The sequence below is a fragment of the Ylistrum balloti genome, unplaced genomic scaffold (assembly GCF_031769215.1).
Source record: "Ylistrum balloti isolate Yb309-2 unplaced genomic scaffold, AGI_CSIRO_Ybal_v1 Utg371794, whole genome shotgun sequence".
Classification (NCBI taxonomy): domain Eukaryota; kingdom Metazoa; phylum Mollusca; class Bivalvia; order Pectinida; family Pectinidae; genus Ylistrum; species Ylistrum balloti.
The window spans coordinates 22,915-95,003 of NW_026782895.1; the positions used below are offsets into that span (position 1 = coordinate 22,915).

Below are 72,089 nucleotides of genomic sequence, written 5' to 3' on the forward strand. Positions count from 1 at the left end.
TCCTATAGATAGGTGGATGGTCCTATAGATAGGTCCTATAGATAGGTGGATGGTCCTATAGATAGATGCATGGTCCTATAGATAGGTAAATGGTCCTATAGATAGATGGATGGTCCTATAGATAGATGGATGTTCCTATAGATAGGTCCTATAGATAGGTGGATGGTCCTATACATAGGTGGATGGTCCTATAGATAGGTAGATGTTCCTATAGATAGGAGGATGGTCCTATAGATAGATGGATGGTCCTATAGATAGATGGATGTTCCTATAGATAGGTCCTATAGATAGGTGGATGGTCCTATAGATAGGTGGATGATCCTATAGATAGGTAGATGGTCCTATACATAAGTGGATGGTCCTATAGATAGGTGGATGATCCTATAGATAGGTGGATGGTCCTATAGATAGGTGGATGGTCCTATAGATAGGTGGATGGTCCTATAGATAGTTGGATGGTCCTATAGAGAGGTGGATGGTCCTATAGATAGGTGGATGGTCCTATAGATAGGTCCTATAGACAGGTCCTATAGATAGGTGGATGGTCCTATAGATAGGTAGATGGTCCTATAGATAGGTGGATGGTCCTATAGATAGGTAGATGGTCCTATAGATAGATGGATGGTCCTATAGGTAGGTAGATGGTCCTATAGATAGGTGGATGGTCCTATAGATAGGTGGATGTTCCTATAGATAGATGGATGGTCCTATAGATAGATGGAAGTTCCTATAGATAGGTCCTATAGATAGGTGGATGGTCCTATAGATAGGTGGATGGTCCTATAGATAGGTAGATGGTCCTATAGATAGGTGGATGGTCCTATAGATAGGTGGATGGTCCTATAGATAGGTGGATGGTCCTATACATAGGTGGATGGTCCTATAGATAGGTGGATGGTCCTTTAGATAGGTGGATGGTCCTATAGATAGGTAGATGGTCCTATAGAGAGGTGGATGGTCCTATAGATAGGTCCTATAGATAGGTGGATGGTCCTATAGATAGATTCATGGTCCTATAGATAGGTAGAAGGTCCTTTAGATAGATGGATGGTCCTATAGATAGATGGATGGTCCTATAGATAGGTCCTATAGATAGGTGGATGGTCCTATACATAGGTGGATGGTCCTATAGATAGGTAGATGTTCCTAAAGATAGGTGGATGGTCCTATAGATAGGTAGATGGTCCTATAGATAGATGGATGGTCCTATAGTTAGGTAGATGGTCCTATAGATAGGTAGATGTTCCTATAGATAGATGGATGGTCCTATAGATATGTGGATGGTCCTATAGATAGATGCATGGTCCTATAGATAGGTAGAGAGTCCTATAGATATATGGATGGTCCTATAGAGAGGTGGATGGTCCTATAGATAGGTCCTATAGATAGGTGGATGGTCCTATAGATAGATTCATGGTCCTATAGATAGGTAGAAGGTCCTTTAGATAGATGGATGGTCCTATAGATAGGTGGATGGTCCTATAGATAGATGCATGGTCCTATAGATAGGTAGATGGTCCTATAGATAGATGGAAAGAAGAATAGACAAACTGACAAATACTAAGATTCTAATATGACTGTAACCTCCCAAAATGTGACAATATTGTGGAGCCAAAGAAAAAGACAAAAATTCTCACTTTATTTTACAAAAAAGACAATTAGATTGAATGTTACAATGGGAGAGAAGCATTGTACAGAAATAAGTCAATGATTATGTTGTCATCATAGCTATCATAGAATATAAACATCACAGACAAACAATAAATAAACATCATTCAGGTTTAAATAGTAAATATGGTCTTCAACACAATCCTTTAAAATCAAAGAATAAAGTGTAACAACAAACATATCAAAAAATAACATGCCATAATACTTTAAAAAGGATAGCATATATCCCAACATTAAACAGATATAGAATGAAAATTGGCAAACAAGATTCCTCCAGCCTCCAAACAAATCCCAGATTTCATTGATAAACTAATCAGTTTACCTAATGTTGCAAAACTGAATTATTAATTTTAAGAAAATGTCTTAAAAAAATGATAATCAAATTTTAGCATCATTAAAAATATATAACAAAAAGTTTTCTAACTGATCTACTTTGTATACACTAGTGACATGAGATGGTAGGTATACTGTTTTTGTTAATTTACAACGTAAAACATTTATACGAATCTAACTCAGCTTCAGTTCATGGATAATGAATGAGGGAACAATTCCCAGTGAAGCCATGATTAAAATCTGAGGAAGAGTCTGGAGGCAGTACACAAGAAAACAAGTTAACATAACAAGAACATCAACAGAACAAAGTCAATTAACCTAATGACCCCTTATCACATGACAATCCCATGACATTTGGGTCATAAGGTCAATTGGTGACAACATGGTCACCTTGCGATGATTTCTCTTCATCTTCAATGAATTCTTCATCCTGGCGCTGTACAAATTGTTCTGTTTGTACACTATTAACCAAACCTCCTTCCTGGCTCTTTGCTGATCCTTCTGTCTGTATTATGTTAACTAAACCTTCATTCTCACTACTCTCATTGCTGTCATCTACCACATGTCTGTAACAAACATCTTGACACATGTCATCTTCCTCCATCTTATCGTCTTCATTGAATGTCTCTTTTATGTCAGTTTCATCAAAGTCATTTTTTGTTATTAGTACAAAGTCATCAGGTGACGTTACTGGCCCAACAATTACTTCATCTAACGGCAGTTTGACATAATCATCGCAGCATGATGTGAGAAATTCCTGTGGCTTGGTAAGTTCCCCTAATGGCAGTTTGAAGTGATCATCTGAAAAAACATTTCCTTTTTCATCTGATGGCAATTTCCTATCTTTTTCTCCTGCTATATTAATGCTATCATCAGATATAGATTTGTATGTGTCCTTGCTGAAGTCAGAAATGTCCTCATCTGAATCATTGTCAATCAAAAGTACAGATCTGGACTGTTCCAAGCCACTGAATATTCTTCGTTTCTCCTCCATTGACTTTTTCTTAGTCTTAAACGAAGTTTCTTGTTTGGTAGGAACAGAGTTTCTAGGTGAGGCTAGACATCTGTCTGAGAGATGTTTAATTCGTTCATAACCATTCCTATAACTAGGCTTTGCTTTGTTCACATCATTGACAATAACAGGAAAACGAGTAGGAAACTCCTGCACACTGTGTGACTGGAGTCGCTGTGACTCAGCTATACTTCTACCTGATACAAGGTCTGTTTGACTACGATTGAGTCTGCCAAGCTTGGTCATTGTCATGTCATTGACGCTTAAACTGGCCATTTTACTGTCTATGCTGAGTTCTTCATCCTCACTTTCCTCATCACTGCCATTCAGTGGGGTATTGTTGTCAGATGGGTGTGATAGTCGCTGTGGAAACCATTTACTTGAGCCATTGTATTTCACTTTGCCGGAGACATTGTGTGGCAACATGAGAAAATTAGGATCTAACGGTGAGCTATCCAAATCCTCCTCCTCGCTGTCACAGGCAGGCTCCACCTCCTCATCATCTTCCATTTCCTCCTCAAGCAGTTGTTCTTCTAAATCCTCATCCTTACTCTGGGGACTGGCTGTCATTGGTACAAATGAATCTTGTTTTGTCTTTGTGATTCTGTCTGGCTTTTTATCCTTTTCCTTATTTTTATCCTCATCTAATGAAAATATGGATTTTTTGCTGGGAGTGAATGTGCGCCTCCATTTGTGTTCAGAACAGAAGCTGGAAAAACAAAGAAAAACATTAATTATTCTCTCAATCTGTATACCAAAACAAAAAAGGTCAATTTATCATCCACTTGGTTTTAGCAGAATCACACATTATACAAAACAGATTTACTTTACCTAAGGATGCTTCATACCAAATTTGACACTGTTGTTTGTGTCACGTACATCTGTATGTTACCTGGGTATTGTGGTGTTGTGTGGGTCACGTGAGCGACTGTGTGAGCAGTAAGCGTAAACAGCAAGTATCGCCTGTCCAGGTATGACACCTGTTTGCCTATTTCATGGGAAATTGGCGTCATTTATGGCATGAAAAGGAGCCCAGACATCTCACTGGGGTAAGTATTCTTTCTGTCTTTAGTAATATGCGGTTTTCTGTGGTTATTTATGGCCATATTTTCCATGTCCCTATCATAGGTCAAGCTATCTATTATCGGTGCGTGTTCATTCATGCGTAGCTATCAGGATTGTAAAATGCAGGTTTAATTTCTGGATATAACGCTGAATTTGCTCCTTTTGTTGTTGAAGTTCTTATTGTTCATGTATATTGGCTATTATGTTAATGATTTAGAGGTATAAGTGCTAACTACCCATAGAATTGCTGTTACGTTTGAGTGAAATATGTATGGAAGCCATGAGCAGTAGTCGTGCGCGCTTGAACTGGCGAGTGATCGCGTAGGTAAAAAAAATCTATGGAATGCCAGAGTTGCCTTATTTGTTTCATGTAGCGATATCGTACTTTTGTTGAAATTTAATATAGAATCTCATCACACACCGTAGAATGTAGTTCTTGTGTATTGTCATACATATAATTTATAGAATGTTAGTAGCAAATGATGGATTATCACTTAATTGTAATTTGTGGAAAAACATTATAAGTTAGTTATGGTAACTATAACGAGAATGGATGGATGAGTGCTTATTGTTCGTTTAATTTCTCTTTAAAGCTTCACATGGCGGGTACAACACTAAAGGATACAGAAGGATACAGAAGGTCAGCATTATTGGAGCGCCAGGTCCTCCGTATGCAGTAACAGGACAGATTGACGTTACTGACAGCTGCAGGAGGGATTGTCTCCAGAACAGGCTGGCATGTAGCTCTTCGGGAGACTGCCTTTTAGTGTTGATATCCCAGCCACCAGCTCCACAGAGGGGAGAGATGCGCGATACGTGTGTATCACTACCAAGCCGTCAGCGAGCTAGGAACTGAGAGTTATGTCACTTATTTCTAAGGAACTAAGAGTCGTTCGCTATGATCGGACTAAAGAGTCGGTTTGGTTAAGGTACTTGCATCCACAAATTTACACACTGTGGCTCTGTATTTGTGAGACATTCCTGTCAGTGAAGAGACTAGCTATCTTTACATGTTGCTAAGGTGTATGAATGGAGTATGATTGTGAGTGCGAGTACATTGATAGTTTTCTGTGTGTTTTCTATGTAAATAAACTGTATTATATGTTCATTGTGTTATTTCTCTGTGTTGATTTCCAGATATGCTGGGCAGAGGCTCGTCCCACATTACAATTTGTACAAAAGAAGGATTTGAGCCGAAGCCTTTGCTTAAACAAAACTATATCCTCTTTACCAAAGAAATGCTTTAGATTTAAGTTTGGTGAAATCTAATCTTGTATTGTAGTTTGATTAGCTGACATAATGAATTGACTGTGTTTGCTGATCATCTGGTTCTTCAAGTCAGTTAGCTAATTAAACTTACTATTTAAGACATCAGACTGCACATGAGTATGTATCATATTTGTGATCACCACTAGACTATATGTGTACTAGTTTGTGCAGCCTAAATATATAAAATGTTATTAATCATTAAGTTCAAAACATCATTTCTAACATTCAATGCTATTCTAAAGGTTTCTGTGTGATATTGGAGAGGTGGTCATTCCATTTAAATTGGGCTTCATACTGAAGTTTAAAATCAATTATGGCAAGTATCAAGTTGACTTCTACAGGCAAAAGGACACCCTCTTTCCTCCTAAAATATCAATTAACTGTGCCATAACATCACCAGTATTAAGAGACTCTTCATGCCTGACAATTATATTGTAATGCTGTTATTTAAATATGTAAACAGAAACACATGCATAAATTACAATAATGATAGAACTGATACGTAACTTTTCACTTATGATAGCAGAGACTTCATACACATATTGAATCAATGGTACTTAATACTTGAAATCCAAACCGGCTGATTTTGGTAGAAACACACTTACATCCATATATAGATCACCCTTAAAGCTATAAGGACTTTACTAAACCTTTTCCTTATATTTTCATCCTGTTACATTCATGTCTCAGCCCTTTTGACTTTTGTTCTGGTAACAATTTTTTGAAACGTTATATTTAAGAAAGTAATAAAAAATCAATAGGAAAGTATCCCTTTTCACATATTATTCTTAATTGCGATCTTACAGTCTCTTGTCTTACTTTCGGTCAAAACATCAGAGGACTTCATTAATAAACAAGAGATCCCAGAGGGATCTTGGCGCCCACCATTTGAGGATCTGTTTTCAGTTCTTGAAGATTTGTTTATTTTTTTTGTTTGTTACAGGTGTTGTAAATGTTCAGGAACTGGTCTTCATTGAATGTACTCAATGATGGCACAAGATATTTTTATTAAGCACCTATTAGCAAATATCATTTGAAAAAGATCCCAAAGTATCATTAGATAGCAGTTAGTTACAGGTGGATAATGGGCAATATGCTTGTGCTGTATTACTGTCGACATCCAAGATGGCTGCCTTTGGGCCATCTTGATTTCAAATCAGTCCAAAAAAGGTACAATGCACAACTAGGGACCAAGGGAAACCAATATCTATGAAATATCAGAAGGATTTATCCAGTACTTCCTCAGATATAGCAGTAACAAGATTTTACTCTCAAAATCCAAGATGGCTGCCTGTCAGCCATCTTGATTTCGGATCAGTCCAAAAAGGTATAATGCACAACTTGGAACCAAAGGGAACCTGCATATGAAATTTGAGAAAGATCCATCCAGTACTTTCCAAGAAATAGCAGTAACAAACTTTTACATTCAAAATCCAAGATGGCCACCTGTCGGCCATCTTGAATTCGAATCAGTCCAAAAAAGGTATAATGCACAACTAGGGACCAAGGGGAAACCACACATGAAATTTGAGAAAGATCCATCCAGTACTTTCCAAGAAATAGCGGTAACAAACTTTTACATCTAAAATCCAAGATGGCCTTCTGTCGGCCATCTTGAATTCGAATCAGTCCAAAAAAGGTATAATGCACAACTAGGGACCAAGGGGAAACTGCATATGAAATTTGAGGAAGATCCATCCAGTACTTTCCAAGAAATAGCAGTAACAAACTTTTACATTCAAAATCCAAGATGGCCACCTGTCGGCCATCTTGAATTCGAATCAGTCCAAAAAAGGTACAATGCACAAGTAGGAACAAGGGGAAACAGCATATGAAATTTGAGAAAGATCCATCCAGTAATTTCAAAGAATTAGCGGTAACAAACTTTTACATCCAAAATCCAAGATGGCCACCTGTCGGCCATCTTGAATTCGAATCAGTCCAAAAAATGTACAATGCACAACTAGCGACCAAGGGGAAACTGCATATGAAATTTGAGAAAGATCCATCCAGTACTTTCCAAGAAATAGCGGTAACAAACTTTTACATCCAAAATCCAAATTCCAGTCCAAAAAAGATAGGGACTAAGGGGAAACTGCTGCCTGTACTTTCCAAGAAATAGCAGTAACACTTTTACTTCCAAATTCCAAGATGGCTGCCTGTCTCCCATCTTGTATTTGAATCACTACAAAAAAGGTACAATGCACAACTAGGGACCAAGGGGAAACTGCATATGAAATTTGAGAAAGATCCATCCAGTACTTTCTCAGAAATAGCGGTAACAAACTTTTACATCTAAAATCCAAGATGGCCTTCTGTCGGCCATCTTGAATTCGAATCAGTCCAAAAAAGGTATAATGCACAACTAGGGACCAAGGGGAAACTGCATATGAAATTTGAGGAAGATCCATCCAGTACTTTCCAAGAAATAGCAGTAACAAACTTTTACATTCAAAATCCAAGATGGCCACCTGTCGGCCATCTTGAATTCGAATCAGTCCAAAAAAGGTACAATGCACAACTAGGAACAAGGGGAAACAGCATATGAAATTTGAGAAAGATCCATCCAGTAATTTCAAAGAATTAGCGGTAACAAACTTTTACTTCCAAAATCCAAGATGGCCACCTGTCGGCCGTCTTGAATTCGAATCAGTCCAAAAAAGGTACAATGCACAACTAGGGACCAAGGTGAACCTGCATATGAAATTTGAGAAAGATCCATCCAGTACTTTTCCAGAAATAGCGGTAACAAACTTTTACATCCAAAATCCAAGATGGCCACCTGTCAGCCATCTTGAATTCGAATCAGTTCAAACAAGGTACAATGCACAACTAGGGACCAAGGGGAACCTGCATATGAAATTTGGGAAAGATCCATTCAGTACTTTTTCAGAAATAGCCGTAACAAGAATTGATTACGGACGGACGGATGACGGACCACAGACGCAGGGTGATTTGAATAGATGGTGGGCTAAAAAATATGATAGATTTCAAAGAAATTGATAGATTTTCTACAGGAGCCCTCCGGCCAGGTGAGCTAAACATTTTTACACAACTAAACAAGAAGCCTATGGGCCAAAATGGTCATCTGACTACGAAAACTTTCAGCTAGGAGAAGGGTTATCTTTTCTACTTTAAATGAAATCTTCCTAAGAAGCTGTTTTGGTGAGGAAAGGTTACTGTAACAAGTGTTACCTATTTTTTGACAGTAAAGTTGGAGCTAAATCCTACTGGTGAAACTTGAGAAGAAGTTTAAAACAGTTATTGCACAAGAAAGCCATGATTGCACAAGCATGTTACAAAATGGTAAAGTGAAAAAACAACAACATTTTGTTGGCTACCTTTTCTTAATATTCCCGCCCATTTTTAGCTCAATAGCACTAGTGGAACTGGAAAAGAAGTTTAAAATATCTGTTTCAAGATGGCAGCCATGTAGCCATCTTGGATTTCAGACATACCCGAAAATAACAACACTTGGTCAGGACCATCTCAGGATCCTTTCATGCAAGTCTGAGCTCAATACCATTGATGAAACATGAGAAGAAGTTTGAAATACGCTTACTGTACCATTATGGAGAATAACTGTTGGTATAAACAATTAAGTGAATTCTTGAATGGTACCTGTAAGTTATACACAATGCGACATGCTCTCGGCCATTACGACATTAGCGTACGTGAAATGAAATCGGCAGCTTCAATTTGCATTTTTTACCCGCGGACATTACATGGAAGGTGGGTTTTTTCCCCAGATTTTTGTGTCAAAAAAGGGGTGCGGACATTACACAGATGCGGACATTACGTGGGTTTTTACGGTAGGTGTTGCACAAGAAAACCATGGTTGCTCAACCATGTTACAAAATGGCCTCCTTGACTGCTGTTTCAAAGTCTTGACAAGTTAAAAAAATAATAGATACATGTTATTGTAACGTGATTGCACAATTATCGTGTTCCTGTGCAATACCTACGTCAAAATTCTCAAGTTTCACTGGTGGGATTGAGTTCCAACTTGTTACCGTATCAAAGTTCTGACAAGGTCAAAAAATAACAACACTCTGTTGACTACCTTTCTTTAACATTCACACCAATGTTTAGCTCAATGGCACCAGTGGAACTGGACAAGAAGTTTAAAATATCTGTTTCAAGATGGTGGCCATCTTGGACTTCAAACACACCCAAAAAATAACAACACTTTGTCAGGACCATCTCAGGATAACTTCATATAAGTTTGAGCTCAATCCCATTACTGGAACTTGAGAAGTTTGAAATGTCAAAAGTTTACGAACGGCACACGGCGTATGACGACAAACGAAGCACAATAGCTATAGGTCATCTGAAGGGTCATGATGACCTGTGCTTTATTTTCAGGAAAAGTTCTCTAGGAATAAACAAATTTAGATCCTGTGTTTGTTGCGATACTTGAGTGAACTACCTTTACAACAAGAAAACATGGAAACTGTGGACTCTATTTACCAAATCACACCTTGAAAAAATGTTGTCAAAAAGCAAAATTTCTTCTAAATATCAATTAAAACACCTTTTCTCAGCTTATAAGTACAACCATAGATAAGAAAGTATACAAAAATACACAATATCAAGATATTACATTGGAATCCTTTTTGTATTGAAGAAAGTCCCACTTTCTGTTATACATCAGAGGAGTACACATCCTTAACTTGGCACAATCAATTTTAGCATTCAATCCCTTAATTGGAAAGTTAGTGTAATGATGATAATTTGTTATATTAATAACAATCAGATATTGCAATTAGGGAAATCATTTTGTCATTTCAGTAATAATCACCATAAATCTAATATGCAAATACAGTACTTGCACCCATCTTTGTAGCCCAAAAACAAAAGATAAAAAAAACTCTGTCCTCCGTACTGTCCCATGAGTCATAATGACAAAGACAGAGTGATATCCCTTCCTCTTTCCTTTGTTGTACTTCTGAAGAAATCTCAATTTAGCACACTACATTCAGCATGAAAATCACTTAAATTAATACAACTCTGAAGGTAACATATTCCAGATGAATATATATATGGTATATAAGCTCTAAGAGATTTTACACATTAAGAATATTGAAACTGACCTGCGACAAATTCCTTGTAGCCAGGTGTCCAACGATCGAAAGTGATACTTGGCATCTACAAAACTTTTGGCTTCAAATCTGTAGTCATCCCAGACCTGGACCTTGCCATTGTTCCAACGGGCCCCGATTGTTTTGTTTCCATCTCCTGCCCAGATTTCTACATGCGTCATCAAGTGCTTCTGTTGGCGAGCTGAAGCATATTAACGACAAAGCTTTATACAAGAAGTGCCCAAAAATGAGCTTTAATGACCTCTTAACAAAGCATCTTTCTTCAAAGGATAATAGGTTATTAAGAAAATATGTTGCTTAAATATTTTGATATACATTTTTTGTATATGACTTGTGACCTTGAAAGCAGGTCAAAGTCATTCATTTAAACAAGGTTGGTAACCCTTAATCTCATTTTGCCACTGGTCAAATACCATTACTCTAGTTTTCTTAGTTAATGAAAAGAAATTATTTGATAGATATGACAAACGACCTTGAAGACATCTCAAGGCCATTTATTTGAACATACTATAAGTACTAATCCTATTGTTTTTCTCCATACTTACCATTAGGGCGTGGATATGTTCCCGATATAAACACAAGGTCACCAGGTTTCATGTCTTCCTCTCGCTCCACTACAATTGGAAGTAAATCAAACATATATGCCTGGTTCCATGGCCCAAGGCGGAACCCGAAGTCCTTACGTAGATCTCGCATTACTTGTCGTACAAGACCACAGCAATCCAGAAATAGATGACTCTTGTACTCAGGTTCTGCATGAGTAAATACAGATGTTAACATCGAGATGCCAAACCAAATTATGAAATTTGGAAAAAGATACGAAATAAACAGTACTGCACTACCATCATTCTGATTTACATAAAGGGGGACAACTGTGATAAACAAACTAACGTGTTCCATACACATATGCAAAATAGCAACACATGATTGTTAAAAAAACACAATGAACAGAAAATAGTAACACATGATTGTTAAAAAAACCACAATGAACAGAAATCGATATCTGCAAACTTTATAATGAAATTGTTTTATTCTATATGGCAACATTTTCAGCCATTGTGTATACGTGGTTGATAGACTGATATTATGTTATCAGTTGTCCACAAATTAAGGCACACTTACGATCTGGCTTCCAGTACTTTCGAGCATAAGGAATTCCAAAGTATTTCTTTGCCCGTTTTACAAACTTCTTTCTTAGTTTGTTCATGTGCTCCACATCTCCCTGTTTTCGAAGGCATCTCTCTCTCAAACGTTTTTCATCACGCAGTTCTTTCTGAAACACATGACAATGTAAAACTTAATGTTTTGTATTAAACACCAGGAATCGGTTTTAACTGAATTCATTCTGCTAATTATCCTAAATTTTCAAGTATTGTGTATTTGCTTTTCCTGTTTGTTATAAATGGCCTTTGGTACATGTATTGGTATAGGAGGAAAACATTCTAATCAACACAAGCTACTTCTGATTCACTTGACACAAATCGAATCAATAAAAAAAAAAACACCTTGTTAAAAGTGTAGCAAAAGAATATGAAACAGGACCATATTCATTTTATCAAAATACCAAAATTGTATACAGCCAAACAGACTTTTTTCTTATTCTAGCACAACAGGTAGATTACACTTTTGTATTTTATGGAGGAATACCAATAAAAAAAATCATAGATTTTTTCCATCACTGTAATTATTTTAAAAAAAATGGAAAAAAAAACAAATTCCAAATATTCCTAAAGATGAAAATACACTTTATTGTTAGCATAATACAGTTATATAGACCACAGCAATAAACATTCAACATTAAAAACATGGAAAAATGACTTCACAATAATGTGTTGTGATGTGTAAACACTGTGACTACAGTATGTGTTGTGATGTGTAAACACTGTGACTACAGTATGTGTTGTGATGTATAAACACTGTGACTACAGTATATCTTGTGATATGTAAACACTGTGACTACAGTGTGTGTTGTGATGTGTAAACACTGTGACTACAGTATGTGTTGTGATGTGTAAACACTGTGACTACAGTATGTGTTGTGATGTGTAAACACTGTGTCTACAGTATGTGTTGTGATGTGTAAACACTGTGACTACAGTGTGTGTTGTGATGTGTAAACACTGTGAACACAGTGTGTGTTCTGATGTGTAAACACTGTGACTACAGTGTGTGTTGTGATGTGTAAACTGTGACTAAAGTGTGTTGTGATGTGTAAACACTGTGACTACAGTATGTGTTGTGATGTGTAAACACTGCGTCTACAGTATCTGTTGTGATGTGTAAACACTGTGACTACAGTGTGGTGTTGTGAGGTACAACTGTGACTAAAGTATGTGTTGTGATGTGTAAACACTGTGACTACAGTATGTGTTGTGATGTGTAAACACTGTGACTACAGTATGTGTTGTGATGTGTAAACACTGTGACTACAGTATGTGTTGTGATGTATAAACACTGTGTTAGCAGTGTGTGTTGTGATATGTAAAAACTGTGACTACAGTGTGTGGTGTTGTGATGTGTTAACACAGTGTCTACAGTATGTGTTGTGATAGGTAAACACTGTGTTAACATTGTGAGGTGTTGTGAGATGTAACTGTACTACAGTATGTGTTGTGATGTGTAAACACTGTGTCTACAGTATGTGTTGTGATGTGCAAACACTGTGACTACAGTGTGTTGTGTGTGTGTTGTAACTGTGTTGTGATGTGTAAAAGTGTGTGGTGTTGTGAGGTGTAACTGTGACTAAAGTATGTGTTGTGATGTGTAAACACTGTGACTACAGTGTGTGTTATGATGTGTAAACACTGTGTCTCCAGTATGTGTTGTGATGTGCAAACACTGTGTGATGTGTAAACACTGTGACTACAGTATGTGTTGTGATGTGTAAACACTGTGACTACAGTGTGTGTTGTGATGTGTAAACACTGTGACTACAGTATGTATTGTGATGTGTAAACACTGTGACTACAGTATGTGTTGTGATGTGTAAACACTGTGACTACAGTGTGTGTTGTGATGTGTAAACACTGTGACTACAGTATGTGTTGTGATGTGTAAACACTGTGACTACAGTGTGTTGTGATGTGTAAACACTTACTACAGGATGTGCTGTAATGTGTAAACACTGTGACTACAGTGTGTGGTGTTGTGATGTGTAAACACTGTGACTACAGTGTGTGTTGTGATGTGTAAACACTGTGACTACAGTATGTGTTGTGATGTGTAAACACTGTGACTACAGTGTGTGTTGTGATGTGTAAACACTGTGACTACAGTGTGTGTTGTGATGTGTAAACACTGTGACTACAGTGTGTGTTGTGATGTGTAAACACTGTGACTACAGTATGTGTTGTGATGTGTAAACACTGTGACTACAGTGTGTGTTGTGATGTGTGACTAAGTGTGTGTTGTGTGTGACTACAGTGTGTGTTGTGATGTGTGATGTGCAAACACTGTGACTACAGGGTGTGTTGTGATGTGCTAACACTGTGACTACAGTGTGTGTTGTGATGTGTAAACAATGTGACTACAGTATGTGTTGTGATGTGTAAACACTTTGACTACTGTGACTACAGTGTGTATTGTGATGTGTAAACACTGTGACTACAGTGTGTGTTGTGATGTGTAAATACTGTGACTACAGTCTGTGTTGTGATGTGTAAACACTGTGACTACAGTATGTGTTGTGATGTGTAAACACTGTGACTACAGTATGTGTTGTGATGTGTAAACACTGTGACTACAGTATGTGTTGTGATGTGTAAACACTGTGACTACAGTGTGTGTTGTGATGTGTAAACACTGTGACTACAGTATGTGTTGTGATGTGTAAACACTGTGACTACAGTATGTGTTGTGATGTGTAAACACTGTGACTACAGTGTGTGTTGTGATGTGTAAACACTGTGACTACAGTGTGTGGTGTTGTGAGGTGTAACTGTGACTAAAGTATGTGTTGTGATGTGTAAACACTGTGACTACAGTGTGTGTTGTGTGATGTGACTAACAGTGTGTGGTGTTGTGATGTAAACACTGTAACACTGTGTCTACAGTATGTGTTGTGATGTGTAAACACTGTGGATACCGTGTGTGTTGTGATGTGTAAACACTGTGACTACAGTGTGTGGTGTTGTGATGTGTAAACACTGAGTACAGGATGTGTTGTGATGTGTAAACACTGTGACTACAGTGTGTTGTGATGTGTAAACACTGTGACTACAGTGTGTGTTGTGATGTGTAAACACTGTGACTACAGTGTGTGTTGTGATGTGTAAACACTGTGACTACAGTATGTGTTGTGATGTGTAAACACTGTGACTACAGTGTGTGTTGTGATGTGTAAACACTGTGACTACAGTGTGTTGTGATGTGTAAACACTGTGACTACAGTGTGTGTTGTGATGTGTAAACACTGTGACTACAGTATGTGTTGTGATGTGTAAACACTGTGACTACAGTGTGTGGTGTTGTGATGTGTAAACACTGTGACTACAGTGTGTGTTGTGATGTGTAAACACTGTGACTACAGTGTGTGTTGTGATGTGTAAACACTGAGACTACAGGATGTGTTGTGATGTGTAAACACTGTGACTACAGTGTGGGTTGTGATGTGTAAACACTGTGACTACAGTGTGTGGTGTTGTGATGTGTAAACACTGTGACTACAGTGTGTGTTGTGATGTGTAAACACTGTGACTACAGTATGTGTTGTGATGTGTAAACACTGTGACTACAGTAAGTGTTGTGATGTGTAAACTGTGACTAAAGTGTTTGGTGTTGTGAGGTGTAACTGTGACTACAGTGTGTGTTGTGATGTGTAAACACTGTGACTACAGTGTGTTGTGATGTGTAAACACTGTGACTACAGTGTGTGTTGTGATGTGTAAACACTGTGACTACAGTGTGTGTTGTGATGTGTAAACACTGAGACTACAGGATGTGTTGTGATGTGTAAACACTGTGACTACAGTGTGTGTTGTGATGTGTAAACACTGTGACTACAGTGTGTGGTGTTGTGATGTGTAAACACTGTGACTACAGTGTGTGTTGTGATGTGTAAACACTGTGACTACAGTATGTGTTGTGATGTGTAAACACTGTGTCTACAGTATGTGTTGTGATGTGCAAACACTGTGACTACAGTGTGAGGTGTTGTGAGGTGTAACTGTTACTAAAGTGTGTGGTGTTGTGAGGTGTAACTGTGACTAAAGTATGTGTTGTGATGTGTAAACACTGTGACTACAGTATGTGTTGTGATGTGTAAACACTGTGACTACATTGTGTGGTGTTGTGATGTGTAAACACTGTGACTACAGTGTGTGTTGTGATGTGTAAACACTGTGACTACAGTGTGTGTTGTGATGTGTAAACACTGTGACTACAGTGTGTTGTGATGTGTAAACACTGTTACTACTGTATGTGTTGTGATGTGTAAACACTGTGACTACAGTATGTGTTGTGATGTGTAACTGTGACTACAGTATGTGTTGTGATGTGTAACTGTGACTACAGTGTGTGTTGCTGTGATACAACAGTATGAAGGAGCAAGATTATCTGGTAGGCTCAACCTAATACTTTAATGTTGAATAATTTGAGACATGTCAAACTCTAGGCTTATACATTGATGTTATACTCCATGTTCAATGCATTGATCAAGAAACATTTTCACATTAAGTTTATAAATTGCAGACCTGACCTTGAACTATTACAGGACACACCATGGAAGGACTTCCTGGTTACTTATAATCAACCCCACAGAACATATATACAGTTAAGAGAATATATTTGATTCTTTATAGAAACACATATATAACAATATTCATCAAAATATATCATATGAAATATGGCAACAATAAATACAATCATATCTTCACTACATCTATTAAACAGCATGCCCTCTCCCAGGATACAGATTACAACTCTGACCCTGGTTAGTATGAGATATGGGAGTGTTTAAGCTGTGAGTAACAAGCAGACTGTGGCCACAGGACCTTAATAAACAGCCTGAAGAAACCTTGGTGATAAGATCACCTGTATGGGGCACCTCATTTACATGCAATAATAAACACTTACCTGTAATTATCTCACAGAAACTATACAAACAGGTATGAAAACATGTCCTGATTAAAAGATAAAATTTAAATAGCTCCCAGTCAGAATGTGAAGACATGTCGATGAGATAGGGTTGTATGACTATAATTTTGTCTATATATATATAGACAAAATTATAGTACTTTGACTATATATATATAATTATTGTAAAATTGGGACTTTCATTAAGGCTCTTCTGAGTACAGTGCTGTGTGGTGTGAGGAAACATCATGACCATTTCTTATAAGGCACCCTGTAAAAAGGTAATAAGCCCTGAAAGTCACAATTATGTCATCCTGTAAGATTAATTTTGTCACAATCAGGTAACCCTTGGCAGTTAAGTCACATCAGGTCACCCTGTATTAGCCTAGTTAAGGTACATTTTCATACCACTGTAAGCCCAGTTAAGTCACAATTATGTAACCCTGTAAGCCCAGTTAAGTGACAATTAGGTAACCCTGTTAGCCCAATTAAGTCACAATTAAGTAACCCTGTTAGCCCAATTAAGTCACAATTATGTAACCCTGTAAGCCCAATTAAGTCAAAATTAAGTAACCCTGTAAGCCCAGTTAAGTGACAATTAGGTAACCCTGTTAGCCCAATTAAGTCACAATTATGTAACCCTGTAAGCCCAGTTAAGTCACAATTAGGTAACCCTGTAAGCCCAGTTAAGTGACAATTAGGTAACCCTGTTAGCCAAATTAAATCACAATTATGTATCCCTGTAAGCCCAGTTAAGTGACAATTAAGTAACTCTGTAAGCCCAGTTAAGTGACAATTAGGTAACCCTGTAAGCCCAATTAAGTCACAATTAAGTAACCCTGTAAGCCCAGTTAAGTCACAATTAGGTAACCCTGTTAGCCCAATTAAGTCACAATTATGTAACCCTGTAAGCCCAATTAAGTCACAATTATGTAATCCTGTAAGCCCAGTTAAGTGACAATTAGGTAACCCTGTTAGCCCAATTAAGTCACAATTATGTAACCCTGTAAGCCCAGTTAAGTGACAGTTAGGTAACCCTGTTAGCCCAATTAAGTCACAATTAAGTAACCCTGTAAGCCCAGTTAAGTGACAATTAGGTAACCCTGTAAGCCCAGTTAAGTGACAATTAGGTAACCATGTAAGCCCAGTTAAGTGACAATTAGGTAACCCTGTTAGCCCAGTTAAGTGACAATTAAGTAACCCTGTAAGCCCAGTTAAGACATAATTAGGTAACCCTGTAAGCCCAGTCAAGTGACAATTAGGTAACCCTGTAAGCCCAGTTAAGTGACAATTAGGTAACCCTGTAAGCCCAGTAATTTTACATTAAGTTACCCTGTAAGCCCAGAAATTTTACATTAAGTAACCCTGTAAGCCCAGTAATTTCACATTAAGTTACCCTGTATGCCCAGTAATTTCACATTAAGTTACCCTGTAAGCCCAGTAATTTCACATTAAGTAACCCTGTAAGTCCAGTAATTTCACATTAAGTAACTCTGTAAGTCCAGTTAAGTGACAATTAGGTAACCCTGTAAGCCGAGTTAAGTGACAATTAGGTAACCCTCTTAGCCCAATTAAGTCACAATTAAGTAACCCTGTAAGCCCAGTTATGTGACAATTAGGTAACCCTGTAAGCCCAATTAAGTCACAATTATGTAACCCTGTAAGCCCAGTTAAGTGACAATTAGGTAACCCTGTAAGCCCAGTTAAGTCACAATTAAGTAAAACTGTAAGCCCAGTTAAGTGACAATTAGGTAACCCTGTAAGCCCAGTTAAGTGACAATTAGGTAACCCTGTAAGCCCAGTTAAGTGACAATTAGGTAACCATGTAAGCCCAGTTAAGTGACAATTAGGTAACCCTGTTAGCCCAGTTAAGTGACAATTAAGTAACCATGAAAGCCCAGATAAGACATAATTAGGTAACCCTGTAAGCCCAGTCAATTTTACAATTAGGTAACCCTGTAAGCCCAGTTAAGTGACAATTAGGTAACCCTGTAAGCCCAGTAATTTTACATTAAGTTACCCTGTAAGCCCAGTAATTTTACATTAAGTTACCCTGTAAGCCCAGTAATTTCACATTATGTTACCCTGTAAGCCCAGTAATTTCACCTAAAGTTACCCTGTAAGCCCAGTAATTTCACATTAAGTAACCCTGTAAGCCCAGTAATTTCACATTTTGGTAACTTCCCCCAACTTATACACAGCAGCAGCTCCAACACATCTCTAAATCCCCGGTCAACAATCACATTGTCATCTTCACTGAGCCACAAGGCCAGGTTCTCAACTGTTTCAAGAATTTTTGTCAAGATATTTGCATCATTTTCATGGCCATAAAAAGGCCCAATAGTGTCTAGTACATAACCATCTAGAAAGACAATGCTCATGAATTTAACATAGTTGCGCTTCTTTTGCCCACAGTATGAGGATCTTCGAAGAGGATGATCAGCATTTCTTTAAAAATAAATATAGGTACCATCAAGGATTAGTTACTTTGTCCCCGTAGAAACATCTTGTAAAGGCAGTGTTGTGGCACTTAGTGTCCTCGCGGGTAATGTGTCTTGGACCAAGGAAACGGGGCACAATGGTCTGGCTCAAGGCTTTTAAGACACTATGAAATGTGTGAGACACATACTGTTTTTTTGTCAGACCACACAAGACACCAAGTTGAGATCATGAAATAGTGGTCTTCAATTAACCCAGAAAAGAAAAAAACCATGGAATGTAGAGGAACATGATCCTCTATTGATATGTCAGGAGCAAATGCTATGGATTTGCTGCATTTGTTCAAGTGTGTAACCAGTCCATGCTTTGAATTCTTCATTTCTGAGATGGTCTACATCTATGCCTGTGTTGGTTGGAGTACCAGCAGAAAGGAAATGGCTTAGTTCAAGAAGGTCATTGATAACCCGATTAGCTCTTTCTTGCAGATGAAGAACCGACGGTTCTCGTTTGCAGATCTAGTGGCAGAGAAGGATTCAGAAAGTCACCAATTACATGGTTATTGCCAACACGAGCATCAGGGGGACACCATAGAAAATGACAAAAATATCAAGTTTGTCTCGGCATGCTGGGGTATAGTGCATAGCCCAGTGCCCTCTTTTCCATATATGACACATCTTTTATGTGAATTACCACCATAAGATAATTTCTCAACAGAGATTAGTGGTAGTTGATTGGATGACATGAAATCAGTGTAAGCAACATCTGCATTATTCGCCAGGTCATCTGGGGTGCTCATACCAGAAGGTTCATACAATTCAGACTGCAATGGCCTTTGCTTGAGGTACTGCTTGAAGCACTTTCCACATAATATGCTTTCTTCTGTTTTGCTAATGATCTCAGCAGTCAGCAGCTGGTTCAGCCAGTTATACTGGGGTAAATATACATGTCTTACTTGAGCTCGGGCTCCTTGAGATTAATCTTTCAACCTGGTTTTGCAACCACGACCTACGTACACGTATGATATGATTATTAGTAAACTTGATGGGAGATTTGTAGTAATTTGAATTTAATACTGAATATCTGACATAAGTGTAACTTTGTCTATGTAATTGTCTATAGATACTCAGCAAAAGTGGTATGAATATTGTATACCTTTATATGTTTCAGAAAATTAACATACTTGCACATTCAGGTGTCAGACAAGGTTATCATTTCTGGCTTAATTTATTAATGATTAATTGGAATATCTAACTAATTTATATCCATTATTGTTATGTTTAATGATAAACGAAGGAAAGTGGAATGACGATAACACGTTATCAGTAATACTGATAACCATTGATAAGTTTTTCTAATACAAACTAAACTGTCAGTTGCACTTTATAGGATAGATTTCTAATGCAGAAAACACCATATTAAGTTATACCTACTGAATTTAATTTTAAAACAAATATAAAATACTTAATGTGCTTTGGTACTACACAAAACTGGAAAATATAGCAGTAATTGGCACAAAAAAACAACGCAAATTAAATCTTCATGATTATGGCAAATTATGCAATAAGCATATTAAAATTGCTAAAAAATATATTTTACTGGTTTTGAAATCATTTAAAATTTATTCAAGAGACAGCATATATATGTAGAAAGTTTTTAAAGAAGTATGAAATTTAGACCGAGATTGCAACTATACAAAATGAACTTGACAAACTTTGATATATTCTTTATTTTGTGAAAATTTTGCATTTTTTTTTTAATCAAAGTTATCAATATGTTTACATTTTTTATGCCAATATAACATTTTATGTACTTTAGGCTGATATATAAATATTTTCATTTAAAACTTTTATGTAGCAAGTATTTGTCATTATGTTAAGGTACCTTTGTCACTCAACCTGGTGTTATACAAGGAGGTCAAGTATGACTATAAGTAGCTATAATGACCAATCATGGTGTTATACAAGGAGGTCCAGTATGACTATAAGTAGTTATAACGACTAATCATTTATACAGTTTTAGGTTATTTTCATGTATCACATGACAAAAAAATAATAGAAATCTATGTGGGGGCCAAATGTTTGGTTAAAACCCATTCAAGCATTAAAGAGGAATAGTGTTTTGAAGCAAAATCATGACTAATTTTCCCCTTTGGTGCCCCATCCCTCGACCTCATAGGGGTTGAATCAAAATTCTGAATTTAAGAAATGATTACCCTCACCCAATGATGCATCAGACTTTATTTGGAACAACCACAGACCAACCAGTGTGGCATCACAAACACTTCAGACCTTGTAAACTAAAAGCTCTCTCAAGTAGTTGACAAAATTAATACTTCAATTTGTCTTTGTCTTCAGCGAAACTACCTACTCAGAGTGTGTTGTAAGTCAAGGATTATTATAATGAATTAATACGAGTGCACTACTCCTCAGGCATAACAATCAATTCCACAGCAGTTAAACGACAGTGACATTTAAACCAGGAAGATTGTGATATTCAAGAATCATTCATCTCATAAAATATCTATAGAACAGAAAAATGAGCCTATAAAATAGCATGAGCCACAAGATAGGTAACACTAGAAGTTTCTGTACATATCATATGTAGAAAACATCTGTTGGTGTAGACAAAAGAAAACTTATCAGAACTTGTAAATTATTCAGGGCTATATAGCATGATTAACATCTGATTATACAAATGTACCTAAAATAATTATAAGATGAATTCAGTCAAATCATAAACTATGTGCTTGGTGATATTACAAATTATGAAATATAAAATAGATATTAAGGTCTAGTAACATAACTCATCTAACCACAACAATATAGACAAGGACATTTTACCTGGGTCTACATTTTTCATAGAAAAACAAATTTTAAATGGGTATTTTCTATGTAAATACATGGACAAATAAATTCCATGGACAATGTCCATATAAATTTCCAAAGACAATTTTCCATTGAATGTTTACAGAATTACCATTCTACAGAATTACCCATTGAATGTCTACAGATTATCCATTGATTGTCTACAGATTATCCATTGAATGTCTACAGATTTTCCATTGAATGTCTACAGATTATTCATTGAATGTCTACAGATTTGCCATTGAATGATACAGATTTACCATTGAATGTATACACATTTTCCAGATACAGAATTACCATTGAATGTATACAGATTTACCATTGAATGTCTACACATTTTCCATTGAATGTCTACAGAATTACCATTGAATGTATACAGATTTACCATTGAATGTCTACACATTTTCCATTGAATGTCTACAGATTATCCATTGAATGTACACAGAATTACCATTGAATGTCTACAGATTTTCCATTGAATGTCTACAGAATTACCATTGAATGTATACAGATTTTCCATTGAATGTCTACATATTATTCATTGAATGTCTACAGATTTTCCATTGAATGTCTACAGATTTTCCATTGAATGTCTACAGAATTACCATTGAATGTATACAGATTTTCCATTGAATGTCTACAGATTTTCCATTGAATGTCTACAGATTATCCATTGAATGTCTACAGATTTTCCATTGAATGTCTACAGATTTTCCATTGAATGTCTACAGATTTGCCATTGAATGTCTACAGATTTTCCATTGAATGTCTAGATTTTCCATTGAATGTCTACAGAATTACCATTGAATGTATACAGATTTACCATTGAATGTCTACACATTTTCCATTGAATGTCTACAGATTATCCATTGAATGTCTACAGATTTTCCATTGAATGTCTACAGAATTACCATTGAATGTATACAGATTTTCCATTGAATGTCTAGATTTTCCATTGAATGTATACAGATTTACCATTGAATGTCTACACATTTTCCATTGAATGTCTACATATTATTCATTGAATGTCTACAGATTTTCCATTGAATGTCTACAGAATTACCATTGAATGTATAGATTTGCCATTGAATGTCTACAGATTATCCATTGAATGTCTACAGAATTACCATTGAATGTATACAGACTTACCATTGAATGTCTACTGATTATCCATTGAATGTCTACAGATTTTCCATGAAAATCATGGAAAACGTACAGCTGAGGAAATCATAAGTCTCAGCTCAATCAAGGGTCATAACCTGAATCAAGTCAAATTTTCACTCTTTGTTATTTCTCAAGAAATTATCAATGTTTTGTTGAAATACTTATATTTCCTTATTCTTTGTTATACATGTATCTCTATGAAAAGTATATATGCATTTCCCCTGGATCTGCTTTTTTCTGTGTCAGTACCATTACAGGTACCTGAGACAAACAGACCAGGAAATTTCATCTTGTTTCATTTCAAAAATAATTTATTTGGTAGTTAAAACATGATGGAAATATAAAATGCAAGTACATTATAAATTAACACAACCATCAGATCAAGATGAGCGTTCCTAAATTTTATCTATTTACAGAACATGTACAAATGTAGTTCTCTCATTGTAGCCTTACTTCATCCAAAAAAATGGAATGTTACTATATGAGAGTATTAATGCAGTTGGTAAATAAAAAGTATATCAATATATACTTGTATAAAACTCTGATGATCTGAAATGCAGGACATGTCTACTTTGTTTGGTGATTTCAGCGAAAGAGAATTTTAGGCTTGTCAAAAGTTGTGAAATATGACACAACTACATGTGTCTCTATATCATGTTATCAGCTGTAAAACAACTCAAAATAGTTCTTATTTTATTGATTTCACTACCGAGTTCCTGAATGCATTACCAACTCGTGTTCAATCAACTGTATCGCAATAATTTGAAAATATTTGTACAACACATTCAACCAACAGGAAATACACAAGAGCAAACAGTTGAGTCAGCTCACATGGCCAGACAGTATATAGGCATCAACTGGAATTACTATCACATAAAAAATGTATCGTCAAATGTCAACTTCTGCTTTATTTTCATGCTAATTAGATCACGGTTACCATCAACACTTTCCTGTATTTGTTGATTCTATTTAACTGACTTGCTGTTGTTGTAATGGCTGTCCCTATGCCCATTTTTGTTTGTTTACAGTATCCAAGGCCACTGGCGCTAGGGGAATGAGGCCTTTATGGATTACTCTTCTGCTACTTCTGAATTACCTAAAGCTTATGTTGTTTTTCCATGGATTTATAATTTTCTGGTGTTATGTTTCAATTTTTATGCATTAACATGGTCATACAGTATCAAGGTGGGTCACTATAAAGAGAGAAGTACATGGGCATCATCAATGATACTGTATTTTCAAACAAGAGACTCATTGGCTTTAACAGTCATCTATAAAATCCTATAAATGATAGCATAGAAATATTGATAGTGGGAACAGTTATTAAATGATTCAAATGATTCTAATTTTAGCAGTTAAGGAAATAAAAAGACAACTTTTTCTTAACTCGAAAAATAACATTACTTCAACAAGACCATTTCAGTATCATGTTTTCATTCGAGTTTGAGCTGAATTCCACTTTGAAATTTAGAAGTTTAAAATGTAAAAGTCTATGCATAGTGGATGATTGACAACAACAGACAATACAAGGTTTTAGGTCATATGACTTTTTAGATTATAAAAATAAAATTCTGATAATATTCAGCAATATAGAAATATGGATATTTCACATGCACAGCTTACCAATGTCATTAAACAAAATCAGATGTGGCATAGGCAATGATGAATACCACATTTCAATTTACTAAAACAATTCCTGTAATATATTGTCCCATATATTTTGATAAGAATTCATGTTAATCCTTTTGGTTGGTAATAACCCAGTCTCTCAGCTAAGTAATATTTCAGCTTGTTGATAACCCATCTTTAGCTTGGTAATAACCCACCTTTAGCTAAGTGGTAATAACCCATATATTGCTAATAACCCATCTTTAGCTTGGTAATAACCCACCTTAAGCTTAATGGTAATAACCCACCTTCAACTTGATAATAACCCACCTTTGGCTAATTGGTGATAACTCACAATTTGTATGGTGGTAATAACCCACCTTTGGCTAATTGGTGATAACTCACAATTTGTATGGTGGTAATAACCCACCTTTGGCTAATTGGTGATAACTCACAATTTGTATGGTGGTAATAACCCACCTTTGGCTAATTGGTGATAACTCACAATTTGTATGGTGGTAATAACCCACCTTTGGCTAATTGGTGATAACTCACAATTTGTATGGTGGTAATAACCCACATTTATCTTTGTAATAGCCAGAACCTCTCACAAAAAAAGGTTAATCCTGTAGCTTGGTGATAAACCACCACCTTTGATTTAGCTTGAAAATAAGTCACATTTAGCAAAGTGGTAATAACCTACCTTCAGCTTGGTAATTACCCACAGTCTCTCACCTCTGTTGATTTATTATCATTGAACAGTTAAAATGCTAAAAGTACACTACTTGCCCATGTTCATGCAACCCCTCTTTGTGGCATTTAACAATGACATCAATAAACATGTCCACATAGAATTTCAAAAAGTATCACCTTGAATTTTTTCTTTACTTAAAGAAGTGTACATCAGCAAATGTAACCTTCATGTCAATAGAGCACACATGTCTTATATATATATATAAGTTTATCTCAAAACAAAAAGTATAAAGAGTAATACCCTAGAACCTTTTATAACTGTTCAAATTCCCTTTTTGGAATAAAATACTTTCACATGTACTGAACCACACAATCTAACTTACACTAAGACCAAATATTGACTTCCCAAAACACATCTTTATGATACACTGGAGCAAGTTAAAACTTGCAGCAAATCTTTTCCCTGAGTCGATGAGATTAAAATAAGGATAGTGAATCAAAACTACAGCAAATGACCACCCAAATCAAAATGGTTTACCTCAATGCTATGTCTAAACATTAAAATTGTGCTGTTCAGTAAAATGTCTAAATTTTAAATCCTGTAGAATCTGACACAGAAAAGTAAAATGAGGCAAATCTATCAAACCAACATAGGACTAAACCATACAAATACATACTGGACTTACTAGACAACTTCAAGCTACCAGGCACTCGGGATTCATCACAACATTATTTTATTCTGTGGCATTACACACCTCACACAAAAAAATTCTGATCAGTTGTGGCATTACACGCCTCACACAGAAAATTCTGATCAGTTGTGGCATTACACGCCTCACACAGAAAATTCTGATCAGTTGTGGCATTACACGCCTCACACAGAAAATTCTGATCAGTTGTGGCATTACACGCCTCACACAGAAAATTCTGATCAGTTGTGGCATTACACGCCTCACACAGAAAATTCTGATCAGTTGTGGCATTACACTCCTCACATAGAAAATTCTGATCAGTTGTGGCATTACACGCCTCACACAGAAAATTCTGATCAGTTGTGGCATTACACGCCTCACACAGAAAATTCTGATCAGTTGTGGCATTACACGCCTCACACAGAAAATTCTGATCAGTTGTGGCATTACACGCCTCACACAGAAAATTCTGATCAGTTGTGGCATTACACGCCTCACACAGAAAATTCTGATCAGTTGTGGCATTACACGCCTCACACAGAAAATTCTGATCAGTTGTGGCATTACACTCCTCACATAGAAAATTCTGATCAGTTGTGGCATTACACGCCTCACACAGAAAATTCTGATCAGTTGTGGCATTACACTCCTCACACAGAAAATTCTGATCAGTTGTGGCATCACACGCCTCACACAGAAAATTCTGATCAGTTGTGGCATTACACGTCTCACACAGAAAATTCTGATCAGTTGTGGCATTACACGCCTCACACAGAAAATTCTGATCAGTTGTGGCATTACACGCCTCACACAGAAAATTCTGATCAGTTGTGGCATTACACGCCTCACACAGAAAATTCTGATCACGATAATTTTTTGTCCTTTCACCTGACATCTTGTCTTGTTTGTCCAGTTAACTGATGTCTTGCCTTGTTTGTTCTGTCACCTGATAATCTTGTCTTGTTTGTCTAGTTAACTGACATCTTGCCTTGTTTGTCCAGTTAACTGATGCCTTGTTTGTCCTGTCACCTGACATCTTGCCTTGTTTGTCCTGTCACCTGACATTTTGCCTTGTTTGCCATTCCACCAGCAATCTTCCCTTGTTTGTCCAGTCAATTACCATTTTCCCTTATATGTCAAGTCACTTGACAATTTTCCCTATGGTATGTTTGTCCTCAATCACCAGACATTCTTGTCATTTTCATTTTCATAACATCTTGTTTTGTTTGTTCCGTCACCTGACATCTTGCATTGTTCAGTCACCTGACATCTTGCCATGTTTTTTCTGTCACCTGACATCTTGCCTTGTTTGTCCAGTCACCAGACATCTTGCCTTGTTTGTCCTGTCACCTGATATCTTGCCTTGTTTTTCCAATCACCCAACATCTTGCCTTGTTTGTCCTCACACCTGACATCTTGCCTTGTTTGTCCAGTCACCTGACATCTTGCCTTGTTTGTCCAGTCACCTGACATCTTGCCTTGTTTGTTCTGTCACCCGACATCATGCCTTGTTTGTCCAGTCACCTGACGTCTTGCTTTGTTTGTCCTGTCACCGAATATCTTGTCTAGTTTGTTCTGTCACCTGACATCTTGCCTTGTTTGTCCTGTCACCCGACATCTTGCCTTGTTTGTACAATCATCTGACATCTTGCCTTGTTTGTCCAGTCACCTGACATCTTGCCTTGTTTGTCCAGTCACCTGATATCTTGCCTTGTTTGTCCTGTCACCTGACAAATTGCCTTGTTAGTCCAGTCATCTGACATCTTGCCTTGTTTGTCCAGTTAACTGATGTCTTGCCTTGTTTGTCCTCACACCTGACATCTTGCCTTGTCTGTCCAGTCACTAGACATCATGCCTTGTTTGTCCAGTCATCTGACATCTTGCCTTGTTTGTCCAGTCACCTGACATCTTGCCTTGTTTGTCCTGTCACCTGACATCTTGCCGTGTTTGTCCTGTCACCTGACATCTTGCCTTGTTTGTCCTCACACCTGACATCTTGCCTTGTTTGTCCTGTCACCTGACATCTTGCCTTGTTTGTCCAGTCACCTGACATCTTGCCGTGTTTGTCCTGTCACCTGACATCTTGCCTTGTTTGTCCTCACACCTGACATCTTGCCTTGTTTGTCCTGTCACCTGACATCTTGCCTTGTTTGTCCAGTCATCTGACATCTTGCCTTGTTTGTCCAGTCACCTGACATCTTGCCTTGTTTGTCCAGTCACCTGACATCTTGCCTTGTTTGTCCTGTCACCTGACATCTTGCCTTGTTTGTCCAGTCACCTGACATCTTGCCGTGTTTGTCCTGTCACCTGACATCTTGCCTTGTTTGTCCAGTCACCTGACATCTTGCCTTGTTTGTCCTGTCACCTGACAAATTGCCTTGTTAGTCCAGTCATCTGACATCTTTCCTTGTTTGTCCAGTTAACTGATGTCTTGCCTTGTTTGTCCTCACACCTGACATCTTGCCTTGTTTGTCCAGTCACTAGACATCATGCCTTGTTTGTCCAGTCACTAGGCATCATGCCTTGTTTGTCCTCACACCTTACATCTTGCCTTGTTTGTCCAGTCACCTGACATCTTGCCTTGTTTGTCCTGTCACCTGACATCTTGCCTTGTTTGTTCAATCAATTAACATTTTCCCTTATATGTCAAGTCACCTGACAATTTTCCCTATGGTATGTTTGTCCTCAATCAACTGACATTCTTGTCATTTTTGTTTTTATAACTTTTTAGATTTTTCTATCTGCTGACTTTTTATCAATTGCAGGTGTTAAAAACTCTGTGATGACAGGACATAAAATAACAAAACAAAATGTATAGAATTTCAGTATTATGCAATTATATTCTTCTCATATATCATATTTACACAAGAGTGGGGGTGTAATTGTTGAGATCATACCTATATTCTCATTCAATGAACTCAGAAACTTGACAAGATAATTTCTTTAGAAGTTAAGTCATGCTCTAAGAGTGAAGGTCTATCATACAAAGTCTTTATAATAAAGGTCATGTTGTTTTGAACTTTTTGAAAGTCATATTCAGCTTCTGTAAAATGAGTAAGATGTGGCTTACACAAAGTGTTCATTACTTCAGGTGTCTGTATTATTCTTTGGCTAAGTTTGTAGAACGGTGGATCTGCTTCCTGTACATTGTTTGGAAGAAATGATTTCCCGTTCTTTCATTTTAGCACCCACTAAATTCTCACAGAATGTGGTTTTCCAGTCTCCAACAAGATTTGAAGAACCAAATAAATGATTTGGTGTGACTTGTATTAGATATCTTCTTGATGAGTGAGAATTCTAGCTGAACTAATTGGTACAATCTACATGCCCACAAGTTGTGGACAATTAGTTTAATTATAAAGGTAATAGATGGGGATGTGTTCCTCCACTCTTGTAGCATACATTCTTGATATGGAAGGTCATATAATTAATATCATTCTTAAAACTAATTGACCATGAAAATCATACTACTTGAAAAGTGAAAATCATTCTTCTGTTTCTTTTTTTTTTTTTTTTTCAGAACTGACAATGATATTTGTTTTGTTGAGAAAGTCGTTATGTAAGATGCATCTAGGGGCTCACTTGACACCGTTAACTACAGCTATCCAGTTATATTAACAACTTGGGGATGCATCAATTTGGAGATTATGAGGACCACAGAAATCAATGAAAATAAATCCAAACAAATAACAATGATTTTACGGCATTCAGTATGGTGATATTTCTATACAAGTTAGCAATACTATTTGTTTTGCAAGGAATAATGCATATCTGTCAACCCTCCCTATTGACTCCTGATTTTGAACCCCTTATTTTGTTATTTCAACAAGCAAATTCGCTAAGCTATGTATTCTTACATTCCAAGATCTGATGATTTAATTTGAATGAACAACCCAAAAGATGTCATTTACAAATTTTATTTCTTTAATGGAGAGTATATGAACACATTTTAATCATTTTTTTTCAACATGAAATCTCCCTAGGTAAAGTGTGAGATTGTGTTGCAAAAAATATGTTAATATTTTCATAATTAATGAACATTTTCATAGGAATTAATGCATACAGGTATTTTGATAGAAATTGACAGATATTTCATATGAACTGACAGATATTTCATATGAACTGACAGATATTTCTTATGAACTGACAGATATTTCATAAGAACTGATCAATATTTTTATAAGAATGAATGGCCATATTTGTTTTGTAGAAAAATTACTGTTTTGATAAAGCACATATTCCCTTAACTATATACTAGGTGTTAAAGGTCATATTTCTGAGAAGGTTTTTTGTTCCCAACTGAGAACTTCTTTGGTGAAATGGCTGCGAGTGAAAAAGGTATGTTATAGCCTTAATGTCTACTGTATCTACTGCAATAACTTCAGGGTTTGATAGTTAACCTGTGGTACAAAGTTAGCAGGCACAGGCATGATAATCATTAGTTCTTCTGAAAAGCAATAGCTTACCAGTGGCTTATTGCGTTCCAGTCTTGGCCTTATTGCAGTTTAAATTTATATTGTCCCTTTATCAAGACCAACAGAGTCCCTAATTAAATGACTTAGTTAAATTTTGCCTCGTGAAACTAAAGTGTTAGTTATAAACCAAATCATACCTCATAGCCTGTTAACCACCAGCTGTCATGTTAATGGATCAGACAAGAAAAACATTAAATTGAAATGCTGCTGTTCAGGACCTTCATCCTATTTGGGTATAGAATATTTTGAATGATGTATTTCATCTTTTTGTAATGCAGAGTTATCTGTTCTTGTGAGCAGGTGTTTGTTTGTACAACATGAAAACAATGTAGTTTTCTCACAAAACTTAATGATCTAACAATTAATAATGTTCAGAAGAGCAGATAACTCTGCATAACGAATGCATGAAATATCTACCAGGAAATAATTGTGTTTGGTGGTGAATGTTTGGAGTCAAAACACCTGTCTTGGGTATTGTTTCATATCACAGGTTAGATATGAGCTATATAACTATGTCGTACAAACTCTGTATATGTCCAACATTATGCAACAAAACACAAAAGCATTATGTTCATTTCATCACTTCATGATTTTTTTTTATTTTTCAAGTACAAACAATAACAATATCAAATCCAAAATAAACACAGTAGTCCACAATTGTAGCTGTCCATTCAATTGATTTACATGAATTAAGACATAAATATTCGTATCGTCTTTCCCCAGTTGTATTCATATAATTTCTAACAAGAACTTTCCCCAGTTGAATATTAAAAAAGACACTTACCTGTCTTGACTTATACATACCTGAGGATAGTCAAACTTCATCAATGATTAATATTGACCTGAAGTTTGGCAAGTTTAACCATCTATATCTAAACCAAACAAATTTTAACCATCTATATCTAAACTAAACAAATTTTAACCAGATATATATCAAACCAAACAAATTTTAACCAGATATATATCTAAACCAAACAAATTTTAACCATATATATCTAAACCAAACAAATTTTAACTAGATGTATATACCCAAACAAATTTTAACAAGATATATCTTAACTAGACAAATCTTAACCAGATATATCTTAACTAGACAAATCTTAACCAGATATATCAAAACCAAACAAAGTTTAACTAGATATATCTAAACCAAACAAATTTTAACTAGATGTATATACCCAAACAAGTTTTAACCAGATATATCTTAACTAGACAAATCTTAACCAGATATATCTTAACTAGACAAATCTTAACCAGATATATCAAAACCAAACAAAGTTTAACTAGATATATCTAAACCAAACAAATTTTAACTAGACAACATAATACCCTTTTTCCTCGGTCTTTCACTTTCAAAACAATGACTCTTGTTGACTTGGCTCCTTGACTACCAAAATATTATCCCTTTTTAATTTATTGTTTCAATAAACAATTAATGCCCTCTAGATAAGGTTTCATTTATCTGTTAACAATTTCTTTTCTAATTCATAGATATAATCACATCCAAAGCAAACAGGAAAGAATTTTCTGGGATTGTTGTAATATATATATGATCGAGGTACAGGATATTCATCACTGTGGCCAGTCGATGCAGTCTTCTGTTATCATGGTGGTCAGTCCACACTGTGGTCAGTTGACATGATGGTCACACTTACTGTCATGAATATGTGTTAGGTTTCATCTAGTATTTTTGTCTGTGAAAAAAAAAGAAAATTCATTATTTCATCAAAACAGTAAAAAACAATTCAAGAAAATGCATGTATTAATCACTGGTTTTGACAGATATAGAAATAATACAAAAAATGATTCCCTTCAAATATATTTTACTTTAAAGTATAGAAAGCTTTGTAAATTAGCCACTTCAAAAAAAGCATAGTCCAGCTATCTTAACTCTATGCATTTCAAGCTCATGTAACAGATATACAAATACTATAACCTGTCTATTGTGAGCGGTGGTTAGTATAGAGAAGATTTCTCATAATTTAATCATAAACAAATTCATATGTTAATACACACTTTTATATATATATATATATATATGTATATTAGATGACATACAACATATTGCCACGTTACATTTTTACATCAGTTCTACAGCTCACAACAGCTGTCTTATTACCATTAGTGTCATATGTAGTTTAGGGACCCAAACATGTCTTATCAATAGTGTTATGATATACAACTTAGCTATATCACTGACAGCTGTCTTATCATTTCTAAATGAAGTTACTGACAAGACAGCTGTCTCATCATTTCTAAATGAAGTTACTGACATGACAGCTGTCTTATCATTTCTAAATGAAGTTACTGACATGACAGCTGTCTTATCATTTCTAAATGAAGTTACTGACAAGACAGCTGTCTCATCATTTCTAAATGTAGTTACTGACAAACAACTGTCTTATCATTTCTAAATGAAGTTACTGACAAGACAGCTGTCTCATCATTTCTAAATGTAGTTACTGACAAGACAGCTGTCTTATCATTTCTAAATGAAGTTACTGACAAGACAGCTGTCTTATCATTTCTAAATGAAGTTACTGACAAGACAGCTTTCTCATCATTTCTAAATGTAGTTACTGACAAGACAGGTGTCTTATCATTTCTAAATGAAGTTACTGACATGACAGCTGTCTTATCATTTCTAAATGAAGTTACTGACAAGACAGGTGTATTATCATTTCTAAATGAAGTTACTGACAAGACAGCTGTCTCATCATTTCTAAATGTAGTTACTGACAAGACAGGTGTCTTATCATTTCTAAATGAAGTTACTGACAAAACAGCTGTCTCATCATTTCTAAATGTAGTTACTGACAAGACAGCTGTCTTATCATTTCTAAAAGTTACTGACAAGACAGCTGCCTCATCATTTCTAAATGTAGTTACTGACAAGATAGGTGTCTTATCATTTCTAAATGAAGTTACTGACAAGACAGCTGTCTCATCATATCTAAATGTAGTTACTGACAAGACAGGTGTCTTATCATTTCTAAATGAAGTTACTGACAAGACAGCTGTCTCATCATTTCTAAATGAGGTTACTGACATGACAGCTGTCTCATCATTTCTAAATGAGGTTACTGACAAGAAAGGTGTCTCATCATTTCTAAATGAAGTTACTGACAAGACAGCTGTCTCATCATATCTAAATGAAGTTACTGACAAGACAGCTGTCTTATCATTTCTAAATGAAGTTACTGACAAGACAGCTGCCTCATCATTTCTAAATGAGGTTACTGACATGACAGGTGTCTTTAAGTTAGTACCTATATAAAATAGCTCTGAGACATGTAACATTTATTGACATGATACTAAACCAACAGATGGACATAACGTCCATTCCTTTTATCAGAATATAAATGACATTTTTAACACACACACATATGGACAGATAAAAGTATTCTTAACACCATCATGCATCACTATATAATATACATGACATTGAACAAACACAGATAGACTATATATATAAGGCAATTCCTTCCTCCTATTGATGATGATGTCCAGCAGATGAAATCCTAATTGTAGAGCTGAGTTGTTTGGACTCTGAATCAGCAGAGTGATCTTGTCAATTAACAACAGATCAGCAAGGCTGTCCAGTATCACATGACACATGGGAGAATTAATGCAGAAGTATTTTAAGGCATTCCTGGAGTACAGAAATATCTTAAGGCATTCCTGGAGTACAGAAATATCTTTAGGCATTCCTGGAGTACAGAAATATCTTAAGGCTGCTAAAAGAATACAGAAATATCTTAAGGCTGCTAAAAGAATACAGAAATATCTTAAGGCTGCTAAAAGAATACAGAAATATCTTAAGGCTGCTAAAAAAATACAGAAATATCTTATGGCTGCTAAAAGAATACAGAAATATCTTAAGAACAGAAACTCCTTCTTACAATTCTTGCTGACTTAAGTTATGACACAAAATCTTTAAAAGCAAAACACATTGTTCGGACTAAAATAAATACAACCTTTATCAAATGTAATAAGGATTCCAAATATGCATATTGACTTTAATTCAATATGATTTGAAATCTTCATAAAAACAAAGAAAGAGAGTCATATTGAATACAATCAAACTCCTTAAAATTTGTTTTATAATAAATAACATGTTTTGTTGTGATTTATTCAGCACTATTTTTCATCTAGCATTCTGATTCTACAAAAGGCGTACGAATAATGTATTCCCTTCACCTAACCTAGAGAGGCAGAAGAGGAACTGATTGATACCTCATCTTGTATATATAGATAAATACATGATAAGTTATAGCAATAATCACATTAACATAGTACTTTATATGATACATCTAGAGGCTTAAAAAAAGTTTTCAGACATACATCCTGACAGTAATTCACCAGCATAACATACAGTTAAATATTACCCTACAGGGAACAGATACAGTGTATGTGACACATTATACTTTAAGTAATATGACAACAATGTGTGAATTTGGTATTTCTTACACATATCAGCTGAAGTTAGGAGAGTGACAAAGAGTAAAATTGTTCTACGCTCTCAAGGGGATAGGTGGTATGAGTCCTGACAGCTAAGCACACACATAAAGATAAAACCCCTTCATTTGGTGATTGTGCTGTGACTATGTACAGGTTAAATTGAAACTTGTATTTACTTTGATCGAAATCCTTCGTTTGCTCTGAGATAAGACAAGCTGAGTTAAGTATGTGTGGCTGCCATTACACAGTTAGAAACGAAGAACAGGATCTTTCTGGTCTAGGGTTCTCTATATCTTTACCAAGAAATCAGGCCAGATAATGTCAGTAAATCTCCCTTGTCCATCAATGTCTGGTTAGCATGCTTACCAGCATTTTGTAAAATTTGGTTTCGAACTAAATTTATATACTTGCATACTAAGTATAAATACACTAACATACATATGAAAAAGGTAATTTAACCAACAAATTGAAAGTATGTATAACTATCTCCCACAAAATAAGAAAAAAATCATTATCTAAATGGACTACCCAACTCCCTTCTCTTTATTCCAAGTCTACTTCACCTTCATTCCAATAATGTTTATCATTAATTCCTAATAATTCTAAATAACACAGACTGTGATCCCAATTCCCCAGGAGTTCCCCAACAGATCAAACTCTATAGGCCTATCCTTATCTATGTCATTTTAATAATCATGATTTATGGGATTGTACAACCTTGGGCCAAGCTGCTACTCATGGTCACAATCAAGATTCCACACAAAGAAAATCCTAAAGTAATGACAGTACACCTGCTGTATGTACATCCAGTGTCCCCACTTACCAATCTACACTGATTGTCATCAAGAACCTTAAACTTTTAAAATCAGTTTACATCATTCAGCAAAAAAAGAACTTTAATACAATAACTGAATCATAAAACTTTGAAAGACACTAACTTTGCTAAGCTGTACATCTGAACAATAGAACTAATTTATTTACGTGCTTTGCTTAAAATGTCCCATTCACTATTTCACGAACTTGACCCAGCTAAAAACTTGATCATGCAGTCCCAGCCTGTTACCAACAACCCCACCCATTCAATGGACAATATCGTCTTCAGTGTATAAATATACCTAGACAGCCTCTACCTTGTACCCTCTACAATAAAGGCCTTAAACTGCAAACTGTCATCCTAAACACCTTACCTACAAATATATAAAAGTGCTTACCAAACTAATCCCAAGCAACACTTATTTTACTTCAACATTTTACTAATCCAAATTCATTGAACATTATATTTTTCCACATTACCATAATATAAACAATTCTAAATACTAGTTATGAATATCTCTTTTTAATTAGCATGAAAATGAACACTCATCATGCAAGTATTCTTATTTCAGTAAATTTGAGAAAGTCTAAGTTTAATGTTCAAGGTATGTCAAATCTACATATTTGAATATGTGACTTAAGTACATATATTTGTGTGACACCTATACATATACCTGTGACAAAGCAAATATATATATTCTTGTGATGATATATCATATCCTTAATGAATCCATATTGTAAGCTTTATTGCATCACATAAGGCAGTAATAATGATCACTGTGAAAATAATCTGAAACCAATTATCAAAAGATAGGTCTGCCAAAACCAACTATCAAAAGATAGGTCTGATAAAACCAACTATCAAAAGATAGGTCTGATAAAACCAACTATCAAAAGATAGGTCTGATAAAACCAACTATCAAAAGATAGGTCTGATAAAACCCACTATCAAAAGATAGGTCTGCCAAAACCAACTATCAAAAGATAGGTCTGATAAAACCAACTATCAAAAGATAGGTCTGATAAAACCAACTATCAAAAGATAGGTCTGACAAAACCCACTATCAAAAGATAGCTCTGACAAAACCAACTATCAAAAGATAGGTCTGATAAAACCAACTATCAAAAGATAGGTCTGATAAAACCAACTTTCAAAAGACAGGTCTGATCAAACCAACTATCAAAAGGTAGGTCTGATCAAACCAACTATCAAAAGATAGGTCTGACAAAACCAACTATCAAAAGATAGGTCTGACAAAACCAACTATCAAAAGATAGGTCTGACAAAAAATTCCCCAGCTGATATTGACAAATTCAGGGCACATTACATATGAAGACAATATGTCTATATCTTCACATGTTGGTTTCCTAGTAACATACTCCTTATCTGGTTATTATTGATTTTGACTTTTATTCCTGACTTTTCCATCCAAATATAGCTGTTGGTACCCAGTAAAACTTTCCCTATACAGGGCTTGGCAAAACCTCTTTATTTCCTTCTTTTCAAAATTAGTTACCAGTCAGACCTATATCCAACATTATGGCACATTTTTACAATAAAATATCAATTTCTGTTCATTCTACCAGGCAAAGCAAAAATACAAACAAACAAAAAAACAAACAAAAATTAAGTTCAATTTTGATTTCCTGAATCAGTGTAAAATAAACCAGTAACAGTATCAGTGTAGTGGTGAACCAGTAACAGTATCAGTGTAGTGGTAAACCAGTAAGTATCAGTGTAGTGGTAAACCAGAAACAGTATCAGTGTAGTGGTGAACCAGTAACAGTATCAGTGTAGTGGTGAACCAGTAACAGTATCAGTGTAGTGGTAAACCAGTAACAGTATCAGTGTAGTGGTGAACCAGTAACAGTATCAGTGTAGTGGTAAACAAGTAACAGTATCAGTGTAGTGGTGAACCAGTTACAGTATCAGTGTAGTGGTAAACAAGTAACAGTATCAGTGTAGTGGTGAACAAGTAACAGTATCAGTGTAGTGGTAAACCAGTAACAGTATCAGTGTAGTGGTGAACCAGTAACAGTATCAGTGTAGTGGTGAACCAGTAACAGTATCAGTGTAGTGGTAAACAAGTAACAGTATCCGTGTAGTGGTGAACCAGTAACAGTATCAGTGTAGTGGTGAACCAGTAACAGTATCAGTATAGTGGTAAACCAGTAACAGTATCAGTATAGTGCTAAACCAGTAACAGTATCAGTATAGTGGTAAACAAGTCACAGTATCGGTGTAGTGGTAAACCAGTAACAGTATCAGTGTAGTGGTAAACCAGTAACAGTATCAGTGTAGTGGTAAACCAGTAACAGTATTAGTGTAGTGGTAAACTAGTAACAGTATCAGTGTAGTGGTAAACAAGTAACAGTATCGGTGTAGTGGTAAACCAGTAACAGTATCAGTGTAGTGGTGAACCAGTAACAGTATCTGTGTAGTGGTAAACCAGTAACAGTATCAGTGTAGTGGTAAACCAGTAACAGTATCAGTGTAATGGTGAACCAGTAACAGTATCTGTGTAGTGGTGAACCAGTAACAGTATCAGTGTAGTGGTGAACCAGTAACAGTATCAGTGTAGTGGTGAACCAGTAAGTATCAGTGTAGTGGTAAACCAGAAACAGTATCAGTGTAGTGGTGAACCAGTAACAGTATCAGTGTAGTGGTGAACCAGTAACAGTATCAGTGTAGTGGTAAACCAGTAACAGTATCAGTGTAGTGGTGAACCAGTAACAGTATCTGTGTAGTGGTGAACCAGTAACAGTATCAGTGTAGTGGTAAACCAGTAACAGTATCAGTGTAGTGGTGAACCAGTAACAGTATCAGTGTAGTGGTAAACAAGTAACAGTATCAGTGTAGTGGTGAACCAGTTACAGTATCAGTGTAGTGGTAAACAAGTAACAGTATCAGTGTAGTGGTGAACAAGTAACAGTATCAGTATAGTGGTAAACCAGTAACAGTATCAGTATAGTGCTAAACCAGTAACAGTATCAGTATAGTGGTAAACAAGTCACAGTATCTGTGTAGTGGTAAACCAGTAACAGTATCAGTGTAGTGGTAAACCAGTAACAGTATCAGTGTAGTGGTAAACCAGTAACAGTATTAGTGTAGTGGTAAACTAGTAACAGTATCAGTGTAGTGGTAAACAAGTCACAGTATCGGTGTAGTGGTAAACCAGTAACAGTATCAGTGTAGTGGTGAACCAGTAACAGTATCAGTGTAGTGGTAAACAAGTAACAGTATCAGTGTAGTGGTAAGCCAGTAACAGTATCAGTGTAGTGGTAAACAAGTAACAGTATCAGTGTAGTGGTGAACCAGTAACAGTATCAGTGTAGTGGTAAACAAGTAACAGTATCAGTGTAGTGGTAAGCCAGTAACAGTATCAGTGTAGTGGTAAACAAGTAACAGTATCAGTGTAGTGGTAAACCAGTAACAGTATCAGTGTAGTGGTAAGCCAGAAACAGTATCAGTGTAGTGGTAAACAAGCAACAGTATCAGTGTAGTGGTAAACCAGTAACAGTATCAGTGTAGTGGTGAACCAGTAACAGTATCAGTGTAGTGGTAAACCAGTAACAGTATCAGTGTAGTGGTAAACCAGTAACAGTATCAGTGTAGTGGTAAACCAGTAACAGTATCAGTGTAGTGGTAAGCCAGAAACAGTATCAGTGTAGTGGTAAACAAGTAACAGTATCAGTGTAGTGGTGAACCAGTAACAGTATCTGTGTAGTGGTGAACCAGTAACAGTATCAGTGTAATGGTGAACCAGTAACAGTATCAGTGTAGTGGTAAACAAGTAACAGTATCAGTGTAGTGGTAAACAAGTAACAGTATCTGTGTAGTGGTAAACCAGTAACAGTATCAGTGTAGTGGTAAACCAGTAACAGTATCAGTGTAATGGTGAACCAGTAACAGTATCTGTGTAGTGGTGAACCAGTAACAGTATCAGTGTAGTGGTAAGCCAGAAACAGTATCAGTGTAGTGGTAAACAAGTAACAGTATCAGTGTAGTGGTGAACCAGTAACAGTATCAGTGTAATGGTGAACCAGTAACAGTATCTGTGTAGTGGTGAACCAGTAACAGTATCAGTGTAGTGGTAAACCAGTAACAGTATCAGTGTAGTGGTAAACCAGTAACAGTATCAGTGTAGTGGTAAACCAGTAAGTATCAGTGTAGTGGTAAACCAGAAACAGTATCAGTGTAGTAGTGAACCAGTAACAGTATCAGTGTAGTGGTAAGCCAGAAACAGTATCAGTGTAGTGGTAAACCAGTAACAGTATCAGTATAGTGGTAAACCAGTAACAGTATCAGTGTAGTGGTAAACCAGTAACAGTATCAGTTTAGTGGTAAACCAGTAACAGTATCAGTGTAGTGGTAAACCAGTAAGTATAAGTGTAGTGGTAAACCAGAAACAGTATCAGTGTAGTGGTGAACCAGTAACAGTATCAGTGTAGTGGTGAACCAGTAACAGTATCAGTGTAGTGGTAAACCAGTAACAGTATCAGTGTAGTGGTAAACCAGAAACAGTATCAGTGTAGTGGTAAACAAGTAACAGTATCAGTGTAGTGGTAAACCAGAAACAGTATCAGTGTAGTGGTGAACCAGTAACAGTATCAGTGTAGTGGTAAGCCAGAAACAGTATCAGTGTAGTGGTAAACAAGTAACAGTATCAGTGTAGTGGTAAACCAGTAACAGTATCAGTGTAGTGGTAAACAAGTAACAGTATCAGTGTAGTGGTAAACCAGTAACAGTATCAGTGTAGCGGTGAACCAGTAACAGTATCAGTGTAGTGGTAAACAAGTAACAGTATCAGTGTAGTGGTAAACCAGTAACAGTATCAGTGTAGTGGTAAACCAGAAACAGTATCAGTGTAGTGGTGAACCAGTAACAGTATCAGTGTAATGGTGAACCAGTAACAGTATCAGTGTAGTGGTGAACCAGTAACAGTATCAGTGTAATGGTGAACCAGTAACAGTATTAGTGTAGTGGTAAGCCAGAAACAGTATCAGTGTAGTGGTAAACAAGTAACAGTATCAGTGTAGTGGTAAACAAGTAACAGTATCTGTGTAGTGGTAAACAAGTAATAGTATCAGTGTAGTGGTAAACAAGTAACAGTATCTGTGTAGTGGTAAACAAGTAATAGTATCAGTGTAGTGGTAAACAAGTAACAGTATCAGTGTAGTGGTAAACAAGTAACAGTATCTGTGTAGTGGTAAACAAGTAACAGTATCAGTGTAGTGGTAAACAAGTAACAGTATCTGTGTAGTGGTAAACAGTGTTAAGTTATATGTATTAGTGAATTTTGTCCCCCAATCTACATGTTATCAGTCCTAATTTATCTTTCCTTTGTTAAATAACATCAATTTTACAAATACCTTATTGAAAGTGTTGTAGACTGAATACACTATCACCTTTGTTAAATAACATCAATTTTACAAATACCTTATTGAAAGTGTTGTAGACTGAATACACTATCAAAAATCTTTGTGTTATTTTATGTTTTAAATGTTACATTCAACATCAAATATTACAAAAATCATTTATGACTCCATGCGAATGCAAAAACAAAAATACCTACTTACTAATACAGAACACAAAGCTATACTAAAAGTATCTACATAGTTCAAACAAAGGGTTAGACACCTCAAATAATGGCTAGTAACGAAAAAGTTATTTGATAAAGAGTGGATCAATTAACCACAGAATACTGGTGATAAAATCCGGACTAGATGACAGGCCTAAGAGTATTAATCAGATAGCTGGCTTACCAAGACGTAAGGGATGATCATTCCTGTGTGACTGTCTGATCTCCTGTAGCCATCAATGTCATATATAATGTATCAGGTCAGAATGAATTGCAAATTATCCATATACAAAACCCCATCTGAAAGGGATCCATAACCGTCACGTGGAATATTTGATGTAATTTTGACAAAGGCATATTGAGAGAGAGCCCTGAAGGGATTACAATTAACTTTGATGTCTTCTGAATAGTATGCATTAAAAATTATTTCCTGGGAAATATTACCACAATGCCCATAAAAAATTCTCTTTATATGTCCACATACACTAAAAAAACAAAAGCTGTTGATTATAATTAGATTGAGGAATTTCAGAGGAAACTTTAAAACACTTTGACAGAGATTAGTCCTGTAACGACCTGAGACTGTCAAAAGATGTATGTCTGAGAGAATACTTCACATGTACATGTTTTTGAAAAATATGGTGGACAATATCTAAAGCATATCAACATCAAACTAAAAAGATTATTTCCTTATTGTTGAATAACTATGAAAAATGAATACATTGTAAACTATGAAAGCTAGAAAATTATCATCAAACAAAATCACATTTGTGCCAAGATACTCACTTAAATCATACCTATTTAAACCCCTCCCATCATACCTGTATACACCCCTCCCACCATACCTGTATGAACTCCCTCCCATCATACCTATATAAACCCCTCCCATCATACCTTTATAAACCCCTCCCACCATACCTGTATAAACCCCCTCCCATCATACCTGTATAAACCCCCTCTCATTATACCTGTATAAACCCCCTCCCATCATACCTGTATAAACCCCTCCCATCATACCTGTATAAAACCCCTCCCATCATACCTGTATTAACCCCCTCCCATCATACCTGTATAAACCCCCTCCCATCACACCTGTATAAGCCCCTCCCATCATACCTGTACAAACCCCCTCCCATCATACCTATATAAACACCTCCCATCATACCTCTATAAACCCTGTGTCATCATACCAGTATAAACCCCTCCCATCATACATGTATAAACCCCCTTCCATCATACCTGTACAAACCTCCTCCAATCTTACCTGTATAAACCCTCTCCCATCTTACCTATATAAACCCCCTCATATCATACCTGTATAAATCCCCTCCCATCATATCTGTATAACCCCCTCCTTTCATACCTATATAAACCCCTCCCATTATACCTGTATAAACCTCCTCCCATCACACCTGTATAAACCTCCTCCCATCATACCTGTACAAGCCTCCTCCAATCTTACCTGTATAAACCCCCTCCCATGATACCTCTATAAACCCCCTCCCACCATACCTGTATAAACCCTCTCCCATCATACCTGTATAAAGCCCCTCCTATCACAACTGTATAAACCCCCTCCCATCATACCTGTACAAGCCTCTTCCAATCTTACCTGTATAAACCTCCTCCCATATTACCTGTATAAACCCCTCCCATCATACCTGTATACACCCCTCCCACCATACCTGTATGAACTCCCTCCCATCATACCTATATAAATCCCTCCCAACATACCTTTATAAACCCCTCCCACCATACCTGTATAAACCCCCTCCCATCATACCTGTATAAACCCCCTCTCATTATACCTGTATAAACCCCCTCCCATCATACCTGTATAAACCCCTCCCATCATACCTGTATAAAACCCCTCCCATCATACCTGTATTAACACCCTCACATCATAACTGTATAAACCCCCTCCCTTCACACCTGTATAAACCCCTCCCATCATACCTGTACAAACCCCCTCCCATCATACCTATATAAACACCTCCAATCATACCTCTATAAACCCTGTGTCATCATGCCAGTATAAACCCCTCCCATCATACATGTATAAACCCCCTTCCATCATACCTGTACAAACCTCCTCCAATCTTACCTGTATAAACCCTCTCCCATCTTACCTATATAAACCCCCTTATATCATACCTGTATAAATCCCCTCCCATCATATCTGTATAACCCCCTCCTATCATACCTATATAAACCCCTCCCATTATACCTGTATAAACCTCCTCCCATCATACCTGTATAAACCTCCTCCCATCATACCTGTACAAGCCTCTTCCAATCTTACCTGTATAAACCTCCTCCCACATTACCTGTATAAACCCCTCCCATCATACCTGTATACACCCCTCCCACCATACCTATATAAACCCCTTCCCATCATACATGTATAAACTCCTCATCATACCTGTATAAACCCCCTCCCACATTACCTGTATAAACCCCTCCCATCATACCTGTATAAACTCCTCCCACCATACCTATATAAACCCCTTCCCATCATACACGTATAAACCCCTCATCATACCTGTATAAACCCCCTCCTATCATACCGGTATAAACCCCTCCAACCATACCTGTAAAAAACCCCTCCCATCATACCTGTATAAGTCCCTTCCCATCATACCTGTATAAACCCCCTCCCATCATACCTGTATAAACCCCCTTCCATCAAACCTCTATAAACCCTGTCCCATCAAACCTGTATGAACCCCCTCCCATCATACCTGTATAAACCCCCTCCTATCATACCTGTATAAACCCCTCCCACATTACCTGTATAAAACCCCCTCAAGCCATACCTGTATAAACCTCCTACCACCATACCTGTATAAACCCCTTCCCATCATACCTGTATAAATCCCTTCCCATCATACCTGTATAAACCCCCTTCCACCATATCTGTATAAACCCCTCCCATCATACCTGTATAAACCATCTCCCATCATACCTGTATAAACCCCTCCCATCATACTTGTATAAACCCCTCCCATCATACCTGTATAAACCCCTCTCATGATACCTGTATAAACTCCCTCCCATCATACTTGTATAAACCCCTCCCATCATACCTGTATATACCCCTCCCATCATACCTGTATAAACCCCCTCCCATCAAACCTGTATAAACCCCTCCCATCATACCTGTATAAACCCCACTCATCATACCTGTATAAACCCCTCCCATCATACCTGTATAAACCCCACTCATCATACCTGTATAAACCCCTCCCATCATTCCTGTTTAAAACCCTTCCACCATACCTGTATAAACCCTGTCTCATTATACCTGTAAATACATTTCCCATCACTCATGTACCATACATTCTCTCATCAAACCTGTATTTAACTCCTTCTATCACACCTGTACAGATTTTACAATTATCCTGCTACATTTCCTACTACTGAAATTATTTTTAAGATGACATTATAATACTGTCAGGTAAAGGACTTCGTCATTTTTCGACACAACACAAATTTCAAGCCCATGTTGTACATGATTGTAGTAATGACCAATTCATCTAAAATACAAACCTTTGAATTTCAAATTATTATGAAAATTAACATCCAGTTTCAAACACAAAATAATGTCACTTAAACACATAAATATGTACATTGATGGTAAAATTTCATCACATCAATCATAGTGATATAATGCTTCCTCAGACTCCAGCGTAGGTCACAGGCCAAAGGTCAAAGCCTGAAGGCGAAGACATTTTATAGCAATCCTGTGGGATGAAACTGATGATGAAATTGACGTTAGTGCAAAATCAGCTGACATCTTTACCTGACAGTATTAGAAAATGCAGGTACAAGTCTAATGCTGTTAGGTAAGATGCCAATGAAGTTCGCAAAGTGCAAATCTCTAAAAGTGTGGCAAATGTGTGGTAGAATCCAGATCTTTCACTGATGTCCAGCAGCTGATCCATCCAGTTGACCATTCCAAATTGTACAGTACATATACATCATTAAAAGGGTGGAGTCCCTTTGTGATTTTGCAAGTGCTACATCAAAAGCTGTTATAGTTTCACACACAACAGAAGACGTGATGAATGGCAAGCATGCAACAATGATAGATAGCCATCAATGTACACTATTTATACATTATGCTTATAATTAATGTACTTAATGTATACTTAAGGAGAATATACATGAAATAGATAAAAAAAAAAAGACTTATTCTTGAAATTTTGAAGGAAATATTAGTTAAATATGTCACAATAAAAATTTATTTTGCTTCACAAAACTTTCAGCACTGAAAAATATGTGTACCAGGAAAACATAATAATCAGTCTGACATCAAGCAGGAGATAGATATCTGTGCAAAATTTGACCCATCAGAATGAAATTTCATGACAATGAATTATCATCCCTGAGTGATTATGAGGTCTTGAGCTGCCTACATTCTGGATTTTCCAAAGCAATATGAACTTTTTATTAACTAGAGAGGAAGAGCTCCTGGCTGCAGTGTTACCAGCCTTTACACTGACTATATCAAATTAAAGTGCAGTCGAGCAGAAACTATCACAAGGCCAGATTATAAACAGAGATTTATTCCATTCACAGTAAATAGGATTCTAAATCTGAATTACTTTAAACATCTAAAGAATGTACCAATTCAAGATAAGAGTGACAATATTGTCTTCTTTTATCCAGTATTACAGTAGAAGGTTGTCCCCTACCAGAAATCCTGTGATAAAATGTCCGCCATTTACAGCATCTGTTGGCTCAGATCACAAGTCTAGCATTGGATCATTTACACAGGACAACTTTCATTTGATTTGTAGGAAATTTTAGTCATGCATAACAACTTGCATACAAGACGGGAAAGTAACAGCCGTAACTTCGATCAGGCTATCACCATGTGTACAAAAGTATAAGCCTCCCGCCTAGGGCAAAAGAGGTCAGCGTCTTTTCAGCTACTGCACGCCTCATCAACCTTTCAGCAAAACCTGAATGTACTACAAATTTCTTGTGATATCTGGGTAAATAATTCTGACTCAATTACCAATGATAGTCAAAGTTTGAGTGGATGAAGACACACAAAGGTTCTGAGGAACTGTCTTTATCTCAGTCCATAATTCTATGTCCTGCAATATATTATAGACTTATCGTGCCTGTCTCATTTCTTTCCTCAAGTGACATATTTCATATCAAGTTCTTTAATAATGATCACACAAACTACACCCTAATATACGTATACACCCTACATACTGAACCAATAGAAATCTGAAAGGAGATGATACTTTTTGTCGCGAAACTGAATAATGCTGAATAAGTCACAGCCAATCATTGACAAGCCTGAGTGGTAGTAATAAACAGACAAATCTGGTAAGCTTACCTGTATTAGTACTGGCTCTACTTAATTACAATTGACCCCACAATCTTCAGGCCAAAGTGCCAGAGAAATGAAGTATTAGCCATGTATGTAGAAACTGAAAGTGAAACCATTCACTGCCAATGGGAGAAAGAAATCCTGAACACTTTGATGAGTAAGATTAACTAAGGTAATACCTATAGTGGAAAAATTGTCCACTAGTGAGTAGATAAACAACTAGCTAGTGGATATACAACTGGTTAAAAGTGTATGTAAAAATCTTACTTAATCCACAAAAGAATAAACATTTTAGATCCACTTTTCAACAAGTATACAAACTGCTAAGAGACTAAATATATGACAACTACTCATTTATATCTATAGAATGATAACAACAGATAAAAAAAACCACAAAAAGTACACAAATTTGATTCAACACATAAATTTCTGGTCTGCCAAAAATGCTTTGTTACACACATTACCAAAAAAATCTACCTGTGTTATCAATGGGCAAGCTCCATTGTCCACCAAGCATCATGCAGACAACTGACCACAACTCCCAAACAACCGCCACACTTTCTCTTCAGTGACAGCTGTCCAGCCCACTGTATCCCTACTCCACAGAGTGCCACCACGAACTGATTACACATACAGCTCCAAACGAAATTAAAACACAGGTACATTCCACTCACATTCTTTTCATCACAATTTATCTGATTCCCCTGTGGGAAGCTGTGAACCAAATGATCAAATCAAACTAACCCCAAATAGCCTGCCTTCTAGGGCTCTTTCAAGCTCCTTACAGATCTCTCCATATCTTTTAGTAAATAGCACACACAATATGGAAATTCCTGCCCTCAGTGACGTCTGGGATGGTATCGAGATCGAGACTGGCTTAACATATAAATATACTACAGGCACAAAAAACCTGCGGCAATCAGTCATACATTGTATATTGGCATTGTGTTTGGGAGGCCACACCCATTTTGAAATGTAAATCAGAGGATGTGTAACCAACACCGTATCGTCCACAGTTAACGACTGTAGCGTGGTCGTGTGTGTGCGACGATGGTGTCACCAGTTTAAATGTCTCACATACGTCAATATAAAACCTGCCTGATGAGCACACGACAGAGGGCAGAGTCGGCCCTTGTCAATGTACTGTGTAGGCTATCAAGGCAACAGCTTGATGCCAATTTCACAATGTTTAAATTACAAACATCTCGTCCCTGTTAACGACACACCTCAAAGAAAAATCACCTTCACACACACAAACCATTGAGGTAAAGGCTATCAACATTTCACTGATAAGCTTCAGACAACTCCAAAAGGCAATGACATATCTAGTGATTTTTTTTATGGTATCCCACAAGACATGATCTCATAATTTCTTTTAAGCTTGTTTTTTTCCCTTCTCATAAATTAGTCAGCCTTAACAACTTTTGTGTATAACTGATTCTACAGGGACAGATTTTACTTCCTAATATGGATATAATTGCCTGTCCCTATGTAGAAAGAGCTAGGCAGGTGAAAATTGTAGATTATATGATAATTTCCCCTGTAAGTGATGAAACTTCACACATACACAGTTAAAATGTCATTTTACAAAAAAAGGAATGAAATGTTACAGAGTCAAAACAGTACAAGTGTACATTTCAGTCGTTTCAATGTTTAATATTGACACAGCATTCATTCTTATAAAAATGTCTTTTTCTTTTACATACAATGGAAATCATTGCCATAAATATATATTTACATAATTAGAAATGAGTGTGGGAAATATGAAAACAAATGTCGCATCAGGAAAAAAATATTAACAGTAAACTTTTCCATTTATGTTGAACATTAACAACTCATGAACTTTTACTTAAAAAACAGAACATATTTTCATTGTTTACATGAACAAAATGGGTTCCTCTTTTCCAAGAAAAATCTACATTTATAACAATATAAACATACATAGACATGTTATGGCAGTGACAAGCCATTACTGGCTTCATGAAAAGACAGGGACAGCTTTTGATCAGTTAAACTAGCAGTGACATGTATGTGATTAACTAGATAACAGATGTACAATTTGATGATCTAATACTCCATAACTATCAGATAATGTTTACTGATCACGTACAGAATCCTGATATTTCATGTCTATTTCACACTATGGAGATATTCTGTTGTGTTAGACTTTGAGAAGACTTTAGACTATACCAAATGTCTTGAATACATGACAAAGGAGAAGGCAGCAAGATTTTTTTTCTATAATTGTGGTAATTTACTCAGTAAATTGACCAGTTTATGATAAGCATATCTGAAAATAAACATTGCCAGGTAATTCTTGTAAGTAAGAAACTAATCTAAGCTGAGTACACTAAAGGTTCATTCAAATATTACTAAAAAAAAACAAAAAAAAAACTATATTACACTTTAAACATAATTTTCATGGGCTTAGAGTGATATGTTGCTTAATTCACACTGGTCCACAATTTATGACAATAAAAATGCAATTTTAGGACACTTCAGTGTATAGGTTGTTTTTTTAAATATTCCAAATCATTGCAAACTGCTAAGCTGTCAAAAATATACATATTGATAAGCATGCAGTTACAAATGATATTTATACAAATAATTGATAATAAAATACCGCCCATAAAACTATCAATGAAATTATTTTGACTTTGAGACTGAATTAGTTTTGAATGTAATGATAATGTGTGTCAAGTTTTTAAGTAGCCTGTTTTCAACTGGGCATACAATGGCTGACTTTGTTACAGAATCATGATTTGTCAGAGTAGCCATGTCATCAGCCTTAATCCTCAGAACAATGTCCACTCTGATCTCCGAACAAAGACTGACTAATGTCAACACACAACTTATTCCATAGTACCATATACACCATGAGCCAAACACTCTGTCAATATTTATCTATATACGGTATGTTTGTACCTGGGGACAAAGACCCCAGGTTGTTGTCCAGCTCTAATAATGACAGATAGCACAATGGAACCAACATTTCCTCCAAAACTCCAATTAAACATTTACAAGCTGAAAAGGTCCAGGAAAATTCTTTCTGTTCAAACAATTTTTGAAAAAAGTTAACCCAAATAAATCTGTTAAAAAAAGAAATTATGATACATGTGGGGTTAAATGTGCATGATACATCACAAAATTGAAAATAAAATTACTTCAATGATATAATTTCTATCTTCAATTTCAAAAACTAATAACCACATGTGCAGTCCCTGCTGCCTAAACTCACACAATACTTCCAGAGAATTCTTTATAATGTTCTCCCTGTCAAGCCGTTTGTCATTGTATGATCTGCCTGGGGTTGGAGACCTGTGACCCTGTTCAATGCTCAGTATCAGAGAAAGACAATCTATACCGATGGAAACCTATCAGTAAATTAAAAAGATATTCCACATGAATGAGGACAATGACTATACTGTCATTGAGACTCAAACACAGCAATCTTTGTGGGGGTAAAAATCAATGTATTGAAAATCTCTTAAAAAAGAACTACCCAATATCGTGAACACACACATTAAAATTGTATGGCCATAAGTTTCACATTGGAAGTTGTCTATTGATATTTGGAAACATAAAAGTGTTTTTGTCACAGGTACATATAATACCTGGCAAAGACTTTTGTACTTCAGGTATAATAATCGTCGGATTATTTTATTGATAAAAAACATATCAGTACTGTTAATGTTTCACCTCAGCCCTGTCTGTCAAGACGTCGACATGGTGACTTACACACATACAGGTGTACTTACATCCAGTAAAAAAACATGCATGTCAATCATGCAAGAAAACATCGAAATTCATGCATGTGTTTTAAACTTGGTAAGTACCCAGAACAGCACAAGTGTGTGGTGACATGTACATTTTACAAACACCAATCTGGATACTAGATCAGTCAACTGAAAGTGGATAAGTACAAAGTTTTGCATGAATGTTTTTTTTTTCATGAAGTTCTTGCTCTTATAAAAGCTGAAATACCTAATTGGTTTTTAAGAATATACCTGCCATTGAAAATTGCAGATCATTAAATAGATTTTTAAAAATATATCAAAAACCATATTTCATTTGAAAAATGATAAGAATTTCTTCACCACGCAAGAGTGAATTTGTTAAACTAAAGCTATATTTCTTGACTGGAGTACATTTACGCCTTTCATGTCCTAATATTAGCTTCTTCTATATCATGCTCCACTGATTAAGTACAGGTGTAAATTGAGTCTCCTCATGCGTGAACAGGATTTTAAAGTATATCTCAAAAAACCCATTAAGATGCTAGCACTGTCCCTGTAGGATACATGAGGGACCCCACTAAGGGTGGCAGACATTTTAATATTTTCTGATGTCTTTCAACAAAATCATTGTGAAGCACTCAGCCAGAATGCTAGACTTGAGAGATAGAGCATTATTTCCCGCCTATTTCATGATATTACTGTAAAATGAAACATGTCAATATTTCAGTCAAAATTTAGATATCGGAGATGAATATCAACACTTGAATTCTACACCAAATTTTAATCCGTTTTAAACCACATCATAACTGAACACAACATAATAAGGAATAGTTACATTTATCATTGACTATTAATTATGCAATGAAATCAAATTTCACATACCACAGCATAAGCAACAAGCTTCAAAAAGTTCACATGCATGTTCTCTTACTTCATGTCCAAATAATGTTTGTAATTAAAGAGTTCAATATGCTCAATCTTTCAAGAAGTAAGACTAAGGCTAAAGCAGTCACTTGCTTAACAAATATATATAATATAAACAACACATTTCTGTATAAAGGCTTCTTACAGTATATTGTGAAACTTCATATCAATCTAATTATATTTGGACCACACTGAAGTTCACCAAATCCCTGAAGTTTTCTATGTACAGTATAGATACTGAAACTCAACATGTACAGTATAGATACTGAAACTCACCATGTACAGTATAGATACTGAAACTCACCATGTAAAGCACAGATGAATGAAACTCACCATGTAAAGCACAGATGAATGAAACTCATCATGTAAATTACAGAATTTTAAAAGTATACAAACCACTGAAATATTACTTAGAAATAACATAGTGAAGCTTACCATGTAAATTACAGAGCATTGCAACTCACTATGAAACACAGACCACTAAATCTCACTACACAGTGTTCTAATTAAATTGCATGTATATGCAAGAACAATTCAACCTAAGGATTACGAAAAAACAACACTAAGTCAATGGGTTCATTAAGCACTACACCACTGATAGCCCTCAAAACATCCTCACCTGTGTGAAACAATATGGGCAGACCTTAGCTTCCATGGATGACAAGGCATCAAAACCTGCTTCAAGATGTCCTACTCTAACAGGAAACCCAAAGTATGAAACTACAGGGTCCTGTCGACATTGTCCACATAGTACAATGACAGCATCTGTAAATATCCTCCCACCATACCTTGTTAACTTGGCTATACAGGTAAAACAAACAACACTCTGCAAACAGCAGACACCATAATTATGTGGCCAATGACATCCTAGTTAGCCCCAAGTCCCTACCACAAACAAACCAATATTGATCTTGGGGATAAACCCTCTCCAATCAGTTGGATCATTGCATGTTCTGGCCATTGGTCAAGAGGCTAGTATCAGTCACTTTGTTTGCAGTGTCCAAGCCAACAGTGTCAATAAATCTTGTACACATATGTAACAGGTGCTTAAGTCTTTGTGTACCTATATATACCTGCCCCTTCCCACTTCCCTCCTTGTGGTAATTTTCAGTCACCTGACCAAAGATGCGTCAACAATATACCAGGAATACAGAGAACATAGAGTCCACTAGGGTTAGAATCATATGAGTTTTTATTACAATTCAGTGGTGAACGAATTCTTCTACTTACATCTGAAACCAACAATGATGCTGCAGACAGAAGAATTTGAGATAGATATAAGATTTAAACTCTATTCCAGGGGTGCAAATTTCTGATCTCCAGGAAGCATGGCCAGATTTTGAATAATGGTTATAGACGATGACTGGCAGAAAATTGTTGTTGCCTTCTCATCATAGACAAATGTTATTAAACTAAAATATTAGGAAGGTTGCTAGGTTACTCCTCCTGATTTATTTCAATAAATCATGATTAACAACACTGCATTCTTTCATACATGAAATCTAAGCTTTAGGTTCTGAGAAGGCTTCAGTGTTTATTTAAACATAGGTGCTATCACATTATTTACACAAAGTAGCACCATGGTACTCTATGTTTTCTACACTCACACCACGGGTCATAAATTCCAAATCATACACAGACCGCATGACAACTAAACACAGGAAAATGTTGAAGAAGTTCTATACATCAGAATAAATGCTGGTCATGTGATGTGAAAAAAATCAATGGAAACAAACATGTTTAAGGTACGCGAGATGTTTGCATGATGATTTTCAACTCGATCACAAAATGAGACTTCGAGCTCCCTTTAACAAAGATGTCATTGATATTAGTGTTACAGCTGTATAACTGTGTAGCTAGTCTGATGTCAAATGAGGCAAGTTACAGGAAAAAACATGTGTCCCAAATTCCCAATTATAAGTTATAGTGCTTTACAAAATCAGAAAAAGAACAAGGAACGTTTTTATTTTGTGGTATCTGTTTTACAAAGAACAATATAGACAGTATTATTTGTGAGGAAAAACACTGTGACTGCAAGACCATACTTCCACTGACCTCAATACATACATATACATGTACATTAAATATGATAAATACAAGTTTCTAAAAAGTAAGGGAAACAATTCAACATCAGACTTTTGTAAAAACATTTTTTTTAAAGTAAAAGTTCTGTGTATGAAAAAAATCTTGTTATATATTTACAATGATATATAAGTACTGAACACTATAGTAATATAACTATTTCTTAGAGTGTAAAATATATAACAGATGTTCCTATTCTTAAGGTTTTGCCTTTTTCTGTCAGTCTGACCTATGACCTGTTTAGTTTAAATGAAGAATGTGCTCAATCATCATGCCCTGTTTTCCATCAATGTCTAAGTGTCAAGTCTCGAAATCATGATAAATGTCTCACCTATAGATAGTGTTCCAATTGGTGAGAGCAAAGCTGTCCTTGTTATAGATATAAAATTCACATTGTTTACAATGTATGTGGTTTTTACATTTGATTTAACAATTCAAAACATGTAATTGTATCAAATGTTATCTTGATAAAATTCTTCTAACTGTTTGATGGCGATAAAAATCAAAAACAAAACAAACAGAAAGAAATAAAAATATCAAGAAGAGATTCTGTTTTTACTCCAGCTGATTTGAGTTCATATACATTTTAACTCCAAGTAAAATTAAGAGCAAAACCAAACCTATGAGAGAAGTCTACTATCAACCTGTGTGTGTTTGCAGGAATCAATTAGCTATAAAAGAAGTCTACCCTCAACCTGTATGTACAAACAGGCATCAATTCAGCTATGAGAGAAGTCTACTATCAACCTGTGTGTGTTTGCAGGAATCAATTAGCTATAAAAGAAGTCTACCCTCAACCTGTATGTACAAACAGGCATCAATTCAGCTATGAGAGAAGTCTACTATCAACCTGTGTGTGTTTGCAGGAATCAATTAGCTATAAAAGAAGTCTACCCTCAACCTGTATGTACAAACAGGCATCAATTTAGCTATAAAAGAAGTCTACCCTCAACCTGTGTGTGTTTGCAGGAATCAATTCAGCTATGAGAGAAGTCTACTATCAACCTGTGTGTACGTGCAGGCATCAATTAACTATAAAAGAAGTCTACCCTCAACCTGTATGTACAAACAGGCATCAATTTAGCTATAAAAGAAGTCTACCCTCAACCTGTGTGTGTTTGCAGGAATCAATTCAGCTATGAGAGAAGTCTACTATCAAACTGTGTGTACGTGCAGGCATCAAATAGCTATAAAAGAAGTCTACCCTCAACCTGTGTGAGTCAAGATATGTCTCCATAACAATCAACAACTACTCACTACCCACAGAAACATCACAAAACTCATTAGAATGTTAATCCCAGTAAAACAGGGTTATTTGACATCTTTTCAGAGATATGGTGTCAAATCAAGAAAAAATATTCCTTCAGAAAAACAGGCAAAACTTTTGCCAAATCACATTCTTTATAGCTAGAAGTCCAGTTTAATAAAAGAAAATTATTAAACTATCATATTAAATTTCAAGTACATGTGACTCTTAAACCTGTACACACTTTTGAATAGTGATAAGCTTAAGATCAATTCTACATTACTCAAAAATACATATCTATCTTAAATCGTTTTAATTTTCTTTTAGATTTTTCTACTTCATTATTTATAGGTCATACACAATATTAATTTCTCAGACTGAAGCTTTAAATTAATTTTTTCTTCTAAGGCAGACACTCAGATTTTTTTTAAATACCAGATAAGGTAACATATAAATCCATAACTTTTTTGACATATAAACCTTGAGTCGCCATTTTTAAAGTGATTATTACCTAAAGTGCATTATCAAAGTTCTGTACTGTAAATGATAGTAAATTAATACACAGTAATACAGTCACATTGGAAACTTTATCCACCACACATACAAGGTAAACACACAGTATTCCCAACACAAACAAAGTACCTGTTTTCCTCACGGTCTGGCATACAGGTATCATGTACAATGTCCAGTGTTCTGCAACTCCTGTGCACTTCAAGTTCAGCAAAGTAAGGTTCAATAAAACGAGCTGTGATCCTGTCACTTGGAAACGAGATGAACAGATACTGGACCAGCAATACCTTCACTGTCAGGAATATTTCTGGTAACCTTAGCAACGGTATAAACAGACAAAAGCCCCTTGCGACGATCTCATTAATACGGATATTTAGGCAATGTAAGAGCATGAAATATGACTTTTCATTAAATTGAGTGATTTCTTTGCGATCGATGGATCATCATTACATCTCAGTACATACAGGGTTAATGGACTAGGTCATAACCTGAAAGCATACCATAATGGATGTTCAGTGTTAATACAAGACCATCAAGACTTCATGCCATTTGTCTCCAAGACTTCAATTTTCTTGGTTGAGAAATCTGAATATCGATTTTCACCTTATCTTATAGATAATGTCTCATAGATTTTTGCTTTTTATCAATTTATTTAATATGAAGTTGACCTTCTGAAATAAAAAATCTTTTAGGTCAGGTAAAATGATAAAAAAGAAAATCAATGTAGATTGTTCTGTCTTCAGGATACCGATCGGTTTACATTAAGATCAGTATTTATGTGACATGCAAGCCAGATTTCATTCAATTAGAATCAGTAAGAAAGAAATGCTGCCATGTTATTAGCTCCAGGAGATAGCAAATAGATCAGGAATACTACTAGTAAGTGCAGAGGCAACTTTTATGGAATAATTCATCTAGGTTTTATATCTGCCATGTAACTCTTTTATATAGATATTCTGATTATACTTTCTACATCATCCTACTTATCAAATTCACTCCAATTTAATCAAGACATATACATTTATATAAAATTAAAGGAGTAGGGAGTGAAAATACTTTTTACATTGGGAGACATTATATTTATATAGCATGTATTTTCGTTTTGTTTTCCAATAATTTTCAATAGATCTGGTGTTTTTTTCAGTTGAGTTCAGACATAACATCACTCAAAAAATTCCCATCACTTGCAGATATTTTTTTTATTCTCAATTGTGCACAAGTCCGCAAGTAAGCATGTATCAGAGATTCAAATATATCTGAACTGCCAAAATCACTCTAAAGGAACTAAAAAGAAATCCTTTTATAAGGTTTATGGCATCCACCTTGTTCTCCTGGGTTTTTTTGGGGGAGACACAGAGTTGATTTGATTTTACATTAATAGCCAAAAGATTGAAATGGCAATTGCTGGTGAAGAAAACTGAATATCTAGAAATGGGTAGTCAATCAAGTGTCATGATTTGTTCATATCTCTCAATCATCCATGCAGTTCAGGGCACACCAGTAAGAAAAGTTCATTTGGTTGTTGTCATCCACAACTGACATTACATTACTGTAAAAGGCAATTATTGCAGTGAATTCCTTTTGATCTGGTTTGATTCCTTCAGAGTTTTTTTTCTAGAAAAAATATGAATATTTAGACTTGTATACATATGTCTATGGTTTTTGTGGCATTATTAGGTAAATTTCAAACTACTGTACTCCTGTCATTAGTAGCTTAGAATTTGATAGGTTTGCCAAATGATTGTAGTTGTAAGTCCCTTTAAGAGATATTGATCAGCCATTTTGTGTTTAGGTGATGGCAGCGGTCAGTGACCAGACTGACACTTGATCAGATGTAGATTGCTGTTTACTACTATGATATGGCCAGATGACCACTAGTTGTGTCCTCTTATCAATGCAGATGGTTATCAACTATTCAATACATTGGGACTCCGGTAAAACTGGCTTAATGGTCAGTTTATATCTAATTCAATCAATTACTACAGTCAATAGAGGACTGTCATACAATTCATTGCTGACCACATGACATGTCTAGTCATTACCAATCAACATAAATAAAAGATAAGTTCTAAAAATAAAGCAATATGTCACACAAAGTTTTGACTAGATTACCTTATCAAATAAAGCAATCTTTTCGCATTTTAATGAATTTACCTCTTGAGGATACAAATGTTGGTTGTGTAATTTCTGTCTGATTATCTGTATGTGACTCCATCTACATCTGTAAGGTTTGGTCTAATCAGTGATAATCATTACAGATGGATAACTAAATATCATTTTTATTAAACAATCTTGTATACTTAAGCTTGTAGTGAGACAATGCCTGATTCTTCATGAAAAATTTAAGAAGTAAAATAATTCTGTACTTCATCATTCATTGACCTTTAGTCTTTATTTTAAAAAAAAACATAAGTAAATTACTGTAAATTTGTTTGTTTCTAATCAACGATCCTATTTTTCAATGACTAATAAGCCAGGAATTTCTGTCATCAATCATAATTTACGTGTTTGTACTGCAGTATACATATAATTTTTAAGCATGTCAATTATCATTAGTTGTAAAGAATACTTATCAGTTGACTTTCATTATAATCAATTTTGAATAAACCTATATCAGTATCAGTTTTTTTGTAATTTCAACTGTAAAACGTTACTACCTTCAGATAAAGAGTGAAATATTGAAATATTCAGCAGAGTTTACGTAGTTGCACGCTGAAGCAAAAACACTTGAAATATTTATCAAATGAAAGGAACAGCAGCTTTGTACCTAGTCTCACTACCATGGTTAAATATGCACTGTCATGCCGGTACACATGTGTTAAGATTTGGTGTTAAGAATGTGTGTGTTACGGGAGCAATGAAATCCTATATTCTCATTTCGATATCGATCGTCTGTATTTACATGCGTGTATGCGAGAAAATGTGCCTACGTACCTGCCGCTGCTTCTTAAATTTGATAAATGATTCTTGCAAGTTCTTCTTTCCTTCTTTTGATTTCATATCGCCAAAGTCAACTGTGAATACCTCGCCAGTCTTACGTTTTTCACCTGAGCCGATGTCCTTGTGCACCTGTCTGCCTTCATCGGAAGACAGGTCGGCCATGTTGACCATTGACCTCTACCCTTGTCGCGCTTGACATGCGTTTGTAATATTTCACACCATATTGATTCTGTCTAGTGAAGTATGACGGTATGTAAGAAGTTTTATATTGTTTCTCGTGGCATAATGAACATGAGGCAATGCCATCGTGTGACGTGCGAACATACGTTGTTTCACAAGCGCCTTGACGATTTCAAAACAAAACCTCACCCAACCGCACGTTGTAAAATAGATTTTGATTGGATACATTCGTCAAAAGTGTCCAATGGAATCAGCGGTCTTACGAGTTTTATTGCTATACAAAATCTAAAAATGAAGGCCTATAGTGCAATTATCCACAAGGAAAAAGGAGCTGTATAACTTGTATTCAAAAGTCATGTTGAAAATCACATATTTTTAAATAAAATGAAAAACATTTTTATGCTGAACTGTACAACAATTGAAAATGGGCAAACTAAAATGAGGAAATTGCACCTGTGTTTATAACATCTGTGCAGTAACAGTATACATGTATAGCAGAACTCCATACAATTAAAACGCGTAAAGAAACAATAACAGACCTATTCTGTGTTAGATCCAGCATTCTGTAGCGACTTGTATGAGCCAAGGGAGGCAAGGACTATAACTTTATTTGGAGACGTGTAATTACGCGCTAGGCACTGAAGAGGTGTTGACAGGCACTATACCGCCTGGGACACGGGGTGTCTGTCACATTCCAGTATCACATAGATCTACGTGTGAACAGGGTCTATAAACTCAAAGCTTCAGCCAATATAATGTCTGAACTCATTTATATCTTTTAAGATATGTATACAATACGTACCTTTATGGTACGATGTTGTATAGAACATGATCAGATGTTTCATCAGTGACGAAACACTTCCCGCCTTTAACTGATTATCCCCACTCCCATTCATGGTCCAGTGGTCAGATTATACCAACTCCCATGCATGGTCCAGTGGTCGGATTATACTCACTCTCATGGATGGTCCAGTTGGTCAGATTATCCCCACTCCCATTCATGGTCCAGTGGTCAGATTATCCCTACTCCCATTTATAGCCCAGTGGTCAGATTTTCCCCACTCCCATTCATGGTCCAGTGGTCAGATTATACCACTCCCATGCATGGTCCAGTTGTCGGATTATACTCACTCTCATGCATGGTCCAGTTGGTCAGATTATCCCCACTCCCATTCATGGTCCAGTGGTCAGATTATCCCTACTCCCATATAGCCCGATATAGCCCAGTGGTCAGATTTTCCCCACTCCCATTCATGGTCCAGTGGTCAGAGAACACGCAAAAGATTGCAATGAAATCATCCAACTATAAATATTCTATAACAAGACACATTTGTCGTGACAATGAACCGTGATCAATTCATCTTTAGTTTAAAACAGTATTTCTTCTACTTTAATGACGTCATCCCATTCGAACGTGACGATACAGAGATCATGTGGTGCGTGGCTGTACCAACGATCTGACACAAAAATAGAATCTATTGATTTTGTTCAATGATTCGTTTCATACACGCAGATATCTGTCTCCAAGCAACTTTGTCGAGAGCCAATCAATGGTGTAATTACTAGCCTCTGTAGCCACCCGACAAAGGCTTACAAAGGTAAAATTCTGTGTGATCGCCTGTCGTGCCTTTGCTGAGTCATTAACGCCATTTCCCTAATGGAAGTGGTCTCCCATGACTGCATATTCTAGACAAACATGTAGAACAGGTTTGCGCGGACGCTGTAGTGTAACAACACTTGCAGAGTCTAATTTGCTGCTTTCGGGACCCCTCCCTCTTGTGTAGTTCCACTAGGGATTTCCCCTTTCTTAATCATCAGGAAAACTCTCAATCCTAAAATACGTGTATTGTAATGCTACTTTATCACTCTGATAAAATCAGATAGCATCCATAACCACATGAACGCAATGATTTAATCGTTGACGTCTTCATTTGATTTTTATTTTGCAACATTTGGCTGACATGAGTTAATGGTGTGATATCGATTAAGAATCGAACTGTTTTCACTTGTTTTTTTATCAGAATCAGTCCCAAATATTCATTTATATCAAAAAAGTGAAACGAATCGTAATATTTTGTCTATTTGGATTTTGTAATGGTTATACATTCCAACTGAAACCGTGCTCAAACATTTCTAGATTCGCTAACGAAGTACCATCTAATGCAGGAAACACTCCCTATGATTAAAAGAATGACCCAATAATGTAGACATGCGGTAGATGGAGCTCTGTTATTGACAGGCATTCACATTGTTTACACTAAGTTCGAAATCATAACGGTAAGAGAGCCCCTTAGCCTTCCAAATCTGGACCATAACTTTAATAATGATAGCACGATATGCCTGTTAATGCATGCCATGCCTGTTTTCAACACTTCTCTGTCCCAAGAAACATTTTGACAATTTATTGATGGGCATACTAATTGGAGGGACTAGCACAAAACTCATTTCACCTTGTAAGAGAGAAAGTCACTGCTATATAGAGTAAGATTAATGACGACGGCCTTGATAAGTAGTCTGTTATTTAATCTATTTACATTATCTCCTGCTTGACATCAAGGATAACCTTAGCGATGAAGATGAAACGCAAAATGTTTTTTTCCCATAAAACCATGTAAATATATATATATATATATATATATGTATATGTGATACAAGAATCTTTGTTCCGCCTGCAATTTGATGATATGTTGTTTCGCCATCTTGAAGCACAGTTTACCAACTACCGCAATCGCCCCTGCTTTATGACACAAACAGCGTTTTGAAACTGAAGGTTTCATTTAATATCGAAGTTTTAACTGTTTCATTTTAAGGGTAAAAGTCGAGCAGTGACTACTTTGTCATAAAGAAAACGAGAACACCAATTGGTATACTGTGCGTCAGAATGGCGAGTAAAATACAACTGATCAAAGTGTGGGCGGGTATATTGTCATGTGCATCATCAATGGGACCTTTTTCATATCTTCATTCATATAAAACAAACATTTTGTATCTTTTTCAAACTCTCTTAATTCATAAGTGTTGTTAATTAATATTCAATTATATATGTTAGATATACTATGTAAGATTCCAAATAATTAGTGCCACGTGAAGGCGACTGACCACGAGTATCACGTGTTTGTATTACTAACGAGTCTGCAGTAGCTTTGATTCATTCTTATTTATGTCTTCACAAACAACAAGCACTTGTAAAATCATTTGCGTCTATCTTCGAATTATGTATATGTCAATCATATAGAACTGGATAATAGATTCCAAAAGCATGACAAAACACTTCTTACCCCTATATTATATATGATGGACACTGTAACACAAAGAAGGACAGTATTCTACTCGTGCCCTGTGCGGGACTTAAACTCACGTTCTACGGCACCAAATCGCTTCGGAAAGAAATTCCAGATTGCCTAACTATCACACCACCCTGATATAAAACTTTCACAAGATAAATTGATCCTACCTATTGATGTCACACCATCCTTTCAAGACATTCCACATCTCATCTCGTCTAATAGATTTCTTCAGGTTTTCTGCAAATGAAAATAAAAAAAATATAATTTGCGATATATGTCATATATATAGAAATTTATTCTATTTTCCCCTGAATAAAAATCGAGGTGTTGTGAATATTCCACAAATGTATATGCTTTTGTTATTTTAAATCATTTAAAATTTGCATAATTAAGTATATTCCAAATGCTAGATCATTTAGTCGGATTCTAAAATAACACAATAAAATCCAACGTTAACTTAAAAACTATGAAATTAGAGATTTACTATAATCTATAAGTTACTTTGAATATTTTTTATGAATGAAATTGATATTCCCTAAACCGAGGAATAACTGTTGATATTGATCAAACTTTGTTGTAGGTCCGTTACAATCGAGCAAATCATGTTTCTACACCAGTTATTATTGATCAAATTTCTTTCGATAGCAGTTTATATTTATCACAAAAGCATAAAGCATGTCATTACATTATCAAGATTGAAATGAAAACATTAAATTCAGATGACGTCACACTCTCATTAAAACTAAGCCAAAAAATAAAACGGGTTTGTAAATTACTAATTTACAGGCGTAGGGGTATAATACTGTGTTGCAGGAGTAAGGTATAATACTGTGTTACAGGAGTAGGGGTATAATACAGTGATACAGGAGTGGGGTATAATACTGTGATACAGGAGTAGGGGTATAATACTGTGATAAAGGAGTAGGGGTAGGATACTGTGTTACAGGAGTAGGGGTATAATACTGTGGTACAGGAGTAGGGGTATGATACTGTGATACCGGAGTAAGGGTATAATACTGTAGTACAGGAGTAGGGGTATAATACTGTGTTACAGGAGTAGGGGTATAATACTGTGATACAGGAGTAGGGGTATAATACTGTAGTACAGGAGTAGGGGTATAATACTGTGTTACAGGAGTAGGGGTATAATACTGTGGTACAGGAGTAGGGGTATAATACTGTGGTACAGGAGTATAACTTACAGTGTTGTACTGGAGTATAACTTACAGTGTGAATATAACTTACAGTGTGTTATAGGAGTATAACTTAGTGTGTTATGAGTATAACTTACAGTGTGTTACAGGAGTACTTACAGGAGTATAACTTACAGTGTGTTACAGGAGTATAACTTACAGGAGTATAACTTACAGTGTGTGTATACAGTGAGTAGGATAACTTACAGTGTGTTACAGGTGTAGGGGTATAATACAGTGTGTTACAGGAGTATAACTTACAGTGTGTTATAGGAGTATAACTTACAGTGTGGTACTGGAGTATAACTTACAGTGTGTTATAGGAGTATAACTTACAGTGTGTTATAGGAGTATAACTTACTGTGTGGTACAGGAGTATAACTTACAGTGTGTTACAGGAGTATAAGTTACAGGAGTATAACTTACAGTGTGTTACAGGAGTATAACTTACAGTGTGTTACAGGAGTATAACTTACAGTGTGTTATAGAAGTATAACTTATAGCGTGTTATAGGAGTATAACTTACTGTGTGTTACAGGAGTATAACTTACAGTGTATTACAGGAGTATAACTTACAGTGTGTTATAGGTGTATAACTTATAGCGTGTTATAGGAGTATAACTTACAGTGTGTTACAGGAGTATAACTTACAGTGTATTACAGGAGTATAACTTACAGTGTGTTATAGGAGTATAACTTACAGTGTTACAGGAGTATAACCTACAGTGTGTTACAGGAGTATAACTTACAGTGTGTTATAGGAGTATAACCTACAGTGTGTTACAGGAGTATAACTTACAATGTGTAATAGGAGTATAACTTACAGTGTGTTATAGGAGTACAGTGTGTGTATAACTTACAGTGTGTTACAGGAGTATAACTTACAGTGTGTTATAGGAGTATAACTTACAGTGTGGTACAGGAGTATAACTTAAAGTGTGGTACAGGAGTATAACTTACAGTGTTGTACTGGAGTATAACTTACAGTGTGTTATGGGAGTATAACTTACAGTGTGTTACAGGAGTATAACTTACAGTGTGTTACAGGAGTATAACTTACAGTGTGTTACAGGAGTATAACTTACAGTGTGTTATAGGAGTATAACTTACAGTGTGGTACAGGAGTATAACTTACAGTGTGTTATAGGAGTATAACTTACAGTGTGGTACTGGAGTATAACTTACAGTGTGTTATAGGAGTATAACTTACAGTGTGTTACAGGAGTATAACTTACAGTGGTGTGGAGTATAACTTACAGTGTGTGTGTATAACTTACAGTGTGAGGAGTATAACTTACAGTGTGTTACAGGAGTATAACTTACAGTGTGTTACAGGAGTATAACTTACAGTGTGTTACAGGAGTATAACTTACAGTGTGTTAGAGGAGTATAACTTACAGTGTGTTAGAGGAGTATAACTTACAGTGTGGTACAGGAGTATAACTTACAGTGTGTTACAGGAGTATAACTTACAGTGTGTTATAGGAGTATAACTTACAGTGTGTTATAGGAGTATAACTTACAGTGTGGTACAGGAGTATAACTTACAGTGTGGTACTGGAGTATAACTTACAGTGTGTTACAGGAGTATAACTTACTGTGTGTTATAGGGGTATAACTTACAGTGTTGTACTGGAGTATAACTTACAGTGTGTTATGGGAGTATAACTTACAGTGTATAACAGGAGTATAACTTACAGTGTGGTACTGGAGTATAACTTACAGTGTGTTACAGGAGTATAACTTACAGTGTGTTACAGGAGTATAACTTACAGTGTGTTACAGGAGTATAACTTACAGTGTATAACAGGAGTATAACTTACAGTGTGTTATAAGAGTATAACTTACAGTGTGTTATAGAAGTATAACTTACAGTGTGTTATAGGAGTATAACTTATAGCGTGTTATAGGAGTATAACTTACTGTGTGTTACAGGAGTATAACTTACAGTGTGTTACAGGAGTATAACTTACAGTGTGTTACAGGAGTATAACTTACAGTGTGTTACAGGAGTATAACTTACAGTGTATTACAGGAGTATAACTTACAGTGTGTTATAGGAGTATAACTTATAGCGTATTATAGGAGTATAACTTACAGTGTGTTACAGGAGTATAACTTACAGTGTGGTACAGGAGTATAACTTACAGTGTTGTACTGGAGTATAACTTACAGTGTGTTATGGGAGTATAACTTACAGTGTATAACAGGAGTATAACTTACAGTGTGGTACTGGAGTATAACTTACAGCTTACAGTGTGTTATAGGAGTATAACTTACAGTGTGTTATAGGAGTATAACTTACAGTGTTGTACTGGAGTATAACTTACAGTGTGTTATGGGAGTATAACTTACAGTGTGTTATGGGAGTATAACTTACAGTGTGTTACAGGAGTATAACTTACTGTGTGTTATAGGGGTATAACTTACATTGTGGTACAGGAGTATAACTTACAGTGTGTTACAGGAGTATAACTTACAGTGTGTTATAGGAGTATAACTTACAGTGTGTTACAGGAGTATAACTTACAGTGTGTTACAGGAGTATAACTTACAGTGTGTTACAGGAGTATAACTTACAGTGTGTTACAGGAGTATAACTTACAGTGTGTTATAGGAGTATAACCTACAGTGTGTTACAGGAGTATAACTTACAGTGTGTTATAGGAGTATAACTTACAGTGTGGTACAGGAGTATAACTTAAAGTGTGGTACAGGAGTATAACTTACAGTGTTGTGTAACTTACAGGAGTATAACTTACAGTGTGTTACAGGAGTATAACTTACAGTGTGTTATAGGAGTATAACTTATAGCGTGTTATAGGAGTATAACTTACAGTGTGTTACAGGAGTATAACTTACAGTGTGTTACAGGAGTATAACTTACAGTGTGTTATAGGAGTATAACTTACAGTGTGTTACAGGAGTATAACTTACAGTGTGTTACAGGAGTATAACTTACAGTGTGTTATAGGAGTATAACTTACAGTGTGTTATAGGAGTATAACTTACAGTGTGTTACAGGAGTGTGGTACTGGAGTATAACTTACAGTGTGTTATAGGAGTATAACTTACAGTGTGTTACAGGAGTATAACTTACAGTGTGTTACAGGAGTATAACTTACAGTGTGTTATAGGAGTATAACTTATAGCGTGTTATAGGAGTATAACTTACAGTGTGTTACAGGAGTATAACTTACAGTGTGTTACAGGAGTATAACTTACAGTGTGTTACAGGAGTATAACTTACTGTGTGTTACAGGAGTATAACTTACAGTGTATTACAGGAGTATAACTTACAGTGTGTTATAGGAGTATAACTTGTTACAGGAGTATAGGAGTATAACTTACTGTGTTACAGGAATACAGTGTGTGTTACAGTGGTGTATAATACTGTGATACTGTGATACAGGAGTAGGTGTATGATACTGTGTTAAAGGAGTAGGGGTATGATATTGTGATACAGTAGTAGGGGTATAATACTGTGGTACAGGAGTAGGGATATAATACTGTGATACAGGAGTAGGGTATAATACTGTGATACAGGAGTAGGGGTATAATACTGTGGTACAGGAGTAGGGGTATAATACTGTGGTACAGGAGTAGGGGTATAATACTGTGGTACAGGAGTAGGGGTATAATACTGTGATACAGGAGTAGGGTATAATACTGTGATACAGGAGTAGGGGTATAATACTGTGGTACAGGAATAGGTGTATAATACTGTGATACAGGAGCAGGTGTATGATACTGTGATACAGGAGTAGGTGTATGGTACTGTGGTACAGGAGTAGGGCTATAATACTGTAATACAGGAGTAGGGGTATAATACTGTGATACAGGAGTAGGGTATAATACTGTGATACAGGAGTAGGGGTATAATACTGTGATACAGGAGTAGGGGTATAATACTGTGGTACAGGAATAGGTGTATAATACTGTGATACAGGAGTAGGTGTATGATACTGTGATACAGGAGTAGGGGTATAATACTGTGGTACAGGAGTAGGGCTATAATACTGTGTTACAGGAGTAGGGCTATAATACTGTAATACAGGAGTAGGGGTATAATACTGTGATACAGGAGTAGGGTATAATACTGTGATACAGGAGTAGGGGTATAATACTGTGGTACAGGAATAGGTGTATAATACTGTGGTACAGGAGTAGGTGTATGGTACTGTGATACAGGAGTAGGGGTATGGTACTGTGTTACAGGAATAGGTGTATAATACTGTGATACAGGAGTAGGTGTATGGTACTGTGATACAGGAGTAGGGGTATGGTACTGTGTTACAGGAATAGGTGTATAATACTGTGATACAGGAGTAGGTGTATGGTACTGTGATACAGGAGTAGGGTATGGTACTGTGTTACAGGAATAGGTGTATAATACTGTGATACAGGAGTAGGGGTATAATACTGTGATACAGGAGTAGGGGTATAATACTGTGATACAGGAGTAGGGGTATAATACTGTGATACAGGAGTAGGGTATAATACTGTGATACAGGAGTAGGTGTATGGTACTGTGTTACAGGAGTAGGGGTATGGTACTGTGTTACAGGAGTAGGTGTATGGTACTGTGTTACAGGAGTAGGTGTATGGTACTGTGTTACAGGAGTAGGGGTATAATACTGTGGTACAGGAGTAGGGGTATAATACTGTGATACAGGAGTAGGGGTATAATACTGTGATACAGGAGTAGGGGTATAATACTGTGATACAGGAGTAGGTGTATGATACTGTGTTACAGAAGTAGGAGTGATATTGTTGTTGGATGATTTAATATTCTTAATTCAAGTCATGCGTCCACAAAATTAAACAACTGTTGAAAACTGCATCAATCTACTTTTGTACGTTTTACAATTTTTACACTTTGCCCTTTTTAAATCTTCTGTTGTACTCCATCAGTAATTGCCGAGAATGAAGATTAGTACAGGAGTAGGGGTATGTTTGATTGTGTCTGTAATTTCTAAAAAGTCTTCTTGTTTGATTGCAATTGATGGCAATACTATGCCTTGCATTGTTTGATATGTAATGACGCTACGTTTGTAACCGCTATTTGTTAAGGAACATTAAAATCAATCAAGTCAATACCGAAGACAATGTTAGGAAGTATTTTCCAGATATTTCGATGTCTTATATTTCAGTTTTAATTATCGTTTAAAATGATATTTAAAACAGTGGAAATAAGCAACTAAGTGGAGAAAAATATGAAACCTTACATTGTTTTGAGACGATTCACATTGCTGCCTGCTGGACAGTCGTCACATTATCTGAAATCAAACGTATGTTCATTGAGATTTTTACTATAAAACATCGGTGTAAGTTTAACTATGGAGGACATCTTAAGAACAGATATTACGGAATGTTATTTCATCCACATGTGGATGTTTTTAAATAATCATATTTATTCAAACTGTATACTAAATATATATCGTATACCAAGTGTAATTTTATTTGTTTGGTTGGTAAGATTTTTTCAAAGAAAAAAAAGACTAGCACATAAAATTATGTAACTTGTCCCTTCAGTAGATATTGGTGACAATGAGTTGTATGTATAAATGCATTCATACGATTATAATACCGAATGTTTTCGTTAATTTGCCAACTAAATACGTGTAGTTTGTGAATTATCGCTTGTTGTTATATGTAAGTTATTTTACTCACTATATTGTTTGTGAATTATCGCTTGTTGTTATATGTAAGTTATTTTACTCACTATATTGTTTGTAAATTATCGCTTGTTGTTATATGTAAGTTATTTTATTCACGATATTGTTTGTGAATTATCGCTTGTTGTTATATATAAGTTATTTTACTCACTATATTGGTTGTGAATTATCGCTTGTTGTTATATGTAAGTTATTTTATTCACGATATTGTTTGTGAATTATCGCTTGTTGTTATATATAAGTTATTTTACTCACTATATTGTTTGTGAATTATCGCTTGTTGTTATATATAAGTTATTTTACTCACTATATTGGTTGTGAATTATCGCTTGTTGTTATATATAAGTTATTTTTACTAACTGTATCTTTTCAATTATTGCTTATAGTCGTTATATAGAAATTGATTTTACTTTATATTTAGTTATTGCTTCATATTATTTTCCTTTCGAATTCAAGCACTTCATTTTTGTGCATACATCGTGTCATGCATACATTATGTTTATCACAAGCGGCCAATAGTATCCCCATACTGATCAGTAACTTTTCATTTTCTGACAAAAGGATTTAACTCTTTATTTCTTTACATTGTAGCATGAACATCAACTTTGAGGTAAAATTTAGGTTTTCATTTTTGCCTTAATGTAATAAAAAAGACTTTAAAAAAAATACGTGTATTTTGCTTGAAGTATAGCATTATCGTTCCTTACGGTACAAGTTGGTGTATTATAGTTACGTTTTGTTGAAAATCATATGCGATTATTTTTCTCCGGGTTACTTTTGCAATATTTGCTGTTGTTGGAGTTCCTGCAGCTGCTTCCCCCCCCCCTCTCTCTCTCTCTCTCTCTCTATCCCTCCCTCCCTCTCTCTCTCTCTCTCGCTCGCTCGCTCGCTCTCTTTCCCTCCCTCTCTCTTTCGCTCGCTCGCTCTCTCTCTCTCTCTCTCTCTCTCTCTCTCTCTCTCTCTCTCTCTCTCTCTCTCGCTCGCTCTCTCTCTCTTATTTTGACTTCTTCTAGGTTGCTGTTGCGCTCTCCCACATTGAGGCTTGTGCCACAGTGTATTTTATATTTACAGTGTTCATAATTGTTGTCTCGACCTCAGTAAAACGAATTTTAAATAAATATTGAATTCCTACCAGATTCTTCTGGCTGTAACAATAATTTCCTGACCGACTGATATTTGATTTATAACTTAAATGTCACAGTTTTTCAAGTTCTGTTAATGAACTATTTAAAACCGGTAACTATTTGAGGAACTCTGAGATAATTTTCCCATTTCGAGCAACAGATATTTTTTCACGATGAAGAAGAACGGACTTTCACAGACTCATTGATTTGTTTTATCAGCAGACTGGTAAAATACGTTATAAACAGAGTAATAAAAAGAAACTTGTTTGAACGTTCAGGATTTTGTTTTCTGGCAACAGATAAAAGTAATGGCTAGTGTTTGCGAGTTCAAATGTGTCGTCGTCAAATAAGATGTGTGCAATAAAGTGAAATAACAGGAAGCAATAGTTCACATTCCTCATTTTCAATTATCAAGTCCTTAGTTGTTTTAGGTTGGAGTTGGTTAAAACACAAAAAGAACGACACAAGTATTGATCGCATCACTACAGGTATATTGAATTGGCTTGCTTCTTTGGATTTTTAATTATTTACTGAGGCGTTCAATGATGAACCTGGCAACATGCAGATGGAGTGTGAACAGTGTCGTAAAATGATGGACGTGGCAACATGCAGATGGAGTGTGAACAGTGTCGTAAAACGATGGACTTAACAACATACAGATGGAGTGTGAACAGTGTCGTAAAAAGATGGACCAGCAACATACAGACGGAGTGTGAACATTGTCGTAAAATGATGGACCTAAAAACAGTGTCGTAAATTGATGGACCTAGCAACATACCAATGGAGTATCAACATTATCGTAAAATGATGGACCAGCAACATACAGATGGAGTGTGAACAATGTCGTAAAATGATGGCCCTAACAATATGCAGATGGAGTGTGAACAATGTCCTTAAAATGATGGACCTAGCAACATGCAGATGGAGTATCAACATTATCGTAAAATGATGGATCTAGCAACATGCAGATGGAGTATGAACAGTGTCGTAAAATGATGGACCAGCAACATGCAGATGGAGTATTAACAATGTCGTAAAATGATGGACCTAACATCATACAGATGAAGTGAGAACATTGTCGTAAAATGATGGACCTAAAAACATTGTCGTAAAATGATGGACCTAGCAACATGAAAATGGAGTATGAACAGTGTCGTAAAATGATGGACCTAACATCATACAGAGGGAGTATGAACAGTGTCGTAAAATGATGGACCTAGCAACATACAGAGGTAGTGTGAACAGTGTCGTAAAATGATGGACCTGGCAACATGCAGATGGAGTGTGAACAGTGTCGTAAAATGTTGGACCTGGCAACATGCAGATGGAGTGTAAACAGTGTCGTAAAATGATGGACCTAGCAACATACAGAGGGCGTGTGAACAGTGTCGTAAAATGATGGACCTAAAACCAGTGTCGTAAATTGATGGACCTAGCAACATACCAATGGAGTATCAACATTATCGTAAAATGATGGACCAGCAACATACAGATGGAGTGTGAACAATGTCGTAAAATGATGGCCCTAACAATATGCAGATGGAGTGTGAACAGTGTCCTTAAAATGATGGACCTAGCAACATGCAGATGGAGTATCAACATTATCGTAAAATGATGGATCTAGCAACATGCAGATGGAGTATGAACAGTGTCGTAAAATGATGGACCAGCAACATGCAAATGGAGTATTAACAATGTCGTAAAATGATGGACCTAACATCATACAGATGAAGTGAGAACATTGTTTTAAAATGATGGACCTAAAAACATTGTCGTAAAATGATGGACCTAGCAACATGCAAATGGAGTATGAACAGTGTCGTAAAATGATGGACCTAACATCATACAGAGGGAGTGTGAACAGTGTCGTAAAATGATGGACCTAGCAACATACAGAGGGAGTATGAACAGTGTCGTAAAATGATGGACCTAACATCATACTAATGGAGTATGAACAGTGTCGTAAAATGATGGACCTAGGAACAAACAGATGCAGTATAAACAGTGTCGTAAAATGATGGACCAAGCAACATACAGAGGGAGTGTTAACAGTGTCGTAAAATGATGGACCTAGCAACAAACAGATGGAGTATGAACAGTGTCGTATAAATTAATGAATAATCTTTTCCGTAATTATGCTACATTACATGGGTAGGTGACAACAGAAGTTTTCATTTCTCAACTGTCCAATACAACTCCCGTCTATTTATAACGTGATTATATATAGATATATTACTTCTGTTTGTAATTACACCTGCTTCTGTTCATATCATCATTTGATAAACTGAATGTTTGATGAACTATGTATTTGTAATGTTCCTTTCCTTTGCCCATTTTTACAGTTTATGATTTATTAAGAATTAATATAAAAATGTCGTTCTCAGCATTTTTTATGAGAGCAATCAATCCATAAATGTTATATCATTGAATCGCCCGATCAATACAGATACCGTGAAACTGTATCAGGTTTTAAGGGTACGATAATGTAGAGTATTTCTAAAACACATAAATCAACACAACGTCTAA

The 72,089-nt window shown here is 36.0% G+C and overlaps 1 protein-coding gene across 1 annotated transcript; it reads right to left on the reverse strand.

The window, feature by feature from the left end:
- Positions 1–2,368: 2,368 nt before the first annotated feature.
- LOC132563607 (otolith matrix protein OMM-64-like) lies at positions 2,369–58,272 on the reverse strand. The gene is made up of 6 exons (XM_060228347.1): positions 58,096–58,272; positions 11,572–11,722; positions 10,995–11,201; positions 10,441–10,630; positions 2,527–3,722; positions 2,369–2,478 (listed from the first exon to the last, which is right to left on the reverse strand). The coding sequence occupies exons 1-6, from the start codon at positions 58,270–58,272 to the stop codon at positions 2,369–2,371; spliced, it is 2,031 nt and encodes a 676-aa protein (XP_060084330.1).
- Positions 58,273–72,089: the final 13,817 nt, after the last annotated feature.

Bases quoted from the DNA above. Each gene is read 5' to 3' on its own strand.
- LOC132563607 (XM_060228347.1), bottom strand. From the start codon at position 58,272: ATGGTCAACATGGCCGACCTGTCTTCCGATGAAGGCAGACAGGTGCAC. The intron at 10,631-10,994 runs GTAAGTATGGAG...AATATGCTTCAG, and splicing joins AACATATCCACGCCCTAATG to CTCGCCAACAGAAGCACTTG. The intron at 2,479-2,526 runs GTTTAGTTAACA...AGAGCCAGGAAG, and splicing joins TGAGAGTAGTGAGAATGAAG to GAGGTTTGGTTAATAGTGTA.